The sequence below is a fragment of the Culex pipiens genome, chromosome 3 (assembly GCF_016801865.2).
Source record: "Culex pipiens pallens isolate TS chromosome 3, TS_CPP_V2, whole genome shotgun sequence".
NCBI lineage: Eukaryota > Metazoa > Arthropoda > Insecta > Diptera > Culicidae > Culex > Culex pipiens.
Window position 1 is genome coordinate 47,291,006 of NC_068939.1, and position 62,049 is coordinate 47,353,054.

The following is a 62,049-nucleotide window of genomic DNA, read 5'->3' on the forward strand; positions in this document are numbered from 1 at the left end:
AATAAGGCTATTGCAAATTTTATTTCAAATTTAACAACTAATTATAAAATCTATTGCAATTTACACATTTTTTTTGCAGCATCTCTCACTGGGGACCGTCCATAAAACACGTGGACACTTTAGGGGGGAGGGGGTATGGCGATTGTCCACGGTCCATACAAAAAAGATTTTTTTTTGTATGGGCAATTGTCCACGAAGGGGGGGGGGGGTTGACATTTCCAAAAAAGTGTCCACGTGGTTTATGGATGGTCCCCTGGATGACTTTTATGTTTTATGAGTACAAAATAAACTTTAATGAATGAACTTTAAGAAAAATGCTTGATATCTTTTCTAACAAAATGTGTTCGATTGTACATTTTGCCAATAATTATGTCAGTAAAATTGAACATTTAAAAAAATAGCTACCTTATAAAAAAACGGTAATTTGTTTGCTCATTATTTTTTTAGAATCATTTGATATTTCAAACAAAGCCGCTCGAATCTGAGTTCTGCGGTTTTTAAATTTGTAATAATAAAAAACTTGTGCTATTAAGCATAATTTAACTAAGTGAAATTGAAAGAAATACATCATTTTTGAAAATGATTTTATGATGAATCAAAATAAAAAAAAATCTGTTATTTTTATTTCTGGAGTAAAAACATTAAATTCACAAATAAACAACTAGCCAAAATCATCTGAGAACAGATTTAATGATGAAATTTAAAAAAGTCTTCAGCAGTAACTTTTCACAAAACAAATCGATATCACGGAAAATACATCTCAAATTTTTGAGTATCTCTTATTACTTAAAGTTAAATTTGCAATTCACATATCTTTTTATTTTGTATTTTTTTAAATATATTTCAAAGAACTTTCTTCGTTTTATGTTTTACGCTTATAAAAAATTAAAGTTCTGTCAAATTTTCTGCACTTTTTTAATTTTTTTTTTAAATCTGGCTTGTCATTTAAAAAGGGCGAACATTGAACATTGAAAATCAAAATAATACATTCCGACATGATTTCAAACGGTGCTCATTGTCAAACAAATAAGGCAAAAATAAAAGCGTTTTTTAGAGAATTTAATATTAAATGATACAAAGTGTAAAAAAATGTGGTATTTTTCCGTTTGTCCATTTTTTTAAATCCTTATCATAACTTTGCCGAAGACACCAACTCGATCACAAAATCGTTTTTTTTATGGAGTAGACATTCGCTGAAGCAAAATACTAATTTTGTTGAAATTGTCGCTCAGATTTCTAATATCTTAAAGGTAAAATTAAGTATCTAAGAAAATATCTTAATAAAAAAAAACAAATAATATTTACTGTGAGCACACCAGTAACACCGAATGACGAACGTTAACTGCGAAAGCGGAGCCGGTGGAAAAACGACTCACTCCCACTGATGGTGGTGGGTAGGACGACGATAAAACCTGAGCTTTTTTGCTCCATCGCGCGCGCACACACAAACATTGGCTGTACCACAACCGACGGCCGCAGCATAACTTAAGGCGGAAAACGAATCGGGCGCCACAACGAATGACGATTGGGCCGTGTTTGCGTCAGATTAAAATTCAAGCAAACAAACACACTGAGGAGTGAGGACCTGTTTGATTTCCCCCCCAGAACCGTTCTCTAACCTTTGGAGGGGTAGGGGGTAAGATCAACAGGGTGGGGAAATTTGGGGAAACGACGTCCCTGAGCTTGTTTCAATTTAAAAATCGGATGAAAAAAACGTGGAAAATCGTTTTCGTTGTGTGCTGTAAAATTTATGAATTGCAGAATGGCAGAACAAGCACAATTAATTTTCATTCAGACTTTGTTGAGCGTTTTGGGTAGGGCTACACATTTTTCTGATGCTTGTCATTTGAATTCGGTGGAACATAGGTTGGGTAAATTGAATTAATTACACGTGATTCTCATATTACCTGGAAATTCTGAAACATGTTTAATGGAGGATGTAAAAAAGAGGAATGCAGAGATCAATGTAATTTAAATCCAGGTACTATCAATTAAGGCGACTTAAATTGGTTCTTCAAAAAACCTCCAAATTCACAGTAAATCGAATGAATATCTTCATATAGATACAAACATATTTTTTAAACAGGTAGATCGCTAATTTTAAAATAACAGGTTCTTGTAAAAGTAAATTTAAATTTAAAACGCTTTTTTCAGAAATATTTAATCGAAGCATGAAAAATATCATTAACTAGATTGTTTAGAGCATTTAGCAATTTATGAGTAAAACGAACTATTTAGTGATTTTTTGAGTAATCCTTTGAAACTTTTCTAAATGTCCGAAAGTGATTTCCTTTGCCTGATAAACAGTGTGAAGTATTTTTGTACACATTAAATTATAAATTGAATAATCATGTTCTATTTAGAAGAAAAAAAATTTTAAACAAAAAAAACAGCACATTTTTCTATAACTATCATAGTTTTCAGTTAGAGAGCGTTCTTTTATTACATATCAAAGTTATGTTAAGCTTCATTGTTTATGAGATGTTTGTAACGATTATTCAATATGTCTAATTCAAATAAAATTCAAAATGTTGTCCCTAAACCCTGGTCGATGTCGAAAGCAGAAAAAGAATAATAAAAAATATTTCAAGCATAACTCCCCAAATTTTGTATTCAAAAGTATCAAAAAAAAAGCTTTTAACATTATAACAGTTATATTAACGTTAAAAACAGGCTAAGTTTCAATCAATTTTCTTGTTTTCTAACCTTTGCATGGCAATATCTCTGCAACTAAGGGTCGTATCAACAAAGTTCAAAAAAGCAAAATATTGAGAATTTACTCAGCTTTTCAAAAATATGTTTTTCAACGGTGGGCAAACATGGGCACTTATTTAAAAAAATAAAAACTGCGACTATTTTCAAAAAAATTACCTAAAAATGGCTTTAACTTGAAAACGGTGCACTTTATCAAAAATTCACTACATTACTTTTTGATTGTAAATTCGATTTTACATCGAAAACGAAGTTGAAAAATTTTTGCGACCAATATTTCGATTTTTTGAAAAAATCTATATTGATTCAAAAAATCATAACTCGGTCAAAGATTTTTTGCCCATTCTGGAAGTTTCTGAAAAGTTGGCATTTGATGTCCTCTAAAACATATCAAAAAATAAAAATAGTGTTTTTTTGCAAATCAAGTTTTAGTGACAAAAAGTGAAATTAAAAATAAAATTTGGTTACCCTGTGTCATTTTTTTTTCAGTGTAGTCCATATCCATACCTAAAACTTTGCCCAAGACACCAAATCGACCAAAAAATTCCTTCAAAAGATACAGATTTTTGAATTTTCACATATCATTTTTGTATGGACAGCTGCCAAATTTGTATGGAAAATTATATGAACGAACTAATGATGCAAAATGGCTTCTTTGGGCATACTGAAGGCACCAAAAAAGTTTCAGCCGGATTAAAAAATACAAAAAAAAATCGAATGACCGAAATCTCAGAGAATTGCTCTTATACCATTCTAAAAGTAAGAATTTTTGATCTCAAGCAAATGTGTCTCAAAACTAATAAAATTTTGTGATGCAAAAACTAAATGCTATTTTGAAACCTAATTAAACAACAATAAGGCCGTTGCAAATATGTTTTGAAGTTTATGCCCTCGGCTCTGATCATTGAACAGTGGTCCAGATCGCAAAATTAAGTGGAAAATGTATTTTCCGAAAAATTGTGACGTTTTGGAGCTTTGGTGTCTTCAGAAGAGTTGTTTCAAATAGAAAGGGGCAACTTTTGGTTTGGTTGAAAATTAGGGTGGTTCACGATTAGGGTGATTTTAAAAATCTAAGTTTACAGGAATATTTTTGGGATTTTTTTCGTCTTCTAGAAAGTTGCCAATTCAAGCCACTTTGTCGAAGACATCAAAATTTTATCTCGTAATCTACGCCTTCTATGACCAAATTTATAGAAAGCATCTGAGCAAACCTTCAAGTAAAAGTTTTTTGAACGTGGCAATTCAGGGTTAAGTTTGAGAGAAAAGTGATAATTGGAGCACTTTTAGAGCTCTAAAAAACGAACTTTTTTTTTTTTTTTTTGGCATGTCAATTTGAACTTAAGGGTCAAAAGTTACAGCCATTTTAAGGTAAAAAAAAGCGCAAATTCAAAACTTAAAAATCTAGAAAAGGCGCAAGCAAAATTTTAAGCACCAGGTTGCATTTGAAAGAGGAGATCTAGCACTACAAACGCTGAAAAAATCTCAGGGGTGTTTTTCTTAAACTCGAGATATCTTGAGTTTAAAGAAAAACTCTCTTTTGACAAAGTCTAATTTTCAAAGGAAAACCATATGGGATCACCCTAACGAAATTCAAAAATTGTCCAAATATATGTTTTTCCATGTAATTTTGCCCGCTGAATCTGAATCTGCCCTCAGAATTGAGTCAAAGTATCGAAAAATCAATTTTTGGTCATAATTTGAGTTTCCATGTAAAATTATCGTATTTAAAAGAGGGTAAGACAAAAACTAGACATAAAATTTACATTAGCCTAATTGTAATTATTTTGCAAGCATAATTCTTCCTCTGTACATATTATATAATTATAAATGACGTCATTCTTATGCTCGCGAAATGACACTCTTGAAGCGATCGCGGATCATCATCATTCTGCAATTAATCTCTCTCTTTCTTCAAACACACACTCAAACACAAACTAACTCAGGGTGTGTGGCGTTTACAAAACACTAAACCACGCACTTCTTGATCGTGGTTTGGCGCCTCTTCAGCATACTAACAAGACAGCTGTATAAACCCTCTATTCGCAATTAATAACATAAATTTAATGTTATTATTACACGGTATAATAAGGCTAAGATTACATGTTTATGCTTAAAACTTCAAATATGTTGTTATTTTTGAACACTGGTTTTATTAAAATAAAATTGCAAAAAAAATAAATGAACCGAATCGAATAAAACTTTTTGAAAAGTTTCAAAATACAATTACAAAAATTACATGAAAATATTCAGCAAAAAAATATCATAGGATAGCATTGGTGTTTACCCGTAGCTGCTACTTCGTTATTGACCAGGACCCCCAAACATTGCTCCGTGGACCACAGATGAAAAGTAGGAACCACTCTTCACCCCTTCACACTAAAAAAATATGAAATTCACACTTAACATAATCTAGAATATGACAGAAAATTAGCAAACTTAATCACAATTTCAACATGATTTTACATCCTTCGTAACGTAATCTTCATCTTACCAACAAAAACGACCATCTGCAGCAGGATGTCAAATTAAATTTAATTTTGTGTTTCATTTGATGTAATTTCATGTCTTCGGCGATGCACATAGCTGGAGCATCAAATTTAACTCAATATTACATTCGATATATCATAATTTTACCCACTTTGAACCTCAAAATTGTTGACTCGCAACGCACCGTGTAGAAGTGTCACTGTCAGCCATCTTGAGTTGCAAAACAAAGTTGAGTGGAGCGTTGTTTCCCCGTGGACATAATTTTGTCGATGGCAAACTCAAATGCAGAAGAACCGGCAAGGTCCGGTTGGTCCGGTGGTTTTCACGAATCAGGAGAAGGCGATAACTCCGGTGAGCAGTCAGAACCGCTTCGGTAAGTTAATCGTAATTCAGGATCGATTCTTTATTAACTATTTCGTCCCTCCTCAGGTGGTGAATGACGCAGGGTCTGCCGGAGTCAATTTTGTCCATCTCTCAACGTGGAACCGAACGTGAGAAGAAATATCGGTGGTTGTAGCCTGCAGCTGAGGCCAGAGGCAAGGGTGAGCAAGGGCCCGGCCCAGATTATAAACATCGACGGATTCGGGATGACGTAGCGCGCGGTGGTGGTGCGACAAAATCCGTCCGACGTCACTTCTAAAGATTTGACCGGGGTCGAGAATCATCGGAAGAAGCCGGTTCCTGAAGGTAGCTTTGTGTCGGATTGAACAACGTTGTCTCCAGTCGATTGCTAGAAGTCAGATGATGTCGGTGAAAACTTGTTTTCGGCGATAACAATCGAGTGAGTAAAAAGCAGTGCTAGTGAATCAAAAATTGTAAACAGGAAAAAAAGTGAAAATAAACTTGAATGTTTAACATATAAGCAAATTACGAAATCATTTATTCATAACCTCAAAATCCCAACTCTTTTTCTTCCACTTAAAATTACATCGTATGAAAATTACATCAACGAATTTTAAGCTGATGTAAAATTCAATGCTTGATCAAAGGCTCAGAAAGCTCATGTAATGTTCAAATCTGATGTAATTTTCTGTCAAGTTTGATGCTCCAGTTATGTGCATCAAATAGACAGAATATTACACGATTATTTTTTGGTGTGTTCGCAATTTTCAAAGGTCCCTATCATGCTGATCAATACCGACGCCGGCCACGACCAGTGGTAAGCCACGGTGATGTGGATGGGAATGTTAGTCCAATACTTGAGTGATGGGACCGCTAAATCGGTTGCGTCTCCGACAAAGTATCACATGAGTTTTGAGGGGTTAGTAAGATGGGTATGAGGTCAGGATTCACTATGGTAGGTGATGCGACCATAATCAATTTGTTTATAGGCTGAAATTTTAAAAATCTTAGGCAGCCGGCTGCGGAAAGATAGCTATCTAGAGATTCAAATATAGTATAAATTCGACCGCGATTCTCCAGAAATTCTTCGTCGGCGTGCCTTCCGATCAACGATGATATAGAAAGAACTTAATCCAGCAATACGACTTGCTCGTCGCCGCACTGTGGAAAAATAGAATCAGAGTAAAACGACTTCAGCGATGCAATATTTAACATAATGGGACACTTGCAAATTCTTTTCTTGATCTGCGATTTTTACAAAGCTTAGTAACAGTTAAGCGCGGTATTTACAATTTATCGAGCAGAAATTTCTAACATTCTGATAACGAAACAAATTCAATAACGCTCAAAACTTAGGTTTTCAGGTCAAGAAAGTTTGTTTTTAAATTTGAAGTCATTTATTAAAATACTATCGTTATCTTCTCTAAAATCCTAAACACCACAAGTCTGTAAGCCTGCATATTAAATGTTTTTGCTGGTATTTTGGCAACACTGACTTCAACCTGTCAGGCGTCAGGTGCCAGACGTTAAATCTGCCTCCAGGGCAGCCATGCCAGATAAATCTGTATTTGACAGATTTTTCGATCCCAAAAATCTGTATATACAGATTTTTTTTTAAATGGTTATATTTGAGAATTTCAACAATTTATTGATTGAATTATGCTTTAATGTGATTAAAAAGCCTAAATCTACTGTTACAAATTGAAAAAATGTCTTCCATGGCTCCGAATTCGACATGATACAGATAAAATACATATTTATTTTTAAAGAAAATACAGATCTGTCATAAAATAATCTGGCATCGTTGCTCCAGGGTTCCTACGCATACACACATAAGCCAAATGACACCTCACGCGGCGAGAGTGTCACTTTTTCCGTCAAGGAACGCACTCACCCGATTGAAATCTCGTCAACATTCCTTCTTGATTCCCTCCTCTGCCAATTCACGGTCATCCTCCAGCCAAAGACAACCACTATCACCACAACCAGTATAAACTAGAGACCCTTAATAGGATATCACGTATAAACACACAAAAACACACTAAGAGAAGTCATTCTTTCGGCAAATGCCCCTCTCACTCTCTCTCCAAAACATTTGCACAATGGCCGACCAAAGCAACAAAATAAATCACAGCCAACACTAAAATTGCCCAAAAACACCCGATTTTATTAATTTCGCGCAATACTCGACACTATTTCGAAAGAACACTCCTCGGCGCGTCGACAAGCACGTATTAAACCCGAAACGGTCAGGTTTTACACCGAAAATCGAACGATTTCCTTTCCGATCGCGGAACAACGCGTCTGATCCGTTTGAGCTGACTTTTCTCTCCATGAAAATATTCAGCAAAAAATTAAACAAAACAAAGCTGTCTCCAAAAAACTTTATAAAAACTACTAAGTTTAAAACAAATACAATAACTCTACCCAACGAATCAACCTAAAAACCTACTCAACCCCAAACAAACCAATCACAACAACTACATAATACTACTCACCTCACACTAACGTTGGGCTGGTGTCGATGATCATTGATCGCACCATCACCGGTGGCGAACATGTAGAACTGTAAGTAGTAGTGCAGCGCAGACAGAACAACCTTCCAACCGCAGACGAACAAAAACGGTCGTATGCGTTTGAGATTTCATTCACACATACCAATGAGATCTAAAATCGAATGACGCAGTGACGATGATGGCGCTGATGATCAGGTTTCCTGCTAGCGAAACTCATTATGGAGAGGTGATCGATTTTTTGCAAGTTTTGCAGTTTTATGTGAATATTTTTCCATTGAATATTCAATCATTTGGAAGAAAAACATATTATATATTTTCACAGTCAAAATTTGTCAATTTGGATTGCCTCAATTTGAATAAAACTCAATTATGATAATCAAACAATTCATTCTTTCTGAGTTGAATATTCAATTTTACTAACATTTTGACCATCCCAATCAAAACCAAACCAACACTTTTGCACACGATCACAAGCGATCATCAACCACCAGGATCTGCTACCCCTCTTATCCATCCCTCCAAACATCTTTAAGTCTATTCACTAAGCCACCTTCGCAATTTTCAGTGGTGTACGTGAGTTGCTAAATGCTGAGTAGGGTGGCTCTTCTTATAAAAAAAAAAAAAAAAAATTTCTAGAGTTTTTTTTAAAGGTCCTATAAACTATTGTTTTTCATATGTTTATAGGACCTATTAAAAAAAACTCTAGATTTATTGATTTTCCCTTGAACTCTGGAATCAAGTATTCTTCTACATGAGTTATAAAAATTTACTAAGATACAAAACATGCCAAATATTTTTTGTAATCTTGAAGTGATATGCGTTGGAATAGAAAAAAATGTTGAGCATTAATTTTGTTTAATCAAAAAAATAATTAAAAAACATTTAAATTTGACCCACCCTCAAGCCCACCCTAGTACGCCATTCATACTGCTGTTCCGCGAGCTTGCCCACGATCGCGAAAAAAAAGAGCTGAGCCAAAACTTGTTCAAGTGAGTGCGCTGAGCGAGTAGTTGTTGTTGCTTACATCGGCGCACGATCTTCGACTGCTTTCGTGTGTGCGATGCTGATTCTTGACGACTCTCGGCTCGCGTCGTTTGGTTCAGTTACACTTTAATCACTCGCGGCGACGGTCGACTCGTGCGCGATCCTCTCTCTCTTTATTTCTCTTTTGGTGTCCTTTCGCTCGTTACCCCCCGCCCGCTCACACTCCCACGGTACGCAAATTTCCTCAACCTGAATTGGTAATTTTAGTGTTTTGCTTTTTTTTTGCTGGTGTTGTTGTTTCGCGTGGTGCCATCTTTTTTTATTTACGGTCTTTTTAATGTGTTTTTTTACGTTTTTTGTCGCTCGAAGCGACGTTGGCTTAGCTCATTCACAAAAAATAAGATTCTCGGAGTGAAGACAGTTTTGATTTTAGCTTGACAAATATAGCAAAAAAAACGTGATAGGTCGAAAATAGGTGCAACCGCGCGTAATTTCGCAACAAATGAAAGTACCTTTCGACTGTTCTCGCGAAATTCGCTCCTGTCCAGGTTCCGGTTCCAGTGCACTCAAAACCAAACTCAACACACAAACGAGGAAAATCATTTCACTTAACGTTTATTGATTTGCAGATTGGCGTTCTCGCGCGCGTGTGTGTGTTTTTGTTTCGGCAAGGAAAGACGTCGTGCGAAAAGAAGCTGGTTTTGTGTGTGACGACGACGACCGAGACGCCATAAAGGTTTAAAAATATCGTGAAAACAGTGAAAATTTTTCGGCGAACCGCTAACGGCTGATTCACGGTTGAATTTTGGCAGGCAGAGAGGATATTTATTCTGAGATTGGACACATACACAAAAGGTAAGGGTGAGGGTAATGTGTGAGAAAATGAAAACAAATGTACGGGGAATCATTAATCATATCTTAAATTTAAGAGTTGCTTTATTTGTTTTGTGTCCATGTTCTGTATGCTTACAACAAATCAACTTTGATGGATTAAATCAAATTAACAAACAGGCCATACATATACTCTGATTTTTTTTTGTTTAAACAAACAATTAATAAACAATCGATTTAATTTAGTCTCTACTAAACATTTCCATGCATAGATTTAAAAATCATTAGTCAACTTAAAAAATCATTTAAATGCTTCATCTTAAAAAGCATTTAAATGATTGAAGTCTGGGTTCAAAAATGTACAAGTCTGTAGTTTTTATTTTTTGTCCTTCAAACCAAATTTTTATTTTTTGCTTTTTGAGTGTTTTTGAATACTCCTGACTCAAGGCGGGTCTAAAACACCCAAGAAACACAAATTGAATCTTTCCAAAAAAAATCATAAAGTTTTTTCCAAACAAGTCTCCATACAAATTTGCGAGCTGATCAAAAAAAATCTTTAAGGGTGCACACTAGAGTGTAACAAAAATGACTTTTTGGCGGGCATTCAGGGGTTTGTTCAGGTGGGCATACTGAGCCTAAATCCCAAATATGAGCTTGATTGGACGTAACAGGAGCTGGCGCTCCGCCCTTCAATTTTAAATGGGATTTAACCCGTAAAAAAAGATTTTTTCAAAAATGTCACCTTTTGAGGCATTTTGGCCACCAATGCGTTTACCAAAAACATCACTGGCGTGTAGGCCAGATCCTTGCGCATCTTTTGGTATATATATCATTGAAGTTTGGAGCATCCTGGAGCTCGGTACAGACCTTCAAAGTTTGGCATTTTTTCGAAAAATCGTCCCCGGCAAAAAAGATATGCGTCGCACCTCGCGACGCCCGAGACGCCATTTGATTTGGCTGGGACCGATTTTTCGAAAATATGCCAAACTTTGAAGGTCTGTACCGAGCACGAGGATGCTCCAAACTTCAATGTTATATATACCAAAAGATGCGCAAGGATCTGGCCTAAACGCCAATGATGTTTTTGGTAAACGCATTGGTGGCCAAAATGCCTCAAAAAGTGACATTTTTGAAAAAATCTTTTTTTACGGGTTAAATCCCATTTAAAATTGAAGGGCGGAGCGCCAGCTCCTGTTACGTCCAATCAAGCTCATATTTGGGATTTAGGCTCAGTATGCCCACCGGAACAAACCCCTGAATGCCCGCCAAAAAGTCATTTTTGTTACATCCTAGTGCACACTGCACAGCAACCAAGTCAAACTTTGTTGTAAATAACTTTAAAGGCAGTAATTTAAGGGATGATTAAAAAAATATATCGATAATTTCCGTGGTTTTGAAGATACCAAAATGTCTGTAACAAAAATCTGGGTGCAAAAGCTATAGTTGATGTGAACCGTTAAACATACGAAAATTTGTACATAAATAAGAAATTTTTTGATCGTTTTGGTGTCTTCGGCAAAGTTGTTCAAGGAAAAAGCAGGCACACGGAAAAAATATTTCTATTTATATTTTTTAAATTTTTTTTGGTCGCTAAAAGTTTAATTAAAATAAAAACGTGTTTTTTTTTTATTTTTCGGTTTTCGTAATATTATTAGAAGACCAATAAGGTATTTTCAAAAATGACCTAATAAAAATAAGTTAGCGAATAAAAAAGGCATCTTCTGCGTCAGATGTAAGGATGATGCAAAATCCGGTATAGGTGTGTAGAATTTAAAAAAAAATATGATTTTTGGAAATTATCAAAAAGATGCTCATATGAAATTATATATTCATTTTTTAGATGCTGAATCAAATTGACAACCGAAAATAAAATAAAGTTAAAAAATTTTTTGGCAAAGAGTACCGCTGTCAAACTAAAGACATTTGGAGATTAAAATTTTCACAAGATCCTCGGGAATTACTCTTAGTTTTAAGTAAAATCTAATTACAAAAGCCGACTCGGTACAAATCAGGTCCCAGTACCGAAAAGGACCTCATAAAAATAATTTTATGAGATTAAAAAATATATAAATTGATGAATATCTTGCAATACCAAAAAAAAAGTTTGTTCAGCTCTTTTTTAATATTTTTAGTGATTTTAATGTACCGAAAAAAAATATATTTAGAAGAGCAGACAAATTTTGAACAGTTTTTTTACATTTTTTTCCATTGAAAATTGAAAATGGAACTCTTAATAGACACGGAAAATAAATATTTTATCACAAAATTTAATTCTTAGGAGGCTTAGCAACACGTTTCTCAGCCTTTTGAAATATTTTTTGGTTCTTTTCATTAAATGCAAGCAAAAACTTGTAAATTAATTTTTAATTGCAAATTTGATTTTGTATCTAAAAAGTAATTTTATTTTTTTTATAATCATATTTTCAAAAATTTGGATAACTAGGTTTTAAAAATCTAGACCTATTTTAAAAATATTCAAAATGTTTAATTATAAATTTAAATAAAAAGTCAAGGTTTGAATGAACAAAAGTGTTTTAAAATGCATTTTAAAACAGTTCAAATGTTTTGCAATCATTAGTTTCCGAAATATCTAAGTACATATCTACATTTTTTTTTGTTTTTTGCGTAAAAACAGACTTTTCGAAAATTGTTATAAATTTTTAAAATATCGATGACTTTATGAAAATATTTTTTTAATGAGTTTTACGGCTTTTTTCGATCTGTGGTCCCAAAATTAGAAATTTGGGAAAATATAACAGAGCCTTTTTAATTTTTTTCATGTGTTTTAAGTAAATTTTATGTTATTATTTTATTTTAGTTTTTAAGGAAATATTGAAACATGAAATAAATATTGCATTCGCCTTCGTTGTGAATAATTTTCAAAGAATATTTCGATACCTTAAATCGAAAACCTAAGAATTTTTTTTAAATAATGATGTGCTGGTGTGTTTTTAAACATTTTTTTCGAATTCATTTTTAAACATTTTTTTATTGAAAAATTTTAAAACAGGCTTGTAATTTCTTTTTTATCCACCACCACAAACTTTGGCCAGAGGTCAGAAACTTAACTTTAAAAAATGTTTTTATTGGTTAATTATTTGAATCAGAGATGGACTGCTGACAAAATTTCGTGTTATGCTAGTTAAGCTAATGCAATGTTTTTTTGTTTTTTTTTTTCATTCAAGTTTTTGTCACAAACATGCTTCCAAAAATAAGGGGGAAAACAAAATATTGCAAAAATAATTTTAATTGAATCGCTGTACTATCGATTGTAAACTATATTTGAATGTTTAATCAAAATTATGCAAATTAGAAATTTTTTGATCTCAAATCCGAAAAAAAAAACATAAAACTTAAGAAAAACAGCATGGGTTTTCCAGAACTTATCGATTTTTAGAAATTTTGAACAGCATGGATGGTATAATATTTTGTGATACTTTTGCTTCAAATTTTTGAATTCGGCTTGAATTCTAAATTTAGTCAAATATCTTAAAAAAATGTTTTATTAAATTTTACATAAAAAAAACTAATTTGTTAAAATTTGTTCGATCTGAAACAAAAATTTAAAAATATTGTTCTTCCAGATTCGTTACCAGAAATAAATGATATTGTGAATATACCTTACTTCAACATCAACGATGTTTATGGAATTGACCAATTTGGGCTTGAATAAATTTAGTTGGAATTATCAATATCATACAAAAACAAAAAAATGCTTTTGAAGAGCGACTTTGAGTTAGTGTTTTATATGGTTTTGGCAAAATCTTCGATTCAAATGTATTAAACTAAAGTATAGTTACTCAATCAAATTGTGTCATATTTTACACACTCAAAAAAATGAGTTCTCGTAAACGTGAACAGCATTCATGCCAACGGGAACAAGGAAGAAAACTGTTCACTTTCATGGTGCAATGCACTATAAAAGTTGAACAGTTTTCTTCCTGGTTCCCGTTGGCATGAACGCTGTTCACGTTTACGCGAACTCATTTTTTTGAGTGCAGCAGTTTCATGTTGTCCTGTTACTCAGTTCATTTAAATACAACCAGCTGTCTTTCCAGTTAATCTTTTCTTTTTTCAAATACCGGCTCCAAACTGGTTCAAACTACTACCTCCGCTAGCCGTATTAGCACTAAAACCACTAATAGCCTTATCAAGTACGAACCACTTGACTTTAGCGTGTGCACTACATCTTTGTTGTATCAAACGTTGAAAGAAGTAGCGAACCGCAGCAGCATCAGACGCCCCGTGAAAAGGGTGTCTGCGCTGATCTCCAACTTTGAACCGCTCCAAACCAGACAACCGTAGTGGCATTCTAGAGCAAAGGTTAGCAAAATGTTGATCACATCATCGGGACTGATCGTAGGGTAGCCGGTTGAACAACGGTTATATCAACTATTGTTCAACTTTTGATGCCGGTTGTTGAACTAGGTTGGTATTTTGAGTTTTTACAACAACTTAAGAAGTTTGTTGAAAAATGCAGCTTCATTTTTTGAAAAATTTATTTCATCGTTTTGTATACAAATTAGCAAAGGGCTTTCGCACCCCATTACCAACCATTACGCTATTACAGTTTCACCCTGGCGAAGTTGCATATTCACTTCTCACCGAACTGCGGTTGGCGTCGACTTGGCACCACCAACTCGGGGAGGGACCCGTTCGGAAGCATAAAATGCTATAGCTGCGTTGGCGGACCAGGCGAAGGTCTCCACGCACGGAGTAGCAGATCGTGGCCACCTCACCACCACACCGACCGTCCAAATGGCCAATTCGACCGTGTTTTTTCGAGTGTGGTCGGCGCGTGGGACGATCCCGATCGGAAAAGAATAATATTATTGCTTGGTCGGAACGACCGGTAGGGGAGGAGTTCCTATTTTTGACAGGTTGAAGTTTGGTTGCAACTGTCAAAAAAACGATCAGAAATGTGTAGCTCTACCCTAAAAGTTAAAACAGTATGCAAGACAGCAAACGGGGATGAGTCTCGCGGTCTTCAAGGGGATCAAGGTTACGTCATCGTGGCCATCCTACGAAGAATGGAGAGGGGGACACAAATTCCGAGTGTGGCGCGGCGCTAATCAATAAAGCAATCACAAGTGTGCTGGGTAAACAAACGAAAGTGGCAGGCATTTCAACTCGTGTGCTACACACACTCTAAGAAGCACTCCAAATAGTAGCAGTAGCAGACGTTAATTAGGGTTGATAGGCTATTGCCAATGGTTTGTGGGGTTCTCGGAGTGCTAATGGAAGATACGAGAGAATGCTAGGACAAGCATGTTGACGAGATGTAAATTGGTAATCGTGATACGTAACGAGGATCACGAATAATATAATTTGTGTTGAAAGTATAACTTGATACAAAAAAACATTAATGTAAAAAAATATTAGGCTCTTTCAAAAAGTTTCTTCCAAAAATGATCTCACCAACCAGTACGTCACCGTTTAGTCAGAATTCCTCCACAGAAATTTGCATTCTTTCGCAATTCTCAGAACTCGACACGACTCTCTCGAACTGTGATCGATTGTGGGTGTTTCGGTTGCTTTCGAAAGACTAGCAAGGAATTTTCCACCGCGGTGACCACCCTCCTACACGCGTCAAAACTCGATTCTTCAAATGTCTTCAAAGAGTAAAACCGCAAAACCAGTTTTCGCTGTATCTTTTCTCTCTCGAACAACATAACCCCACAAGCATAAAGTATGGTTTTGTTCTTCAACGCAGACATCCGTCAAAATCTTTCTCGAATTACCCCCTCCGTCAGCTGAGGGTTATCTACAGAACCCCGTACAACTAGTGAGAAAGAAAAAAAATAAACAAACATCTCGGTCAACATATGTTTCTAACCTTTTTTTTGCCAGCAGCTTCAAACTATGCTCAAAGACAACATGCCGCGCAACACTAATAGCCGGTGTCTCGGTATGGGTGCGCCAGCAATGTTCGACAACTCGCACACTAGCGGAGGCCAACCTCTACGTAAACATCCGATCGACCGCGGAAAACACACATCAATCGATCGAGAATCGGACACACGATCGGCGATTCGTGCTCGTGCAGCAGTTCTGCGATTTGTGGCAGAGGAGGTTAAAAGATTTGGGATAACGATTTGAACAGATGGTCATCACTGTTTCAGAATGTCTCAAATAATCAAGATATACAAATCTTTCGTTCATAATGTTTTAAAATTTAATGGTCCGTATTCGATCATTCAAAATTTCGATTATCCGAAGTTCAATTAACCGACGTTTGATTAGATTAAATCCAAAAAAAATGGGATGACTGTATCATCTTTGTGAAATTTTTAATACCATGATTAAATTTGAGAATGCTATTGAGTCGTTCTCTAAGATTTCTCAAATCGACTTTTCCAGGTATTTTTTATTTGGATGCAATTCTGTCCATGCGTTCACTACGTCAAAAGAAGTAATTTTGCATCTTTAGTTTTTCCGTACAAGTCTTTATACAATTTGAGGGCTCGTCATTCTATAGGTGTGACCACTTAATGAGCCTTTGATTTTAAACTGACAATATTTCGAATACTATTGGTTCTATTTCAAATGTAAAAAATTGCAACTTTTGCAGATTTTTTCAATAATAATATTTATAAATTTTATTATTTTGTCTAAAATATGCAATAAGGAAAATACTCTTTTTTGAGACCTTTTCTAAAATTAAGCTTATTTTCCAATTTTGAAATTTATTTTAATGAAAAACAAGAACATTTCACAATAGTTGCAATTGTTCTGAGATAAAGTCAGTTGAAAATTACCGGCCAAATAGGTAACACTAAGAGAAATTTATTTTTTCTCAGCTTTTCTTTTTTTTTTTCGAACGTGCATACCTTTAAAAAAGTCTTTTCAAAATTCAAAAAAAAACGAAAAGATATCGAGGATAAATATCTAAACGTGGGAGGATAATAACTTTAAAACAGTACATTTAATCAAAAAGAATTTTTAGATTAAAAATCCGATTTACCTTTAAAAAAATATATTTTTTGACATTTTCTTGACCAGGTATGCAGTATTTAAAAAAAACTGTATTAAAAAATTTCATATCTCCAAAACCAGATTTTGCACCATCACGCACTATGGCTCAGAAAGTGTATTTTTATCACCCTAAAAAATATCATTAATTTTAGAAAATTTACAGCACAATGATAACCATGAAAGTTTCATCCACATAAAAAATTTCAAATTAAAAAATCGCGAAAAAATTTGCGAAGAGAACTAACGTCATGATTCGAATTCCCGGATGCTTCAAAACCCGGACACTTCATCTTGTTTTATCAATTATTTGGATATAAGTTCGCATTATGAATGTCAAAACTGTGTTATTTGATGAATTCCAACATCAACTTTCATTTAAAGTTTGTTTGAACGCTGTAGTTAATGCCAAAACAATTAAATACAATAAAATTCTCCAAAAATGCGAAACATTTCACTTGAAATATTTCATAGGCGTTCGAAGCACCGGGAAGGCAAAGCAGAAATTTATGGTTTTGATTTCCTTAAATCATAGCAAATTTTTATATAAACTATCGATTGTTTTGGTGTTAACAGCTTATTTGAGACCTAAAGAATGCCATTCACTAACATTTCAGTCCAAATTTGTGCGATTCATAAGTAAAATCGAGTGTCCGGAATTCGAAGCAAAAGTGTCCGGATTTCGAATCAGCTTTTATCAGTGTCCGGGATTCGAAGCACAACAAGTCATTTTAATTTTAAAATTCTGATGAAAAAATGTTAGATAAAGACATATTTTGCATGCATTTTTTTAAACTGACTTTTTATACTACATCCTGATGATATTTCTACATTTCCAACATATAACATGATTTATTGCCAGCTACAACAAAAATTATATGCTACTAAGTGTCCGGATTTCGAATCATGACGTTACTTCATTTTAGAACTTAATTATTTAGCATGAATTTATTTTTCGGTGACAGCTTTTGTCCCAACAATTATAATGCATTATTTTTCTTTCCTAACAATTTTTTTTTAGATGAACATTATATTTACTTTGAAACACACTTATATATTTGCCTACACATTTTTCTCTTTCTTTTTCTTTTCTGTATTTCTCCATTTCTAATTAATTTTAATAATTTCCTAACATTTTTAAATATTAGTTTTTTTTTTGTCAGGGATGGAAAAAAGAATGATCAAATAATATTTACATGTGTTCATACGTTTGATACTTTTTGTATGAAAATTTGAAAGTAGGTTTGTTTTGTTCCCTTCTCTCCTTGATCCATATTTAAAAAAAATACTCTCACATGGGTTTTGGTACCTTTTGCAAAAAAAAAAATTAATTTTATCTTTCATAAAGACGTTTTAGAAAAAAAGGAAAAGAAATATCAAACCTTATTTAAAAAAATTTTAAGCAAAAAGTACAGTCATCCATCATATTCGGAACAGTTTACAGATCGGTCAATGTTCAAAAAATCATAGCAAATCGATAATTGAACGTAATGATTTGACCTCTATATGAAAGCTTTTCTTGTGATCTTTCGATTGATATATAGACCGGCTGTATTTTTTTATATCAGGTTTTTGAAGAAAAACTTTACGGATGTAAACAAACTTTGATTGTTCCCAGGAGCACATATTTTTACAAAAAAATGAAACGCAGTTTTTTGTTCAAAATGTACTACATGCTAACTATTGACAAATTATCACAAAAGTGTTCCGAATTTGTGGGTGTTCCGAATATGTGGGATGACTGTATTACCAAATTTCTATGGTCTTTTTTCAATTTTTGGTCCCAATCTTCAAAACGTTTTTATGATAAAAATATCTAAAAGTGATTCAAAATCAAATTCAATGTATTTCTTGTGATAAATTTGCATTGGTCGGATCAAAGTCGAGGGGAGAGGGTCAAAAAACAAAATTTCAAGCATGATTTTCAAAAAATTAGGCAGATAGAATCAATAAATGCTTTACACATCATTGCACTTATGCTACTAAAATTAGAATATAATTTGCAATGGCCTAAGTTGATTTCAGTTGATTACACAAAGATATAGAATATTGAAAAATTCATAAAGTCAGAATCATTCACAAAATTTAAAAAAAAATGTTCTCACGAAAACTAGGTTTTCATGTGTATCCACTGCAAATATTTTTTAAGCTAGACATTTTTTTTATAATAGTTTTTTTTTATTATGGAAATCGGACAAACTATTGATGAGTTAGAGCTTCAATGTAATAAAAAATCTATGTGAAATTCAGTATTACATTTATACTTTGAAAAATAAAAAAACATTTTTTTTGCTCTTTTAAAATTCAAATTATATTTTCTATATTTTTCTAAAAATATCATTCTGAAATTGTTTGTATCCTTACTTCTTTGCGGCTCTAAAGTTGACTTTTGTGTCTAAAATGTCACTTTCGTTGAATGGAGACTTGTATTATCCAAACAATAATGCCAGATGCCTTTAGTCACGGTAATAAAAAAAATAAAAAATAAAATTACGGGAATTCAATCACCTAAACAATTGCTTAGAAAATTAAATCTCATTAGTCAAAACGAATGGCTTCTTGTAATTGAAGGTAGATATTTTTACTGTTCGAAATAAAAAAGAAAACTGTTTGTAACATTTTTAAGTATCAAATGCTGTCAAATTTGTCAGAAGATTTGACAACTCTCGTATGGTTGTACAAATCGTAAAGTGTCCAAACACCTCCAACCATCACAGTCTTATAACAACAAACTTTGCAACGCACACTACCGTCCACAATGTTCACGAATCTTCCGCGGCGAGAACAAGTTTCAAGTTAATGTGTGCAAAAGAGTCATTAAAATCACCACGAAACAAAAAAAATCTCGTTCTACATACTTGACACATACACGCCAAGTCCGGTGTCCGGTCGAAAAACAACAAAAAAGGCAGTCACGAATGATGATTGGAAACTCACACAGCGAACGACCCCGCGTGTGGTGCCTAGCGTGTGATTGGATTCATTTCCCGCCGTCGTTTACGTTGCACATGGTTGGAAAATGTGGAAAATCTCATAAACAGTCACCGCGAGCCAAATGCGCCCGGTGGGTGAAATATTGGTAATTGTGAAAATTTTCCGACGCGGGGGTTAAATTTAGACTTGGGCAGGAATTTAGCGGACGAACATTGTTGGATTTCCAAATGGGCGCGAAAATATAAATGGGGTCTCTCGTCTCGTCTCGATGGGCAATTTCGATGCAGTTTGATGGGTTTGGTATTGAGCGTGAAGGGAGGGGGGCACTTACTGGGAACGAGTTATTAATTGTTTGGTTCAATGATGATTGACTATGTTATGAGGTGACGATAATTATTAGATTTCCTTTGGAAAAATAACTTTAAATATTAATTTAGTACTTTTCTTGAAATACATATATAAAACTAGTTCACTGGGCCAGGGAAACAAAGCTGCTCGGGTTGCTCTCTCAGAATCTCTTCTGGCGTCCCATCAGTTACAGTGCACTAAGCCTATTTGCCAACGCTGAAAGCATTACCATCATGGCCTGGCAAGAGGATTACACCCAGATTTGCACTGTCAGCCTTGAGAAGCTGATCCAACGTGGTGGGTGACATCAGCATCACAAAAATAAATATGAAATTTGAAACTTCTTAAAAAATGAAATTTTTGTTGAATTCAATTTTTTTCAAACTAAAAAATTTCCATTTTGAAAAAAAAAATGTTTTTTTTTTTAACTGTGCCAACAACTGCGATGACACGCGAGTAAACATAGCTCCTTTGCGAGGCTACAAGTAGCAAAGGGAATCTCGGGTGAGGAACTACACGAACTTTGCATTTGCAATCCGTAACGCGCACTGTAGTGTTGTCGTAGTCACCGTCGTTGCATGAGGCATCTTGTGATTGTTTGTCTTCTTGTTCAATCCTTGAAGTCGCGACGCCACGCCACCAAACCGTTTCAACCGTGCGTTCGGAGCGATGAAATTATTATACACAAGTAACACGTTTGGTGGGGTAGTTTGACAATCGAGGATTTTTATGTTAAAATGTTGTAAGCATGAAAAATGTCACCTGTTTAAAACCATGAAATGAAACAACTGTTTTGCCTTTCAATTTATATTTTACTCGAAATCAGCAATAATACTTTAAATCTTCGTACGAATTTGAACAGAAATTAAGGCACCTTGAGGGATAGAAAATGTCATCTTTTGTTAAAAAAAAATAAAAAAAAAAATTTAAAAAAAAAACATTTTAATAAAGTGCACCGATTTCAATCGACGAAACCTACGAAACAATTATAAAAAAAAAAAAAAAAAAAACATCGTGATTATATAACTGGGGTTCCCCGTTTTTTAACGCCTCGCGAATGGTTAAGTTCAGCTGACTCGGTATTGTTTCACTAAGTGCCATTGCACTAACATTTTATAGTGCGGATCTCATAGGATTTCGGCTATACGGGAGACATGTCCCGTAGCTGTATAAAAATCATTGACACCAAACTTTAACCTTTTTTTTAGTATTTTCGATTCCGCATAAAGCCAGCTTCACATTTTAATTAAAATTACACATATATCTTTACAAAACTTTTTAATTTTCCTGTAATATGGGTGTTATTCATGTAGTAATGAATAAAAAAATTAATCAATAGTTCAATGTATACGACTTTTTTTATTTAAAAAAACAACATCATTGGGGTCGTTACCCTGTTCGCAGCAACATCGCCTGTGTTGATGCTCCGCGAATTTTTTTTCGATTTACGGTGAAAGTGCGTTGTATTAATCGCGAGTTCTTCCCCGCACGATGGGCAGGAACACCCGCGGCCGTGGCAGCTCGAGTGCACCTCGAGGACGTGGCCGGGCCAGTTCCTGCAGCAGCATCGGAAAGACCTCCTCGTCTGGCTCCAAACGGTCAACAAACCTGCTGAAGCTGCCATCCAACTACGTACCTGCGCGTAGCCCCATACGTACGCGTGGACTAGCGGCACTTGCCAACCCGGATCAACCCGGAACCAGTGGATTGTCCACCAACAAGCCGGGAACTTCCTCGACGGCGGTTCCAACCTCAAACGGTTTCGCTGCGTTGTCTGATGACAACAAAGAAGAAGACGACGACGACGTCAGTGGTGGCGATGGTGTTACTACTACACCGTCGCAGGCTAAGGGCACCTCCACCGCGGGGGAGCAAGAGTCAAAAAAATCGAACAAAAAAATGCCACCGATTACAGTGCCTGGTCGCCCAGCTGTTGAAATCGAGGGAGCATTGGCGGATGCCGACTGTCAATACCTGATGCGTATTAACAAGTCGTCCGTAAACATCATCACACGAGATCGCCCGCGTTTCGAGAAAGTGCTGAAAACGCTGAAAGATGCAAACATTCAGTACTACACGCATGATTCGCCGGAAAACCTTCCGGTCAAGGTAGTGGTGACTGGGTTCTCCATCCTAGTGCCACCCAAGGAATTCGTGGATGTAATTCTCGCGAAAAAAAAAATTTATCCGCGAGAAGCGAAAGTACTCTCGCATAAGGTAACCGAGGTCGGAGACCAGATTCTCTGGCTGCTGTACTTCGAACGCGGTTCCGTTAAGATCCAGGACCTGCGCAAAGTTAAATCGCTGGAAGGATTCATGGTGAGCTGGAGATACTTCAGTAAGCGGCCTTCCGATGCTGCCCAATGTCACCGATGCCAACGTTTTGGACACGGTTCCCGGAACTGCACTTTGGCGCCGAAGTGTGTCAAGTGCAGCGCAGCCCACCTCACGGCTGCATGCACGCTGCCCAAGAAAGCATCCCTGGGAAAGGACAACCAAGCCGAGCAGAACAAGCGGAACGTGAAGTGTGCTAACTGTGAGGGTAACCACACGGCCAATTACCGCGGGTGCACCGCTAGGAAGACCTACCTCGAGGCGCTGGAGAAGAGGAAAAAGCCAGCACCACATTCCTCAAGGACTTCGACAGGTCAACCCTCGACCGAACCCCGTCAAACGAATCCTCCTGGATTCGGGCGTACTTACGCCAGCGTGGCGGCTACCGCAAACGGTCCAACCCCGGACAGCAACAGTGATGGTGATTTATTCACCCTCACTGAATTCCTCTCCCTTGCGAGGGACATGTTTACGCGACTCAACACTTGCCGAAACAAGCTGGAGCAGTTCTTCGCGCTGCAAGAGCTGATGGGGAAGTACCTATGCCCTGCATAGGTGCAAGCTCACACACTGTGGAACAGTCTTCGCCTTCAGTAAAGAACTGATTTTTTTTCTGTGATATATATTTAAGCTTTCCTATCCTCCTTCTCTTTCCATAGTAATAGTAGCAGTTATTTTAGAAAGTTTTTTCTGCTCTCGCTTAACCGACTGAAACTGAATTTATTTCATCCAATTGATTATATTTGAATTTATTTGTAGTTGTAAGGATCTCCAAAACTCTGCATTCTGTTATTAGTTAAGCAAATTGTATTCTGATTAGTACAAATAAACATGAATTGAATTGAATTGAATTGAAAAAAACAACATTTTCACAAAATAACGTGTTTTTTTAAATAGCTAAATTTTTAGTATTGCATTTCATTGCCATTACTGAAAATATAGATATTTTTCAGAAATATGCAATTTTGCGAAAATGATTTTTTTTCCATAAGATGATTCGAATATTCGAAATCTCCTTGCAAACCTTCGCAAAAGCGAATCTTCGAAATGTCTTTTACAATTCAAAAGTTGTCGTTTTGTTTTCGAATATACTTAACTTTTTTCACAAAGCTATTTATTTTTGTTAAAATAAACTTAAATTTTAAGTTTATGCTAAATTGGACAACAAATAAATTTTTTCTGTTTTTTTAAAGTTCAACTAATTTTTTTTTTGCAAATGTCAAAGACGTTCCGTAATTATAGATTTTTTCAATTTTACTTAAATTTTTAACAAAATAACTTATTTTAGATGAAAAAATCAATAAGATTCAAAATTTGAGTATCATGACTGGAAAATTATTGCAAATTTCAAAGACGCAATTCACTTTTTCTCAATTATTCACAAATATTTCACAAAATTTCGTATAATCGTTTTTTTTTTTAGTTTTTGCATTATAAGCTAATTATTGCAAATTTCGGAGACATTTTTAAAGTTACTGTTTTATTTTCAATAATATTAAAAATATTGACCATGTTTTTTTGTTTAAAAAATACTAAGTTTTTAATTTTTCAACAAGACTGTTCGTTCCAAAAATCATTGTAACTATTTTTTTCAATTTATCAATTTTTTTTTTAAATAACGTATTTTCGTAAAAAAATGATTTTTTTACTTTTTGCAATAAAGGTGTAAAATTTTGGCAAATTTCAAAGACGAAAGTCATTGTATTTTTACGTAATTTCGTATTTTCGAAAAAAAAAATGAGGCGTCAAATTATTAAACTTCATCATCCCGGTACGAGAATCGAACTCACGACCTCTGGACTGGAAACCCAGCACGCCTCTAGTCAGTATTCCAAGTGAGCACATTTACTCTTTTAATGAATCTGACTTTGCCGAGCCAGACAGGAATCGAACCCATTACGCATCCGCTTACAAGGCGAAACCCGTAACCTCACGGCCACGGTAGCTCGGTTAATCACAAATTACGTACCGTCATCAGGGGTGACATTGGGTCTGAGGGTGTAAGACCCAATTTCACTCCTCAGACCCAATGACGACTGATGTCGAAATTATCGAGAAAAAAAATTCTTAACTATTTCGAAAGTTATTGTTTTGTTTGTAAAAATATTAAATTTTCCCAAACCTGTGTATTTTCTAAATAATTCTAAAAAAAACATTTTTTTTTTGCGAAAATCATTGATTTTTTTTAATTACAATAAAATGTTTGCAACATGGGTGTAAAATGATTGTATTTTCTCATTTCGTAAGTTATTATTTTATTCTCTAAAATTGACTAAAAGAAAAAAAACGAAATAAGTTTTATGAAAACAAATCATTTACTTTCGAAATGACTGAGAAATGTTCGATCAATTGAAACCCAATTAGCAGATAAAGCAAATATTTTGAAACGAACATATCATTTCAAATGAGCAATAATCGTATAGATTGGCCATTTTGGGTACATTTGCAATCATGGATATGATTGAACATTTTTATAAAAAATAAAAAAGAATTTTTTTAGAAATCATCATTATCAAAATTTCCAAAGGCACTATTTTAATGCAAGTTGGATTTGACATCCATGTATTACTATTTCAATAAATACTTATTTTGAAAAAAGCTGAATAAACCAATAATATGTTTGCATCTAGAAAATCAAATTGAATAATGCGAAGAAATTTTATCGGGAAAAAACAGCTAAATATTTTCCAATCAGCATTAAATTTCCAACTGAAAACACCTTGCCAAGGATGCCAGTTGCACAGATTTGTCTGTGTTTCACAGACATTTGAGGTTGTGTGCCTCAAAAATGTCTTGCACTTTTTTAACATTCCAACGCCCAAGGCTCCAAAAAAGTTGGAACGGTAACTTCAACTCATTGGTTCTCGGGCACAACTCAACCAATCAAGATAATTCTTGTTTCCAGTGATTTGTTAGGATGTCTAGATGATTCTAGAACTTTGCAGAACTTAATGTGATCAAGTCTGTAATTTTTACGATCAAAAACATCGTTCAAACTTTTTTTTTCGCGTGTAAAAAAAATTTTGCCAAAAATTCCGCGGAGGCAGTCCTTTTGAAAAAGTTGGAACGATGTTTTTGATCGCAAAAATTACAGACTTGATCAAATTAAGTTCTGCAAAGTTCTAGAATCATCTAGACATCCTAACAAATCACTGGAAAGAAGAATTATCTTGATTGGTTGAGTAATGCTCGAGAACCAGCGAGTTGAAGTTACCGTTCCAATTTTTTTGGGAGGCTTGGGCGTCCGTGTAAGTTGGACATGCGTTGGGCGTTCCAGTGTTAAAAACTTCAATAAATTCATATTTTGTAAAAAATATCAATCGAAACTTATTTCGTTAGACTTCAAATGCTTAAAATCGCAATTTGTGATGGATTTCCTTCACAGCAAAAAATTTCTGTGTAAAATCGCATGCAAAAGCATGCACATCACCTTTGTGAGAAAAAGCATGTAATATTGTATGAGAAAACGTGTACACAAAAAGCATGTACCGAAGAAAAAAAATCAGGTCTGTTCACCCCAAAAATAACATCAATCCGGCGAGAGTCATATTCAGATTACCAAGTCCGCGCCCCAACCCACTCGGCTATCTCGCCGCTATGAAAAGAGCCGGATCAATGCCAATGTAACAGTAGGTTTTCCGTATACTGTGTTAACTGCATACGATGTATCGGGAACCTACAGCTGCATCGGTGAAGATCCAACTATTTTCATAGCGGCGAAATAGCCGAGTGGGTTGGGGCGCGGACTTGGTAATCTGAATATGACTCCCGCCGGATTGATGTTATTTTTGGGGTGAGCAGACCTGATTTTTTTTCTTCGGTGCATGCTTTTTGTGTACACGTTTTCTCATACAATATTACATGCTTCTTCTCACAAAGGTGATGTGCATGCTTTTGCATGCGATTTTACCATCGGATTTTTTGCTGTGTTGACTGTAAATTGATATATTTAAATTTTAGACAAATGCACAGACAAACACAGACTTTTTCACTGACATTCAATAAAACAAGTGGCATCCCTGTACCTTGGTGACCCCATTTCTATGTTGAAAAGTGAAACCTTCGAAAAGCTTTTCGATCTACCAAATAAAAATATTTTCCTATTGAGCATGAGCATGAGCATGAGAGATCACCCATGGTTGCCCCTCCGTTGCTGAACAGAACCGTAATATCCTTTCAGCACTACTGATTATATGCTTCGACGATCTAGTGGTGTTTCCCTTATCAACAGCATGTATGAATGCGCTGAAAAGATAAAACACCATGATTGCTAAAGCTAGATCAGTTGCGAATAGGTAACAGTCATTGGCCACCAACGGCGCCCGCCATGTCAGTTTGTAGATCTCGATTTTAAGGGACGGGAATGTTAGTTAGCGCAGGTTGCTACTAGGGCAGCTGATTTACTCTGTGCTTACACCCCACAAGCGCCAGGAACCTGAAAATTTTGTTAGTAGGATAGGGTGCTTGGTCAGGATTCATCATAGAAGATGATGATGCGACCCAAAATCGTAGTGTTTGTTGAAAGGTTTTATATATTATTCTCAAGGCAAACAATCGGATGCTGCGGATGAGACATTTCCCGTTTAACTGTTGTTAAATTTTAAATGAAATGGTTTAATCTTAGACAGCCGGCTGTGGAAAGATAAAGCCAAATAATGTTTATTTATAGAATGAGGTGTTAAACGCCATGCTACAATGATAGCGTAGTCTGATTTTTAATTATATAACCATTTAATTCATAAATTTGTTACGGAATAGACGCCACGAACTCAACCATCAAATGCCTTCCGATCTTCTTTCTGTTAGCTAGATGAGGTATTGATTTTCGTTGCCTCTCGAGCTACGATGCTATGGAGAGGGCTTAACACACAAACAACCGACGTCGAGCCCTCCGAGCTACGGAGCTATGGGAAGGTCTTTTCAACACAAAAAAAAGACTCGCGCACCACACAACGTTCTTGATGAATCAAAATATTTTTTACGCGATAAAACTAACGAACTCAACCGTCAAATTGCCTTCCAACCAGCGATGATGAAGAAAGGGCTTTAAGCACACAATAACTCACCGATTAATATAAATAAATTCCATGATCGATCTTGTTTTATAGCAACAGCGCAACTCACTCCTGATTTTTACGATCGCGAATACAGCACAAAAAGAACACCACAAAAATCCATCTCACAATCCTGACTTGTTTTTTTTTTATTTTGCACACACACGCAACCATCCGCTTGCACAGACGGAACATTATTCCCACACAAAAGAGACGAAAATTATCACGAAAAAACAGGACTGCGCGTCCCCAGAAGCACTGCGCTTATGACGGCATTATTCAATTATACTGACCAATCACCTCATGCACACAAATAGCCACACAAAAGAGACGAAAATTATCACGAAAAAACAGGACTGCGCGTCCCCAGAAGCACTGCACTTTTGATGGCATTATTCCAAATAAAAATATTTTCCTATTGACTTCAAAAGACAATCTTAACAATTGGAAAGGATCAAAAGTAAAGCAAGTAAAAAATTTAATTGGGTCGTGATTTCTTAGAGACTAAATTACCTCATTTAAAGTTCGTAAGAAACCCAGTTCAATGGCACCACCCAAGTCGCTCTTACAAACCCGCCCTGGGGGGGGGGGGACATTCCCGTCACAAACTAGGCAACTTCAGTTCCGAGATCCTCCCACGCCGTTTCCTTGCCTTTATTGCTCACGAGAGCTGGGGGCGATCGCGCTGCTCTTGGTCGTAGAAATAACAGGTTGAACGGATACATATTGGCCATGATGTCACACCGACCAACGACGGGCTTGATGACTCCGCTCGGAAATGCAATTATTGGTGACGTAATTGAATTAGCATTTGGACACCCCGAAGTTTATTGACCATATGGTGCGAAAAGTATTGGTAAATTGCGTGTAATGGTGGTTTGCAAATTGAACTTGACATTTTTGGGGGGTACTTTGAAATAATTAGACGTCTAACCCTAGTTGGGAGGTTGTCCCATTATTGGCGATCACGATTCTTTTTTCGACGGTGATGAACTCCGAAATAGGCCTGTAGGTCACGCAGATGGCCCTCACTTGAACTCCAAATAGGGTTCGAAATGATGAATTGATGTTTATTTAACTGGCCTCTGCAAGAACTTGATACAGGGCAGATCAGAACTGCGGCTAACTACTCAAACATGAAATTTAATCCTTTTTCACGCAGAAATGCATCAACCCATAAATCACGTTCGATTGGATTCGGCGCACATGAGAGTTGTGCACGCAACAGTGCAGGTAAACTGCGAGGGATTAATTTAATTCAAGCCGATGATTTCATAACACCTTGCCCTCCTGTTATTTATATCCACGAGAGTATACAACAGTACAGTCTGTGAGCGGGTGACCAGGGCATGTAATAAACGAGAAATGCCCACGCTTTTTCTTGAAAGCTGGGTTTGCCTTCGAATTTGTCTCGTTTTGTTGTTTGGTAGGGTCATTTGGAAACTGCGACACTAATAAATTTCTGTACCAAACATTTGAAACCTACCAACTCAATGCAATATGTTAATTCATACAAGCTTCAACATGTGTAACTCGCTAGAAATGCAAATCATCCCCAGTCATCGCGCCATCATAAAGCACCCATCGTTATCTGGCTGATTTATCGTCATGTGCTCGCGATCAATCCCAATAGTGCTCAATTTTCTCCCACATTTCGCCAATTTATTTATCATCTTTTCGTTTTTGGAATTCTTAACGACCGATTAAAGCTGCTCGACTGCCAAATTGGCAGAAGTGAACCACCAGCAGTTAAAGATTCGATTTATATTCCAGCACCAACAGTGACTGAATGCCATTTAAAGGCATCTTCCGTAGCGTTCGAAAAATCAGTCAGTCAGTAGTGCGAACGATAAACCGGTGAGCATTTCCTTGTTTCCAACTCTTACCTGTACGTTAATCTCCGAACCGGACAGCCCGTACGAAACAGCTTGCTGTGTCGACCACCTTTTCGACGATTCGTACGTGGTTGATTGGGTTGTGCCGAGAAGAGTAAATCGAGGCTTGGTGTGTCACCGAGAAAATAAATATAAGCTTCACGAGAGGAGCTTTGGCTGTGGGATGACGCGACTTTGAACCGTAAAAATAAAAATATTAAACATGATCAAAAAATTCAAAATATTTTAATTTAAGATTGAGCTTATTTGTTACTATTTTAAACATATTTAAATATATTTTAAAAATATCTAAAACAAGGTTGAAATAGCATTCGTTTTCAAGAATGTAACAAATTATCCCACTTCAAATGGTAGTTTGATTATAAAATTCTTAAAATATATTGCCTGAAAATTAAAAAAAAATATGAGACATTTTTTGACATTGAAATTTCAATCCGAGATGTAATCGATTTGAAAAAAGGGCTAAAGGGGTAATCCATAAGGATACATAACTGTACAATTTCATCCTTACCGCACGAATTATCGATTTTTGAGATTTTTTTTTACTGGTCCGATTTTATAACAAAATTTACAATGGTCTTAAAATCCGATTTTGGGAATATTACATTATGTTGACAAAAAAGTTTATTTGAATTATTTTCCCTAACAATCTTCATCATAACCTACAACTTTACTGATCAGAAAAACCCTTCCCGAGATGAAAATTTTCCAATATGTTAAAACCATTTGCCACCCCCATTGCTCCCAAATTGTATGGGGACAAAAAAGAAGCCTTCTTTGATTATAGGAAAGCCCTTTTATTTTTTTAGCCAGATAAAAAATGGTTGGCAGCCTTTATTCTTTAAAATATTTTTTTTACATTTTTTTTTTAATTAGCACAACTCAAATTTTGACCAACAAGATGTGCGACAAAAGGTCGAATGTTGCAAGGTTTGCAATTGCCTCAACAATCAAGCCTTCGGACACCTAGTTTCAAGTAAGAATCTCGCAATCGAGACCGCCAAGGCATTTTTTTTGTTTAAAAAATATTTAATAAACTATCTAGCTTCAAGAATATGATTCTGAGTTTTTTTTTCGTTATTTCAAACATATGCTGCTCTTTAAAACATTTGTGAAGATATGTTTTACCTTTTTACATCTTTTAAAAGCATGATGTGATTTTTTGATAAATTCAAACATACTTCTTTTAATATAAATTATTTATTGCATAATTCATTTTTATTTCTATGATATTTTTATAAGTTGTTTCATTCAGAATTTTCTGATAGAGTTGGTGTCTTCAGCAAATTTGTAGGTCAGAAAAAATTGGTACACGGACAAAAGTGCCGGGTTCTAAATTAAATTTAAAAAAAAACCAAAATCCGTATGTTTAAATTTTTATTTTTTTTATAAGTTTTTGGAGACTTAAAACCGCAACTTCTAAACCATAGAGGAGTAAGGACAAAAATAATGTCGAAAAATTTATGATATTTTTGAAAAAATGTGTTTTTTGGAAAAGAAGAAATTATAGCGAAAATTTGTTTTGACTTCTGATTTTTAATGTAAAATTAAATTTGTAATCGAAAAGCACTCAACAAGTTTTTTTGGTAAACTGCACCGTTTTCAAGATATAGCCATGCGAAGTTTATTTTAGCTAAAAAAAAATCCCCTTTTTCGATTTTTAAAAATACTGTTCATGATTGTCCATGATATATTATTTTCGAAAAGTTCACATAATTTCTAATAAAATTGCTCAATAAATATTTTTTCCAATTTTATTTTTAAAAATCTAAACGCGTGAATATTTGAAGCCAAAATTAACTAATAACAATCTAAGCAATTAATGGTAAAATTTTCAGTGTTGAAAAATGAAACATTTGTGAAATTTATGATCTTTAAGTTTTTTATTATTCGGCCGGGACCGTGGTGTAGGGGTAAGCGTGGTTGCCTTTCACCCAGTCGGCCTGGGTTTGATCCCAGACGGTCCCGGTGGCAAATTTTGAGACGAGATTTGTCTGATCACGCTTTCCGTCGGACAGGGAAGTAAATGTTGGCCCCGGTCTAACCTAGAGGTTAGGTCGTAAGCTCAGTCCAGGTGCAAGGAGTCGTCTCCCTGGGTCCTGTCTCGGTGGAGTCGCTGGTAGGCAGGTGGACTCACAATCCAAAGGTCGTCAGTTCGAATCCCGGGGTGGATGGAAGCTTAGGTGTAAAAAGAGGTTTGCAATTGCCTCAACAATCAAACCTTCGGACACCTAGTTTCGAGTAGGAATCTCGTAATCGAGAACGCCAAGGCAATGCTGTAGAGCGAATAATTTGATTTTTTTGATTTGAAGTTTTTTATTACTTTGGAATTAAGACTAATAGTTTAGATGGGCGTAATATTGAATGTTTGAAAATGAGGGAATGTTATGAAACTTCAAAAACTGGAATTTTCTTGTTTTTTTTTTAATCGCTGAATAGTCATGAGCTACAACTTTGCCGTAGACATCAAATCGATCAGAAAATTTCTTCAAAAATTACAGATTTTCAAATATTTACGTACCATTTTTGTATGAACAGCTGCCAAAATTGTATGGAGACTTGTACGGGACACCAATGACACAAAATGTCTTCATTATAAATAAAAACAAAAATAAAAATGGTCGAAATCCATCGATTTCGAAAAATTGCTCAGTATAAAAATTACCTGATCAAGATATTTATTTGAAATCAGAGCATTTTATCATAGTTTAGCAAAAAACTGTTCAATTTCATTTACATTAATTTCTGAAGGTTTGTTCGAGGGTATCTTCAATGCCTAATTTACAATTAAAGAAATAAAACTAATCAACACTTTTGTATGAACATACCTTTAAATTTGTACTGAGATCCGTTGTTGCAAATTGTTTTATCTGGCTTAAGGGCAGAGATTCATATTTTTCTTTTTTCTGTTCAAAAAGTGTTTTTATATGTGAGCAATTCTCTACGAAATCGGTATTTTTTCTTCAATTTTAATTTTTGTATTTTTTTGTCCGACTGAAACTTTTTCTGTGCCTTCGGTATGCCCAAAGAAGCCATTTTGCATCATTAATTTGTCCATACAAAAATGATGTATGAAAATTCAAAAATCTGTATCTTTTGAAGGAATTTTTTGATCGATTTGGTGTCTTCGGCAAAGTTGTAGGTATGGATACGAACTACACTGGAAAAAAATAATACACGGTAAAAAAAATTTGGTGATTTTTTTATTTAACTTTTTATCACTCAAACTTGATTTGCAAAAAACACTATTTTAAATTTTTTTTTATTTTTTGATATGTTTTAGATGACATAAAATGCCAACTTTTCAGAAATTTCCAGGTTGTGCAAAAAATCATTGACCGAGTTATGAACTTTTTAATCAATACTGATTTTTTCAAAAAAACGAAATTTTGGTCGCAAACATTTTTCAACTTTAGTTTTCGATGTAAAATTGAATTTGCAATCAAAAAGTACTTTAGTGAAATTTTGATAAATTGCACCGTTTTCAAGTTATAGCCATTTTTTTGTAACTTTTTTCAAAGAAGTCGCAGTTTTTCATTTTTTTAAATTAGTGCACATGTTTGCCCACCTTTGAAAAAAATATTTTTGAAAAGCTGAGAAAATTCTCTATATTTTGCTTCTTCGGACTTTGTTTGCTTGCTTTTTTTCAAAGATGGCCAATTTAAATTTTTTTTTTTTTTAGATATCGGATTATTTTTGTCAAGAAGGTTTAATATACTAGAGTAGGGGAACTATACCCTTTCTCAGCCAATTTCTATTATCTTCATATCAGCACTTTGATCATGAATTGCAGCTTTCATAAAGTGTTTTTGACTGTTCCAAAGTATTAAATAGCTCAAATAAAAGTGAGCAAGCAGCTCTCCATTGTAAATACATCTGAAAATTTTGATTTAATAGTGGAAAACGGATAAAGTGATGAGAATTGGTCGATCGGCTTAGAGTGATTAAAATGAGTATATTTCCCCTACTTGCCTCAAAAATCACTATTTTTTAAGCAGCAATATACTTATAAAACTTACAGTTTTAAACCTGATTTATATCTTAAAACCAACATTGTCCAAATCACTAAAGATCCGAAATTCACCCCAAATCACGGTACCTACTACAAAAAAAGTGCGAAAACGACGTCGAAGCACGCCGCCGCCGCATTGTATTTGGTCAATGTTTGTTCCGTTACCTTGACAGTGACTCTGACTCGAAGCCTTTGGAATCGGCGGGATTCGCTATATATGGCCATCCAACATCGGCTCACGGTCAACGTCACCATTCGACTGAACGGCCGCATGGACCTGCCAGCATCGTGAGCTTTGAAACGTTGATACTTTGTTTGCGCGAAAGCTTCAAGATTAACCAGCCACATCCGAAGAGTTGGTCAGTGCTGATGGTGGTGCAGTCTGACCTTGTGCATTCATGAGGTGATTGCACTGTCAAGTCCGGAAGTTGACTCCGGTTGGATTCAGCGTGAAACGCCGGATTATGGGATTTTACGGCGATGTCGCGTCACCGGATGAGAATCGCATAAAAGGGTGATTCAGGTTGTCACTTTGGAGATTTACTTCCAACTCGGGTGTCATTTGAGGCAACGTTGTACTTGTTCCATAAAGAAGGTTTGGTTGACGGAGTACTCAGAAACAAACTTTTTTTGTCATAATGTAGGTCATCGTTGATCAGGAAAAAAGAGTCCCATGTTGTTACATTTCTCCACCAGTCAATGGGTCTGACCGCGGTCCAAGATGATCTCATTGATTGGCCTGGAGCATGTAGGCAATTAGAGTGATGATCTACACGCGGCAAACACTCCGATCCCACACACACGTTACGAGCCATATTCATTTATAATACTCTCCGCTTGATGAATGATCATTAGCATTGTAAAGTTGGAGAGATCATTTCCGTTAATTAAATTTCTGATGAAAAAACAGGCTGTCTTTTGCAAAATTGAAATGCAAAAACAGTTGAAAATTGCTAATTTTCTTCAAACCCATAAAAAACCGATTTCAAACACCCACGAGCATCCAAAACAACTCTTCAGTTACACAAATCCAAATAAACATTTCAAATAACCATCGAATAGCTGCGCTTTCCTGCTGTTTTGGATCAGTTTACGACCCCATGTGTATGTTCTTAATCCATGAGTTGGCAAAACTTTGACCACAGTCTCATCTCATCTTAAATTCCGGAGAAATTCAAAGCAACTCAGCTCCACTCACTGAATCGTTGTCACGAGGATCCTTCGAAGCGGTGTTTACCCAATTGTGAACGTGTTTTTCGTGTAGATTATTAACCTTGTTTCCTTTATCGTTTCTTCGCGTTTAATTTGCAGATCCCCACCAGGCGGAAATCATGACAACCACTCGAGAACGGCGGGAAGAGTATCACAACGTGGTCCGCACACTGAGCCCCTCGCGGCCCCTCTCGCCGGGGACACACGCGAACCAGTTTGACAGCAATTTGGGTAAGAATTTTGGAAAGACGTTTTGAAACTGTAAATTTTTCAAGAATAATGCAAATGGTCCCTTTAAAGTGTTTCTTATTATCTTTAGCATTCCAATTTCAACGAATTAATAACAATTGCGTTCCGAAATTAAATTTAAAATTCAGATTTTTTCTGATACAACTAGAAACTTTATTTGATGTGATATCACAATAACACATTGCGTTGGAAATAGGAATTGGAAATGGAAAAAAAAACTTTTAGAACTCCTAAAATCCAAATTTTATTTCAATTTAATTTGTTAAAATTTGATAACAAAATGACGAAAGTTTAACAAATTTTCTTAAGTATACATAACTGGAATGCATTATACTAAAAGACCAAATTAGTGAGAGTTGTGATTGTTTATATGTGATTGTTTAATTAGCTTCAACATAAATTTTAAATAATAATGAAATTTTTGTCATTAAAGTGACAAAATATTCTGAATTTGTGGGGAAAAACAAATTCTTCAAAATTTGAGACTTTTATGACACAAAAAAAAACAATTTAAAACTTCTTAAGATTCTAGAAACTTAAAAAAAATATCTGAATTCTAACATTTGCTGCGGGAAATGCATTTTAAAAAATCATTAAAATGTGTCAATAAAGTTTAAATATTTTCTGTATTTTTTGCCCTTCGATTTGTCAGGTCATTCTAAAATAAAAAGGAGGGTTCTATCCCATTCTCCAGAATCGTCTTTCCCCAGAATCCCATTCTCCAGTCTGACCCATATTTCAGAATGAATAATTTCCCAGAAATATTAATTGTTGGTGTTTTAGAAAAGATGGGTAATTTTTTACGAGAATTAGGAAATTCATGAAGAACATGAAGAACATTTGAAGATTCAGGCGACGTGTGACGAGACGATCAAATGGACTGATGCCGTGACTGATGCCCAAGATTCCTGATTTGGTGAGATCTTTCCTTTTGAATATCAGAAGTTTCTTTCATTTACACTGACACACACACATTCCATTTAAGACAATATTTCTATCATTTCAAATGAATTGTTGAATATTTTTCTATATTGATGTAATTATGAGGGGAGAATCTAATTTGCTCTCCATCCACTTGGACTATTTCTAATTCCTGATTTCCTGAGCTTCTTTTGCTTTTTCTACAATCTATCTCTTTTATGTCCTTGTGAGGGGATCATCGATCCATCCGCATTGACATACTATCTTTTCATTTTTCTGCCTTTCTTCATATTTTTCGCTGTCTTTTTCACACTTACTACCAGTCTTTGTGAGGGGATACTGAGTTCGATTTGCTCTCCATCCGCATTGACCTTTTCTCATCTTTGATTTTCCTTTTCATCAGTAGTTAGAATCAAAGCCGGGGATTGGGGAGGGAGCATCAGGGCAGTGGACAGTATGCTGTAGTGGCGGAGACTGGATGTAGATAGTGGAAGACCAGAACTACGTCACAAGGGGAAAATAGTGTATTAATTGAACAATTCTTAAGGATTGTCTAATTACTGCACTTATTGACTTCTGTCAGTTTCCAGCTGTCTGCCGCGCCCTTTTAAGCCCCCAACAGGGTGCGAGCCCTGTTTTTCAGCTTTGTCAGACTTTTTTCGGAGTTATTGGAGGTTACTGTCGGAAGGAGATTCTCTTCCCCTAAGGACACCGTGAGTGATTTTGCTTGTTCGCGTCCAACCACCCCCTTTTGGCCCTTTATACGGCAGTAATTTGAAGATGCTTCTTTTAAGTCTGAGCCACTGTAATTCTAGGCAACCGCTACATAGGTCATCCTTGTGGCCCTGTTGGTTATCCCATCAAATCAAATCAAATCAAAGAATTAGGAAATTCATGAAGATTTACTAATCCAATGATTTTTTATTTGATTTTTAACAAGATTTGAAGATTTGAAGATTTGAAGATTTGAAGATTTGAAGATTTGAAGATTTGAAGATTTGAAGATTTGAAGATTTGAAGATTTGAAGATTTGAAGATTTGAAGATTTGAAGATTTGAAGATTTGAAGATTTGAAGATTTGAAGATTTGAAGATTTGAAGATTTGAAGATTTGAAGATTTGAAGATTTGAAGATTTGAAGATTTGAAGATTTGAAGATATGAAGATTTGAAGATTTGAAGATTTGAAGATTTGAAGATTTGAAGATTTGAAGATTTGAAGATTTGAAGATTTGAAGATTTGAAGATTTGAAGATTTGAAGATTTGAAGATTTGAAGATTTGAAGATTTAAAGATTAATGATTTAAAGATTTGAAGATTTAAAGATTTGAAGATTTGAAGATTTGAAGATTTGAAGATTTGAAGATTTGAAGATTTGAAGATTTGAAGATTTGAAGATTTGAAGATTTGAAGATTTGAAGATTTGAAGATTTGAAGATTTGAAGATTTGAAGATTTGAAGATTTGAAGATTTGAAGATTTGAAGATTTGAAGATTTGAAGATTTGAAGATTTAAAGATTTAAAGATTAAAAGATTTAAAAATCTAAAAATTTAAAGACTTAAAGATTTAAGGATTTGAAGATTTGAAGATTTGAAGATTTGAAGATTTGAAGATTTGAAGATTTGAAGATTTAAAGATTTTAAGATTTGAAGATTTGAAGATTTGAAGATTTTAAGATTTTAAGATTTTAGGATTAAAAGATTTAAAAATCTAAGATTTGAAAATGTTGATATTTAGAAATTTGATGATTAGAAGATTTGATGATTTGAAAATTTGGAGTTTTAAATATTAGAAGATTTGAAGATATTCAAAAGAAATGTAAATCCAGAGCGAAGAGAAATACTCTTTGTCAAATCTCTATGAATTTCATTATTCTCTAAAAAATCTTTCGCGCCCATTTCAGTGTTCAAAAGTATAACTTTTCAGTCCTTGTATCAAAAAGTATTTCCTTTTGATTCTGTTATTTTTGGCAGAGGAAAAAAGGCTGTTCCGTCTTTCGAAAATGTCAACAAAAGTAAATAGTTTTACAAGAGAATGGAAAAAAATATTAAATTTAAATTTCTAACACAAACTTGGAGTATTTTTTTCTTCTTAAACATCATATTTTTGTCAACAATGTGGCACAGATTTATCAAATCTGATAGTTTTGTATCATTGTTATAATATAACTTTTTTCAGTGCTTCTGTAGTCAAAACATGAAATAATAATTTTTAAAAAAACTAAACCACAAATTTAATCCAAACAAAGCTTAAAATTGACCTTATAAATTGTAAAAATAAGAAGAGATATTTCCATTTCAAGAAAACTGTCAATTCAACAAGGAAACTGTACCAACCACCTAAACGTCCATCACCTATCTAAATCATAACTTACCATCTCCTTACACAAAACCATCATCCATCAGGCAATCATCGGACATGCTTTCATTTTCATTAACTATGAAGGGACTTTCTTGTCGAACAGCAGCAGAGAGAAAGCATGAAAGAATCCATTCAGTACAGAACCACTCTCCTCCATAACCACCATGAATGGGTTGGATTGTTCGAGTTTACCGGGGCATTACGACTCATTCCGGGGGCAAAATTGCCCTTTTCCCCCTCCCGGGGGCGTCCTCAAATTCTCATCTTCTTCATGATGGCGAGTGGGGCGTGGGGGTGGAAAAACGGATCGTTTCTCATTTACTCCTTCCTGGTTTTTTTCTCTCGATTCATTTTTCATGAAAACACTGAATGAATGGATGCAAGGCCGGAACAGTTTGCACAGTTCCTGGCCAACTTGCAATTTTCCGCCCCAAAAAGCAGCAGCCCACAATTCTTGTTTAGCAACAAAAAACTCAATTCAAAAATTTGAACCCCCATCTGTTGCAGATAACCTCCTGGAGGATCTCCAGGCCAGCGTGTCCCGTCCCGGCAGCTCATTAGGCCAACCCATCCACCACGGGGGTGGCGGAACGTACTCGTCGACCCGTGAAGTGCAGTACCTCCAGCCGGCCAATGTCACCACGGTGGCCCGGGAGCGGTCCCTCAGCCCGAACCTGCAAACGGTAAGCGGAAGTTATTGTTGGCTGATGTTTTTTGTCTATTTTCACTGTGAGCTGTAATTACTCTTTTCTCAACTGGACATGACTTTATTGAAATTAAACAGGGATTTTGCCGCAAAAGTCTGTTTAAGAGCGATTCTTCGTTCAGGACTGATGGGTCAATTAAATAATTTTACAATTACCACCTTAAAACTAAAAACGTAAAACTAAATGACAAAATTGACAAAATTGACAAAATTGACAAAATTGACAAAATTGACAAAATTGACAAAATTGACAAAATTGACAAAATTGACAAAATTGACAAAATTGACAAAATTGTCAAAATTGTCAAAATTGTCAAAATTGTCAAAATTGTCAAAATTGTCAAAATTGTCAAAATTGCCAAAATTGTCAAAATTGTCAAAATTGTCAAAATTGTCAAAATTGTCAAAATTGTCAAAATTGTCAAAATTGTCAAAATTGTCAAAATTGTCAAAATTGTCAAAATTGTCAAAATTGTCAAAATTGTCAAAATTGTCAAAATTGTCAAAATTGTCAAAATTGACAAAATTGTCAAAATTGTCAAAATTGTCAAAATTGACAAAATTGACACAATACAAACATTGGTTCAAATTTGAGAAGTTGTTTTTAGGAACTGAACTGATGGCAGTAGATTATGAAGAAGCTTTTAAAAGTTAATTAAATTTCTCATCATCTAATATTCAATTCCCTTTAATTTCCCACCCAACTCTAATTATGTTCTCCGTTCTCATTTTCACCCTGTCATTACTGCGCGTTTGATGACTTGCTGGAACGAAACTACCCTGCGCGCCACCCTCGGTGAACATCTGCATGCTGACCAACTCCAACCGGAACTCCCCGAACGAAATTGGACCCGACTTGAACAAAAGCAGCAAAACAGCAGCAAGGTGTACAAAACGGCCAAGTACGAGTACAAGAGCAGTAGCTCCGGTGGCGGTGGCGGCGGCACCGGTCCCTCGGAGGGGGTCAGCGAGGTCTACCAGCGGAACATTAATCAACTGGACACGCTGCTCAACGATCTGGAGCGGGAACGGGACTCGTCGCTGGATCGAAGTGAGTAACTTTAGTATGTAACAAGAATTAAATTCCAAAAAATCATGGTGAAAAACTCTCGAGCATAAAACGAACAACAACTGCATGATCTTCAAAAAAAGAGAAGGTGGCCAAAATTTCGGATGATTAATCATTGCGTTGAGGCGAGACGCGTGCTCACCGGGGATTGCCCCCAACAGCACCAGAAAGTGGTCCAATGTCAAGTCGAGGTTCTAAAATTAGACCGTCTAAACCAGCCGGTGTGAGAGCGTGGTGGTGAAAACTTGGCTGAGGCAAAAGAAAAACGATGAGTTTTCGACGCTAGATATCAGACGAATCGCGTCTACAGGTGGATGATTCATGCAAAAGTTTGAAGTCGAAGGGAAGATGCAAAGTTTTTTGCAACTTTGTTTATAAAAATCCTAAATCAAATTTTTATCAATTACTTATTTTAATTTCAGGCCAACGCAGTCTCAACCGCAGCGGAATTGACTCCGGATTGATGTAAGCTTGATAAATATCTCCAGATAAATTCCAACTGATTTTTAACCTTATCAATCCTCTTCCAGCGAACCCGGCACCAAAATCATCAAAACCACAACAACATACTCATCGGCCGGCGGTGCCAACAAACATCCCGTGTCGCGTGAACTCGTGTTCGATTCCCCAGGCAGCTACGAGATCCGTCAGTCCCGTTCGCGGCAGCGTAGTCCCTCGTACGAGAACGCCTCCACCACGGTCAACTCCAGCTCCACGAACATCTACGGCGGAATCAACAACCGCTCCCGGACGGTCACCCCAGTCCGGTCCGAACAGTATTACACCGAAACGCGCACGGTTTCCCCGAATTCGGAACTGGTCCCCCGAAATGTCCACTACAATGAGACGGTTTCGGTTGATTCGGCCCCGGCAGCTAAGGCACTGGCCAATATTCAACTTTCAGATAATATTTTACCTCGTCCGAATACGAAGGTGACGACCACGGTGAGGACATACACATACGAACTTCCACCGGACAGTGAGCTGAACCAGTCCCTCTCCTACCGGAACGAATCTCTCCACCAAACATCCAACACGCTGCCGATTGCCTATCCTGAACGTGACCTCTCACCTACCCAGCACGTCAACCCAAGCCATAAGACCATCCTGGTCAAGAACGAAACCATCAACACGTCGAACAACGTCCAAGAGTACCCGGTACCAACCATCCTGGACCACCAACTACCCCCAAACACGGCCAAATCGATCTACTACAAGAAGGATACCAAGCACTCAACCACAAACTACTATCCGGAACATCCGACCCACCCAGCAACCAACTTCCAAGCCATCGAACCACCACCACCAGGACCCAACACGTACATCTACCGCGAGGAGCGCACCAGCAACAACAACACCACAAACCGATACGGCTCCCCGGTCCCCATCGTGGACTACCCCGATTCCCGTCACGGCACCTACCCCCGGGAACCGCAACAGATGCCGGCACCGCCCACGACCGTCACGTACAAGTACAGCTCGACAACGACGAATGCCACCCGGAACCTGTATCCGCCGCCGGAGGAACGGGAACCGCTGCTGCAGCCGTTCCCGACCGACGGGATGGTGCCGCAGAACGAGGTCGACGGAAGTCCGCCGAAGCGCGTCGAGGATCTGATGGCCACACTTGGGGAGGTAGGTGGAGCTTAGAGTGTTGCAAATTATGGTTTTCTAAAGATTTTGACCTTCGAAATTGATGTTGCTAGGTTATGCTTTTAATTTTTTAAACTGAAAAGGGTATTTAAACATTTTTTACAGACTCGGATACAAAATTTTAACAATTATTACAATTTGTAGGATATTTACAATTAGGTACATTCCAAATAGTGTTTTTTATATCAAGAAGATTTTACAATTTAAATCTTGAAACAAGTCGGCGTGCCACTCGAGCAAAGGTGCTGTGACTTGAACTAGTTATTAAATCATTATTTTACTATCACTGGCAATTAAGCACTTGAGCAAATCTATTCTATTCATAAATCGATATCTCTGCTCTCAATCAACTTTGTACTGTTAACCTGCTCCACCCGTCGAGGTGCCATCCGAGCAACAGTGTCAAAGGATAAACTTGAAAAGTCGGCCTAAAATCTCGTGGAATTTTTGACACGACAAACGGTGAATTTACTAAACATTTGACAGCAAAATTGAAAAGCATTACTTTACAATACAAGCGCTGAAAAATTCAACTTTACAGCATCATTTTCTATAGAACTTTTCGATTTTTTTTCGATTCTGTAGATTTTTGTATAAAAAAATCGGACTTTTCGTTGTTCAAAATTGGCATGATAAGTAAGTTGTTTCACGACTGAATTTCAAAAACTTGTATACAAAACATTTTCATTTTTTTCGTCGTGTAACAACTTACTTATCATGCCAATTTTGAACGACGAAAAGTCCGACTTTTTTATATAGAAAACTACAGATTCGAAAAGTAATACTTTTCTATACAAGGGCTGAAAAGTTCTACAGAAAATGATGCTGTTAAGTTGATTTTTTCAGCGCTTTTAATGTATGTAAAGTAATGCTTCTCAATATTGCTGTCAAATGTTTAGTAAATTCACCGTTTGTCGTGTCAAAAATTAAATCAACAACAACAGCAGTTTTATAAAAAATTAAATATTTTTCGATTTCATTATTTTTGGTGGAAAAAAAGGTCTTGTTAACGTTAGATAGTGAATGCAAAACAAAGTTGATTCACAACGGAGTTGATTGCGTATTTGTACGTCTTGAACTAAAAAATATATCGCTCTACAGCTTTTTTTTATCGAAAAAATCTGTAAATTTCCAATAAAACGCTTTTTCAAACTTTATTGTGAAAATTTAGGTAAATTATTATTTTACTTGAGTACCACTATCTGATTTAAGAGCGAGTTTTTCACCGATGTGAAACAGGTCGTATCGAGGTGCTCCGATTTGGATGAAACTTTCAGGGTTTGTTTGTCTATACATGAGATGAACTCATGCCAAATATGAACCCTCTACGACAAAGGGAAGTGGGGTAAAACGGGCATTGAAGTTTGAGGTCCAAAAAACATGAAAAATCTTAAAATTGCTCGCATTTCCGTAAAACTTCATCAATTCCAACTCTCTTAGATGCATTCGAATGGACTTTTGAAGCTCTTCAAAGTGTGCTATAGACATCCAGGATTGGTTTGACTTTTTCTCATAGCTTTTGCAAATTACTGTTAAAATAGTAGTTTATGCAACATGTTGCAAAAAGAGGATTTTTTCAGCACGAGTCGTACATTTATCCAACGAGGTTCACCGAGTTGGATAAATACGACGAGTGCTGAAAAAATCAAGTTTTGCAACGAGTTCCATACAACATTTTTTGCAATTTAGAAAAACACCCATTGAGTGAAATTTTAAGTCGAATTTTCATGTATTTTGTCAATAAATCGTTTAAATCAAAAAAATGTTGAAAAGTGTTACTTTTCGAAACAAGTGCTGAAAAGTTCAACTTTTCAGCACCCATTTCAGTGCTGAAAAGTAGAACTTTTCAGCATTTATTTTGAAAAGTGTTGCTATTCGATTCTGTTATTTTTGGTACAGAAAAGTAGGCTATTTCGTCGTTCAAGAATGACAGGAAAAGTAAGTAGTTTCACGACGGAATAGCAAAAATGGATTTTTTTAAAACCTTAATAACTTTTGGCAACAGCCTCCAACACCCATACTCCCATAGGTCAAAAGTTAGGGAATTTCATGGACTATAAGCCTACGGTATTAACTTTTTTGCCAATCGCAGTTTTTCTCATAGTTTTACGATTTTCCTAGAACTAACATTTTTCAACGTTAGTTTTTACCCTGTAGGCCAAGAAGACGGCACTTTTTGGTCTCAATTTTGACATATTCGAAATCCTCGGAAAATTTTACATTAGATTGGGGTGTTGGAATTTTGAATTTGATTGGAAAAAATGCCATTTAGAATTAATTAAAATATTATTTAGCATTTTGTCGGATTAGGGGTAAAACAAGTTTTCGCCTACTTGATACAACATTTGACGTATTGATCATAGGGTAAATAAGATCTATTTCTTTTTTTCAAAAACGTTTTATTTTTTTTTTTTATCAAAATTACAACTCCAATACTTCTAATTTACGTGAAATTGTCCGAGGATTCCGAATATGACAAAATTGAGACCAAAAAAAGCCGTCTTCTTGGCCTACAGGGTAAAAACTAACGTTGTAAAATGTTTGTTCTAGAAAAATCGTAAAACTATGAGAAAAACTGCGATTGGCCAAAAAGTCAATACCGTAGGCTTATAGTCCATGAAATTCCCTAACTTTTGACCTATGAGAGTATGGGTGTTGGAGGCTGTTGCCAAAAGTTATTAAGGTTTTAAAAAAATCCATTTTTAACAGTAATTTGCAAAAGCTATGAGAAAAAGTCAAACCAATCCTGGATGTCTATAGCACATTTTAAAGGGCTTCAAAAGTCCTTTCCAATGCATCTAAGAGAGTTGGAATTGATTAAGTTTTACGGAAATGCGAGCAATTTTAAGATTTTTAATGTTTTTTGGACCTCAAACTTCAATGCCCGTTTTACCCCACTTCCCTTTGTCGTAGAGGGCCCATATTTGGCATGAGTTCATCTCAAGTATAGACAAACAAACGCTGAAAGTTTCATCCAAATCGGAGCACCTCGATACGACCTCTAGAACAAACCGAGCAATATTTACAAATACTGCCTCTTAATATATTTGATCGACTTAGTGTCTTCGGAAAAGTTGTAGGTTATGATATACCGTAAACCGGGGTGACTTTGATAGGATTTCAATTTGTTTTTGGAATATTTTCCAACTGTTAAAGTTTTTCTCAAGATTTTTATTTTTAAAACATGTACTGGGGTAGGCCAAACAAAGTCCATGCACTATTTTTGAAAAAAAAAGTGTTTTCAAAAGTGTATGGAAAAATAGTTACGTTAAAAATTCTTAGTTCAAATTCCGGGGTGACTATCAACATAGTTTTTCTTGTTAAAATCAGATTTAAGGTGTTCAAACTTAATTTTTACGTCAAATGTACCATCACTAAGGTTGCTGATAAAGTTTTAAAGAAAGAAAATCAATGTTTACATTTAGTTAACTAAGTTTATAAGCTTTTTAACAAAATACATATAAATTTCAGGTAAAATTGTTAAAATGTTGGAATTTTTCCTTAAATTCGTTAAAACTAGTTTTGTTTATAAAAATATCGATTTATATTGCATTTTATACAAAATTCAAAGCACGAATCACAAGTTTTCACACTTTACATGAAATTTGTTCAACTGAAATCGCCTTTAAATTTGGAGATTTTATTGAATTGTGTTTTAAAAACACATATAATTTATTATTTACAAACTTATTTTACCATCTCCTTGTGGAAAATTGTCCAAAGAATCCGAAAATGCATTCCGTTTTCCGATTCAAAATCATGTTCATTGAGAAATCATGACACTTTGAGAAGTTTTAAATAATGCCTATCATCAACATTTTCTTAGTTATAGTTAACTAACTATTTAAACATTTAAAAAATTTATGAAAAGTTCTTCTTTAGGTACTTTGAACACTTCTCTACCCCGGTCAGTTTGATTCCAAACCATTCCGTATGTCATTTATTTGTACTCTTCATTTTGCGGTAAAATCTCAAACCTATCAAAGTCACCCCGGCTATCAAAGTCACCCCGTTTTACGGTAATCATAACCTAAGTGTACGGATAAAATCCTACACTTTTTTGACTTTTCGACTTTTTCTAACCAATAGATGAATTCCCAATGCATGCATTTTTTAATTTTCAAAATACTAAAAAAAGGCATCTTGCGCGCTAGAGTGGTGCAAAATCTGGTACCGGAGGAATGATTTTTTTAAATGATGAAATTATCTTACATTTTTTAATAAAGTTTTCTGTTTCAATTTATTTATTTATTTGAGCAACTATACACACAGTTTTTTTTTACTTTATTGATCGGAATGATGGTTGCTGAAATACAGCCTCAAGAAATTTTTTGATAGATTTGGTGTCTTCCGCAAAGTTGTAGGTATTAACGAGGACTATTCAGAAAAAATAGGTACACGAAAAAAAGGGCGATTTTCAATGACACATTCTCCAGCGACAAAAATGACTCCTTTTGGCCGTCGAACATTTTAATTATGTATTCATTTTTTATTGGTTTAATCATCAATCGCTGCTAGAATAACAATGTCAAATGTTTGTCATAACTAAAACATGAGTTGATAATTTGTATAAAACCAAAAAGGGTCTAAATTTTGCTATTTCTCACTCTGTTGCAACGTCACGGAGTAATTGATGTGGCAAATAAAAAGTTCAACTTAAAATTAGTTTTCCATAGTCACTACTTGTAGCAAATTCAATTTCAGATCCGAATCTGAAATAACATTTAAGATTTGGAATGGTTTTTTCTTTTTTTTGAAAAAGGGAAAAATGTCGCAACGTCTAAATGTGTTAAATTAACTTTTTCAGAAATAAACAATTTTCAAATTTTTCCTTTACGCTACATACCAAAGATTTTTGAAACTTGTGAATTATAAAAATAAAAAAAAATACTCTCTTTCAAAAAACTTGAATTTACACTAATCTTTCGCAGTTGGCACCAAAGTTACCTATGTTATGCTGCAAATTCTATTGGAACTATGTTTGAATAATTTAAAAAAATAAAATAATAAATATACTTTTAACTCGCAGAACGGCCAAGTCACCTACATCACGCAGCACCACACGCACAACACCAGCAACACCCATCACCACAACGGAAACGGTCCACGCAAGCACCGGGAGCCCTCGCCACCGGCCAAACTGGTCGAGGAACCTCTGGACAGCAAGGTCGTTCCGGTTGCCAACTCAAAGAACGTGGCCGGACCGCCGGTTTACTATCCCCCGGGACATGAAATGTTCGCCAAAAAGGAGAGCGAAGCCGCAGCTTGGCGGGCACAGGTGAGTGGACGACGACTTCAGTGGCGGCGAGGTCAACATACAATAATTGTTTATCTCCCCCCAGGGTGAATACGCCAAGGCCAGCGGCAAGTACATGTACGAGGCGGAGAGCAAGTCCAAAACCACGTCCAAGTCCGGCGCGGCAGTGGTGCCAGTTTGTTTGCCCCTGTGCTGCGCCATGCCCTGCAGCATCATGTAAAATGCGGAAAACTTTGAATTCTTACTGACAAATTTTAACACCACACGTGAACGAGCAAGTTAACACATTTTGCACAGAACCTTTCCCCCGCCTCGAGTGTAACAAGAACGACGAATTGATGTGCCATTAAGTTTTGTTTTTTGGTTGATAAGTTAAAGTGAAAATTTTGTGCCTAACAAATGCAATATGGAAGGAAGAAATTATGCAATAAAAAAAATGGTAAAATCAATTTGTGCAAACAAGCGAACAAAGAATAAAAACAAATTGACTAAAACAACCACTCTGTGCCAATTAACGATATTATATTACTTTTATGTTGTTATTGTATACAAAAATCTCTAATTCTTGATGCCAATAAAATCGCGATTCGAAACTAAATTATTTCAAATTGTTCCGTCATCTAGGGCGAAACGGGACAGCTGTTTTAACCGTGTTAACTGTAGAATATTTTTGATTAGTTCTGGACTCAGAACAACAAAAATAGTGTACCATTTTCCAAATTTCAAGCTTTTAAAAGCGCTCTAAAAACGGCTGTCCCCTTTCAGACTGTAGTCCCGATTCGCCCCAGTTGACGGTATCTTCTTTTTTCTCATTCACAAAATTCCAACTAAATAACGTCATGATTCGAATTCCCGGACGCTTCGAAATCCGGACACTTCATCTTGTTTTATCAATTATTTGGATATATGTTCGTATTATGAATGTCAAAACTGTGTTATTTGATGAATTCCAACTTCAACTTTCATTTAAAGTTTGTTTGAACGCTGTAGTTAATGCCAAAACAATTAAACACAATAAAATTTTAAGTTTACCAAAAATGCGAAACATTTCACTTGAAATATTTCAAAGGCATTCGAAGCACCGGGAAGGCAAAGCAGAAATTTATGGTTTCGATTTCCTTAAATTCTAGCAAATATTTATATAAACTATCGATTGTTTTGATGTTAACAGCTTATTTGAGACCTAAAGAATGCCATTCACTAACATTTCAGTCCAAATTTGTGCGATTCATAAGTTAAATCGAGTGTCCGGAATTCGAAGCAAAAGTGTCCGGATTTCGAATCAGCTTTTATCAGTGTCCGGGATTCGAAGCACAACAAGTCATTTTAATTTTAAAATTCTGATGAAAAATTGTTAGAAAAGACATATTTTGCATGCATTTTCTTGAAATTGACTGTTTATACTACATCCTGATGATGTTTCTACATTTCCAACTTATTACATGATTTTTTGCTAGCTATAACAAAAATGATATGCTACTATGTGTCCGGATTTCGAATCATGACGTTATGCAGCTAAGAGAAGAGGTGGAGAAAGCTTTTCGCAAACTTGCGTGCAAGTTGCGTTCACTTTAATTGAGTAAACATTCAGGCGCAGCTGAGATGATTAAAGATGGAAGCGCATGGTATTTTATAACTGAATTTGGTATGTTGACTAAAACAATATTAGAGAAAAAACAAACTACTAAAATTGATGTCAAATTACAGGAACAACATAAAATTAAACCAAATGAAATATTTATAAAGGCTTGTTTTTTTTAAGTGTTTATTTTTTTGCGTTTTATATTATTTTGTATTAAACAAAGGATAAAATTTAAACTAAATTTTCTAAACCACCATTGCGCTGTGGGTTTTCTTAGCAGATAGTGGAAAGTAGATCGATATAAAGGCATTTTTTTATCTGTAGCTCGTGCATTCTACACTCTTTGAATGAGAGCAATTCACCACCAAAACCGGAAATGGATTTTTGCCTTCCTCACCTCACTGAGGCAAGGCTATAAAATCACTCGAAAAATGAACTTCTTAAATACACCTCCTAGACTGCCCACAATTGAAAAAACGGCTAATATCCACTTTTGGCAAAAACGAGTTATTAGCACCAGGTGGTAGAGGATGTTCCAACGCATCTTCTGGAACTTGAAAATTTTCAATCAAATTTCTTAAGAGACATTGGAAGATTGGACCTCTGGTTGCTGAAATACAGCGAATGAAAGAAAAAGAAACAAGAAAAAAAATAAGGGGTTACATACATGTTAGTCGCCGAAAATGATTTTTTTTCGGCATTTTATTGCTAAGCTACTTGAAGTTAGGAGTTTCAAAATATTTCAATACTGGTTTGACCGAATCGGCTCAAATGTTATGTAAAAAATCGTTAAACTGGTCCCGTGTACATGACAAAGGCCGATTTTCAAATAGTTTATTTTGAAAAAAGATAAACATATTTTTACAGTTTTCATATAAATAATCGTCAGTATCGGTTTTTTTTTTAAGAAGCAAACTTTAAAAATCAGGCTTCGTCTTTAAAAATCAGGCGTTGTTTTGAGAGTCTTCGCTTCAAATTTCAGCCAATTTGCTCCATCCCACCTCAAGATATCGTGGTCAACTCGGTGATTCGAGAAAAACGCTTCAAAGTTTGACAGTTCGCTTTGCGCATGGCAAAATTTTAAACTTAAATTGACTCTTACTCTGCTTTAAATTGAAATGTCTTTAGTTTATTTTCTGTAAAATGAAATTTTGTGATTATCTACTGCATGTAACTCCTTAAGTCTCATCCAAACATTTCAAAATTTTCTAATGCCAATACCTCAGCAACTATTGGTCCAAATTTCAATGTCGAAAAATTTATCATTTGTGAAATTGCATGATTTTTTCGAAAAAAAAAACCATTTCAAAAATTTTAGAATCAGGGCAACATTTCAAATGGGAGTAAAATTGAATGATTGCTGATGTTATGTTTCACTTTTTGAACATTTTGGGACATTTTTTTATATTTTGTTCAACGTCAGTGGTGTCTAGTATTCCTTATGAAAAAATTTCATGCAAGCCATGAGAAATGAAAATATTTACAACCGGAAGAAATTTTTAAAGCAAAAATATGTCCAAGAGACCGTCGAGAAAGAGATCCTTCAAGCAAAAAAGAATATTGAGAAATGAGGGAAACCGAAGTAGTTTGAATGCACTGAAGAATTCATCGATAGTTGGAGCAATAATGAGATCAAGAAGATCGACAACTAAAGACTAGAGAGTCGAATTGAATAAAAAAGGTGCAGGTGGTTATGTTACACATGACCAGTATGACAAAGAACTTTGCTAGATGATTGTTGAAATTTTCGATTAGAACGTCCGATCCAAATTTCCCCATGATTCCCTTATAATTACACAAGACAACTCTTTTGTGGTCTATTTCGTGGCTCTGAAACAGGCTGTTTAATTTGTAAAGTTTTAAGACATAATATCAACGTCCTATCGAACTAAGGGGATGAAAATTGCAAGTGGAGCTGAACTGCCCTATTCAGGGCTCTAATTGATTACGAAATAGTTATTCTAAATTTCCAGAAACAGATTTTAGAAGTTTAACAGTCATTTTTCCCCAACTCTTATGGTTCAGCAAATGTCCCCCCATCGGAACATCCCCGGGGCCTCCGGCCACTTCGGAGTGTGGCCACTACTGCCGAAATTTCAAATTTCATGTCCAGTATCAAAATCCATAAAGTTTACTAGGGACCATCCATAGACCACGTGGACACTTTTTAGGGAATCTCAACCCCCCCCCCCCCTTCGTGGACAATTGTCCATACAAAAAAAACTTTTTTGTATGGAGCGTGGACAATCGCTTACCCCCCCCCCCCCCCCCCTAAGTGTCCACGTGGTTTATGGATGGTCCCATACCCATATTGCCCCAACTCTTATGGTTCGGCAAATGTCCCCCCATCGGAACATCCGCGGGGCCTCCGGCCACTCCAGGTGGTGGCCACTACTGCCAAAATGTCAAATTTCATGTGCAGTATCAAAAACCTTAAAGTTTGATACCCATATTGCCCCAACTCTTATGGTTCGGCAAATGTCCCCCTATCGGAACATCCCCGGGGCCTCCGGCCACTCCAGGTGGTGGCCACTACTGCCAAAATGTCAAATTTCATGTGCAGTATCAAAAACCTTAAAGTTTGATACCCATATTGCCCCAACTCTTATGGTTCGGCAAATGTCCCCCTATCGGAACATCCCCGGGGCCTCCGGCCACTCCAGGTGGTGGCCACTACTGCCGAAATGTCAAATTTCATGTGCAGTATCAAAAACCTTAAAGTTTGATACCCATATTGCCCCAACTCTTATGGTTCGGCAAATGTCCCCCTATCTGAACATCCCCGGGGCCTCCGGCCACTCCAGGTGGTGGCCTCTACTGCCGAAATGTCAAATTTCATGTCCAGTATCAAAAACCCTACAGTTTGATACCCATATTGCCCCAACTCTTATGGTTCGGCAAATGTCCCTCCATCGGAACATCCCCGGGGCCTCCGGCCACTCCAGGTGGTGGCCACTACTGCCAAAATGTCAAATTTCATGTGCAGTATCAAAAACCTTAAAGTTTGATACCCATATTGCCCCAACTCTTATGGTTCGGCAAATGTCCCCCTATCGGAACATCCCCGGGGCCTCCGGCCACTCCAGGTGGTGGCCACTATTGCCGAAATGTCAAATTTCATATCCAGTATCAAAAACCTTAAAGTTTGATACCCATATTGCCCCAAATCTTATGGTTCGGCAAATGTCCCCCCATCGGAACATCCGCGGGGCCCTCCGGATTGTGGCCACTACTGCTGAAATGTCAAATTTCATGTTCAGTATCAAAATTCTTAAAGTTTGATACCCATATTGCCCCAAATCTTATGGTTCGGCAAATGTCCCCACATCGGAACATCCGCGGGGCCCTCCGGATTGTGGCCACTACTGCTGAAATGTCAAATTTCATGTTCAGTATCAAAAACCTTAAAGTTTGATACCCATATTGCCCCAAATCTTATGGTTCGGCAAATGTCCCCCCATCGGAACATCCGCGGGGCCTCCGGCCACTCCAGGTGGTGGCCACTACTGCCAAAATGTCAAATTTCATGTGCAGTATCAAAAACCTTAAAGTTTGATACCCATATTGCCCCAACTCTTATGGTTCGGCAAATGTCCCCCTATCGGAACATCCCCGGGGCCTCCGGCCACTCCAGGTGGTGGCCACTATTGCCGAAATGTCAAATTTCATGTCCAGTATCAAAAACCCTACAGTTTGATACCCATATTGCCCCAACTCTTATGGTTCGGCAAATGTCCCCCCATCGGAACATCCCCGGGGCCTCCGGCCACTCCAGGTGGTGGCCACTACTGCCGAAATGTCAAATTTCATGTCCAGTATCAAAAACCCTAAAGTTTGATACCCATATTGCCCCAACTCTTATGGTTCGGCAAATGTCCCCCCATCGGAACATCCGCGGGGCCTCCGGCCACTCCGGATTGTGGCCACTACTGCCGAAATGTCAAATTTCATATCCAGTATCAAAAACCTTAAAGTTTGATACCCATATTGCCCCAAATCTTATGGTTCGGCAAATGTCCCCCTATCGGAACATCCCCGGGGCCTCCGGCCACTCCAGGTGGTGGCCACTACTGCCGAAATGTCAAATTTCATATCCAGTATCAAAAACCTTAAAGTTTGATACCCATATTGCCCCAAATCTTATGGTTCGGCAAATGTCCCCCCATCGGAACATCCGCGGGGCCCTCCGGATTGTGGCCACTACTGCTGAAATGTCAAATTTCATGTTCAGTATCAAAAACCTTAAAGTTTGATACCCATATTGCCCCAAATCTTATGGTTCGGCAAATGTCCCCCCATCGGAACATCCGCGGGGCCTCCGGTCACTCCAGGTGGTGGCCACTACTGCTGAAATGTCAAATTTCATGTTCAGTATCAAAAACCTTAAAGTTTGATACCCATATTGCCCCAAATCTTATGGTTCGGCAAATGTCCCCCCATCGGAACATCCGCGGGGCCTCCGGCCACTCCAGGTGGTGGCCACTACTGCCAAAATGTCAAATTTCATGTGCAGTATCAAAAACCTTAAAGTTTGATACCCATATTGCCCCAACTCTTATGGTTCGGCAAATGTCCCCCTATCGGAACATCCCCGGGGCCTCCGGCCACTCCAGGTGGTGGCCACTACTGCCGAAATGTCAAATTTCATGTCCAGTATCAAAAACCCTACAGTTTGATACCCATATTGCCCCAACTCTTATGGTTCGGCAAATGTCCCTCCATCGGAACATCCCCGGGGCCTCCGGCCACTCCAGGTGGTGGCCACTACTGCCGAAATGTCAAATTTCATGTCCAGTATCAAAAACCCTAAAGTTTGATACCCATATTGCCCCAACTCTTATGGTTCGGCAAATGTCCCCCCATCGGAACATCCGCGGGGCCTCCGGCCACTCCAGGTGGTGGCCACTACTGCCAAAATGTCAAATTTCATGTGCAGTATCAAAAACCTTAAAGTTTGATACCCATATTGCCCCAACTCTTATGGTTCGGCAAATGTCCCCCTATCGGAACATCCCCGGGGCCTCCGGCCACTCCAGGTGGTGGCCACTACTGCCGAAATGTCAAATTTCATGTCCAGTATCAAAAACCCTACAGTTTGATACCCATATTGCCCCAACTCTTATGGTTCGGCAAATGTCCCCCCATCGGAACATCCCCGGGGCCTCCGGCCACTCCAGGTGGTGGCCACTACTGCCGAAATGTCAAATTTCATGTCCAGTATCAAAAACCCTAAAGTTTGATACCCATATTGCCCCAACTCTTATGGTTCGGCAAATGTCCCCCCATCGGAACATCCGCGGGGCCTCCGGCCACTCCAGGTGGTGGCCACTACTGCCAAAATGTCAAATTTCATGTGCAGTATCAAAAACCTTAAAGTTTGATACCCATATTGCCCCAACTCTTATGGTTCGGCAAATGTCCCCCTATCGGAACATCCCCGGGGCCTCCGGCCACTCCAGGTGGTGGCCACTACTGCCGAAATGTCAAATTTCATGTCCAGTATCAAAAACCCTACAGTTTGATACCCATATTGCCCCAACTCTTATGGTTCGGCAAATGTCCCCCCATCGGAACATCCCCGGGGCCTCCGGCCACTCCAGGTGGTGGCCACTACTGCCGAAATGTCAAATTTCATGTCCAGTATCAAAAACCCTAAAGTTTGATACCCATATTGCCCCAACTCTTATGGTTCGGCAAATGTCCCCCCATCGGAACATTCGCGGGGCCTCCGGCCACTCCAGGTGGTGGCCACTACTGCCAAAATGTCAAATTTCATGTGCAGTATCAAAAACCTTAAAGTTTGATACCCATATTGCCCCAACTCTTATGGTTCGGCAAATGTCCCCCTATCGGAACATCCCCGGGGCCTCCGGCCACTCCAAGTGGTGGCCAATTCCAATTCCCGCTCATGCCGGCTGGCATGTCTTGGCGTGTCCATGCCTCCAGGCTATCGGCTCCCGGGCCTCCAGGCCGTCTGCAAACGGGCCACCAGGCCATCTGCTCCTGATGTGTTCTCGTCGACGGCCAGATACAGAATGAATTTTCGGGACCGACCGAGCCGAGTTTTGTTAATTTAGATCGGGGACGTATGCCCCGCCTTTTTGCACCCATTCTCCTACATCTCCTTATTCGCTTTTTGCCGCGTCGACGATCCGAAAATTATGAGGTAGAGTGGGGGTGATTTTAGATACATCAATCTCACGTCTCTATATTGACTGATTGGGAAACGTTCGCTCATCCAACCAGCGTGCACCAAAAAGAGGGGAAATTTGCCGAGAGGGGAATTCGTCACGTAACGTTTTCGCTTCGCGAAAATTTTGGATTGACACCCCGTATAGAAACCTTAGGACAAAGTTCTTTGTCAAAAGGTGCAGGTGGTTATGTTACACATGACCAGTATGACAAAGAACTTTGCTAGATGATTGTTGAAATTTTCGATTAGAACGTCCGATCCAAATTTCCCCATGATTCCCTTATAATTACACAAGACAACTCTTTTGTGGTCTATTTCGTGGCTCTGAAACAGGCTGTTTAATTTGTAAAGTTTTAAGACATAATATCAACGTCCTATCGAACTAAGGGGATGAAAATTGCAAGTGGAGCTGAACTGCCCTATTCAGGGCTCTAATTGATTACGAAATAGTTATTCTAAATTTCCAGAAACAGATTTTAGAAGTTTAACAGTCATTTTTCCCCAACTCTTATGGTTCAGCAAATGTCCCCCCATCGGAACATCCCCGGGGCCTCCGGCCACTTCGGAGTGTGGCCACTACTGCCGAAATTTCAAATTTCATGTCCAGTATCAAAATCCATAAAGTTTACTAGGGACCATCCATAGACCACGTGGACACTTTTTTGGGAATCTCAACCCCCCCCCCCCCCCTTCGTGGACAATTGTCCATACAAAAAAAACTTTTTTGTATGGAGCGTGGACAATCGCTTACCCCCCCCCCCCCTAAGTGTCCACGTGGTTTATGGATGGTCCCATACCCATATTGCAACAACTCTTATGATTCGGCAAATGTCCCCCCATCGGAACATCCCCGGGGCCTTCCGGATTGTGGCCACTACTGCCGAAATGTCAAATTTCATATCCAGTATCAAAAACCCTAAAGTTTGATACCCATATTGCCCCAACTCTAATGGTTCCGCAAATGTCCCCCCATTGGAACATCCGCGGGCCTTCGGCCACTCCGTATTGTGGCCACTACTGCTGAAATATCAAATTTCATGTCCAGTATCAAAATCCATAAAGTTTGATACCCATATTGTACCAACTCTTATGGTTCGGCAAATGTCCCTCCATCGGAATATCCCCGGGGCCTCCGGCCACTTCAGGTGGTGGCCACTACTGCCAAAATGTCAAATTTCATGTCCAGTATCAAAAACCCTAAAGTTTAATACCCATATTGCCCCAACTCTAATGGTTCCGCAAATGTCCCCCCATTGGAACATCCGCGGGGCCTTCGGCCACTCCGTATTGTGGCCACTACTGCCGAAATGTCAAATTTCATGTTCAGTATCAAAAACCTTAAAGTTTGATACCCATATTGCCCCAACTCATATGGTTCCGCAAATGTCCCCCCATCGGAACATCCGCGGGGCCTTCCGAATTGTGGCCACTACTGCCGAAATGTCAAATTTCATATCCAGTATCAAAAACCCTAAAGTTTGATACCCATATTGCCCCAACTCTTATGGTTCGGCAAATGTCCCCCTATCGGAAAATCCCCGGGGCCTCCGGCCACTCCAGGTGGTGGCCACTACTGCCGAAATGTCAAATTTCATATCCAATCAAAAACCCTAAAGTTTGATACCCATATTGCCCCAACTCTTATGGTTCGGCAAATGTCCCCCCATCGGAACATCCGCGGGGCCTTCCGGATTGTGGCCACTACTGCTGAAATGTCAAATTTCATGTTCAGTATCAAAAACCTTAAAGTTTGATACCCATATTGCCCCAACTCTTATGGTTCGGCAAATGTCCCCCCATCGGAACATCCCCGGGGCCTCCGGCCACTCCAGGTGGTGGCCACTACTGCCAAAATGTCAAATTTCATGTGCAGTATCAAAAACCCTAAAGTTTAATACCCATATTGCCCCAACTCTTATGGTTCGGCAAATGTCCCCCTATCGGAACATCCCCGGGGCCTCCAGCCACTCCAGGTGGTGGCCACTACTGCCGAAATGTCAAATTTCATGTCCAGTATCAAAAACCCTACAGTTTGATACCCATATTGCCCCAACTCATATGGTTCCGCAAATGTCCCCCCATCGGAACATCCGCGGGGCCCTCCGGATTGTGGCCACTACTGCCGAAATGTCAAATTTCATATCCAGTATCAAAAACCCAAAAGTTTGATACCCATATTGCCCCAAATCTTATGGTTCGGCAAATGTCCCCCCATCGGAACATCCCCGGGGCCTCCGGCCACTCCAGGTGGTGGCCACTACTGCCAAAATGTCAAATTTCATGTGCAGTATCAAAAACCCTAAAGTTTAATACCCATATTGCCCCAACTCTTATGGTTCGGCAAATGTCCCCCTATCGGAACGTCCCCGGGGCCTCCAGCCACTCCAGGTGGTGGCCACTACTGCCGAAATGTCAAATTTCATGTCCAGTATCAAAAACCCTACAGTTTGATACCCATATTGCCCCAACTCTTATGGTTCGGCAAATGTCCCCCCATCGGAACATCCGCGGGGCCTCCGGCCACTCCAGGTGGTGGCCACTACTGCCGAAATGTCAAATTTCATATCCAGTATCAAAAACCTTAAAGTTTGATACCCATATTGCCCCAAATCTTATGGTTCGGCAAATGTCCCCCCATCGGAACATCCGCGGGGCCCTCCGGATTGTGGCCACTACTGCTGAAATGTCAAATTTCATGTTCAGTATCAAAAACCTTAAAGTTTGATACCCATATTGCCCCAAATCTTATGGTTCGGCAAATGTCCCCCCATCGGAACATCCCCGGGGCCTCCGGCCACTCCAGGTGGTGGCCACTACTGCCAAAATGTCAAATTTCATGTGCAGTATCAAAAACCTTAAAGTTTGATACCCATATTGCCCCAACTCTTATGGTTCGGCAAATGTCCCCCTATCGGAACATCCCCGGGGCCTCCGGCCACTCCGGATTGTGGCCACTACTGCCGAAATGTCAAATTTCATATCCAGTATCAAAAACCTTAAAGTTTGATACCCATATTGCCCCAAATCTTATGGTTCGGCAAATGTCCCCCCATCGGAACATCCGCGGGGCCCTCCGGATTGTGGCCACTACTGCTGAAATGTCAAATTTCATGTTCAGTATCAAAATTCAAAATTCATGTTCAGTATCAAAATTCTTAAAGTTTGATACCCATATTGCCCCAAATCTTATGGTTCGGCAAATGTCCCCACATCGGAACATCCGCGGGGCCCTCCGGATTGTGGCCACTACTGCTGAAATGTCAAATTTCATGTTCAGTATCAAAAACCTTAAAGTTTGATACCCATATTGCCCCAAATCTTATGGTTCGGCAAATGTCCCCCCATCGGAACATCCGCGGGGCCTCCGGCCACTCCAGGTGGTGGCCACTACTGCCAAAATGTCAAATTTCATGTGCAGTATCAAAAACCTTAAAGTTTGATACCCATATTGCCCCAACTCTTATGGTTCGGCAAATGTCCCCCTATCGGAACATCCCCGGGGCCTCCGGCCACTCCAGGTGGTGGCCACTACTGCCAAAATGTCAAATTTCATGTGCAGTATCAAAAACCTTAAAGTTTGATACCCATATTGCCCCAACTCTTATGGTTCGGCAAATGTCCCCCTATCGGAACATCCCCGGGGCCTCCGGCCACTCCAGGTGGTGGCCACTACTGCCGAAATGTCAAATTTCATGTGCAGTATCAAAAACCTTAAAGTTTGATACCCATATTGCCCCAACTCTTATGGTTCGGCAAATGTCCCCCTATCTGAACATCCCCGGGGCCTCCGGCCACTCCAGGTGGTGGCCTCTACTGCCGAAATGTCAAATTTCATGTCCAGTATCAAAAACCCTACAGTTTGATACCCATATTGCCCCAACTCTTATGGTTCGGCAAATGTCCCTCCATCGGAACATCCCCGGGGCCTCCGGCCACTCCAGGTGGTGGCCACTACTGCCAAAATGTCAAATTTCATGTGCAGTATCAAAAACCTTAAAGTTTGATACCCATATTGCCCCAACTCTTATGGTTCGGCAAATGTCCCCCTATCGGAACATCCCCGGGGCCTCCGGCCACTCCAGGTGGTGGCCACTATTGCCGAAATGTCAAATTTCATATCCAGTATCAAAAACCTTAAAGTTTGATACCCATATTGCCCCAAATCTTATGGTTCGGCAAATGTCCCCCCATCGGAACATCCGCGGGGCCCTCCGGATTGTGGCCACTACTGCTGAAATGTCAAATTTCATGTTCAGTATCAAAATTCTTAAAGTTTGATACCCATATTGCCCCAAATCTTATGGTTCGGCAAATGTCCCCCCATCGGAACATCCGCGGGGCCTCCGGCCACTCCAGGTGGTGGCCACTACTGCCAAAATGTCAAATTTCATGTGCAGTATCAAAAACCTTAAAGTTTGATACCCATATTGCCCCAACTCTTATGGTTCGGCAAATGTCCCCCTATCGGAACATCCCCGGGGCCTCCGGCCACTCCAGGTGGTGGCCACTATTGCCGAAATGTCAAATTTCATGTCCAGTATCAAAAACCCTACAGTTTGATACCCATATTGCCCCAACTCTTATGGTTCGGCAAATGTCCCCCCATCGGAACATCCCCGGGGCCTCCGGCCACTCCAGGTGGTGGCCACTACTGCCAAAATGTCAAATTTCATGTGCAGTATCAAAAACCTTAAAGTTTGATACCCATATTGCCCCAAATCTTATGGTTCGGCAAATGTCCCCCCATCGGAACATCCGCGGGGCCTCCGGCCACTCCAGGTGGTGGCCACTACTGCCAAAATGTCAAATTTCATGTGCAGTATCAAAAACCTTAAAGTTTGATACCCATATTGCCCCAACTCTTATGGTTCGGCAAATGTCCCCCTATCGGAACATCCCCGGGGCCTCCGGCCACTCCAGGTGGTGGCCACTATTGCCGAAATGTCAAATTTCATGTCCAGTATCAAAAACCCTACAGTTTGATACCCATATTGCCCCAACTCTTATGGTTCGGCAAATGTCCCCCCATCGGAACATCCCCGGGGCCTCCGGCCACTCCAGGTGGTGGCCACTACTGCCAAAATGTCAAATTTCATGTGCAGTATCAAAAACCTTAAAGTTTGATACCCATATTGCCCCAACTCTTATGGTTCGGCAAATGTCCCCCTATCGGAACATCCCCGGGGCCTCCGGCCACTCCGGATTGTGGCCACTATTGCCGAAATGTCAAATTTCATATCCAGTATCAAAAACCTTAAAGTTTGATACCCATATTGCCCCAAATCTTATGGTTCGGCAAATGTCCCCCCATCGGAACATCCGCGGGGCCCTCCGGATTGTGGCCACTACTGCTGAAATGTCAAATTTCATGTTCAGTATCAAAATTCAAAATTCATGTTCAGTATCAAAATTCTTAAAGTTTGATACCCATATTGCCCCAAATCTTATGGTTCGGCAAATGTCCCCCCATCGGAACATCCGCGGGGCCCTCCGGATTGTGGCCACTACTGCTGAAATGTCAAATTTCATGTTCAGTATCAAAAACCTTAAAGTTTGATACCCATATTGCCCCAAATCTTATGGTTCGGCAAATGTCCCCCCATCGGAACATCCGCGGGGCCTCCGGCCACTCCAGGTGGTGGCCACTACTGCCAAAATGTCAAATTTCATGTGCAGTATCAAAAACCTTAAAGTTTGATACCCATATTGCCCCAACTCTTATGGTTCGGCAAATGTCCCCCTATCGGAACATCCCCGGGGCCTCCGGCCACTCCAGGTGGTGGCCACTACTGCCAAAATGTCAAATTTCATGTGCAGTATCAAAAACCTTAAAGTTTGATACCCATATTGCCCCAACTCTTATGGTTCGGCAAATGTCCCCCTATCGGAACATCCCCGGGGCCTCCGGCCACTCCAGGTGGTGGCCACTACTGCCGAAATGTCAAATTTCATGTGCAGTATCAAAAACCTTAAAGTTTGATACCCATATTGCCCCAACTCTTATGGTTCGGCAAATGTCCCCCTATCTGAACATCCCCGGGGCCTCCGGCCACTCCAGGTGGTGGCCTCTACTGCCGAAATGTCAAATTTCATGTCCAGTATCAAAAACCCTACAGTTTGATACCCATATTGCCCCAACTCTTATGGTTCGGCAAATGTCCCTCCATCGGAACATCCCCGGGGCCTCCGGCCACTCCAGGTGGTGGCCACTACTGCCAAAATGTCAAATTTCATGTGCAGTATCAAAAACCTTAAAGTTTGATACCCATATTGCCCCAACTCTTATGGTTCGGCAAATGTCCCCCTATCGGAACATCCCCGGGGCCTCCGGCCACTCCAGGTGGTGGCCACTATTGCCGAAATGTCAAATTTCATATCCAGTATCAAAAACCTTAAAGTTTGATACCCATATTGCCCCAAATCTTATGGTTCGGCAAATGTCCCCACATCGGAACATCCGCGGGGCCCTCCGGATTGTGGCCACTACTGCTGAAATGTCAAATTTCATGTTCAGTATCAAAAACCTTAAAGTTTGATACCCATATTGCCCCAAATCTTATGGTTCGGCAAATGTCCCCCCATCGGAACATCCGCGGGGCCTCCGGCCACTCCAGGTGGTGGCCACTACTGCCAAAATGTCAAATTTCATGTGCAGTATCAAAAACCTTAAAGTTTGATACCCATATTGCCCCAACTCTTATGGTTCGGCAAATGTCCCCCTATCGGAACATCCCCGGGGCCTCCGGCCACTCCAGGTGGTGGCCACTATTGCCGAAATGTCAAATTTCATGTCCAGTATCAAAAACCCTACAGTTTGATACCCATATTGCCCCAACTCTTATGGTTCGGCAAATGTCCCCCCATCGGAACATCCCCGGGGCCTCCGGCCACTCCAGGTGGTGGCCACTACTGCCGAAATGTCAAATTTCATGTCCAGTATCAAAAACCCTAAAGTTTGATACCCATATTGCCCCAACTCTTATGGTTCGGCAAATGTCCCCCCATCGGAACATCCGCGGGGCCTCCGGCCACTCCGGATTGTGGCCACTACTGCCGAAATGTCAAATTTCATATCCAGTATCAAAAACCTTAAAGTTTGATACCCATATTGCCCCAAATCTTATGGTTCGGCAAATGTCCCCCTATCGGAACATCCCCGGGGCCTCCGGCCACTCCAGGTGGTGGCCACTACTGCCGAAATGTCAAATTTCATATCCAGTATCAAAAACCTTAAAGTTTGATACCCATATTGCCCCAAATCTTATGGTTCGGCAAATGTCCCCCCATCGGAACATCCGCGGGGCCCTCCGGATTGTGGCCACTACTGCTGAAATGTCAAATTTCATGTTCAGTATCAAAAACCTTAAAGTTTGATACCCATATTGCCCCAAATCTTATGGTTCGGCAAATGTCCCCCCATCGGAAC

General features: G+C 38.0%; 1 protein-coding gene across 4 annotated transcripts; it reads left to right on the forward strand.

Annotated features, from left to right (window-relative positions):
- Positions 1-9,112: 9,112 nt before the first annotated feature.
- LOC120412588 (uncharacterized) lies at positions 9,113-47,446 on the forward strand. Of its 4 annotated transcripts, none has more exons than XM_039573103.2 (9): positions 9,113-9,271; positions 9,671-9,896; positions 34,733-34,864; positions 38,671-38,846; positions 39,740-39,920; positions 40,361-40,403; positions 40,469-41,573; positions 46,621-46,869; positions 46,934-47,446. In XM_039573103.2, the coding sequence occupies exons 3-9, from the start codon at positions 34,753-34,755 to the stop codon at positions 47,066-47,068; spliced, it is 2,001 nt and encodes a 666-aa protein (XP_039429037.1). In that variant the 5' UTR covers positions 9,113-9,271; positions 9,671-9,896; positions 34,733-34,752; the 3' UTR covers positions 47,069-47,446. The 4 variants fall into 4 exon arrangements, with proteins under 4 accessions (XP_039429037.1, XP_039429038.1, XP_052566856.1 ...); XM_039573104.1 differs by having other exon boundaries at positions 9,147-9,298; XM_052710896.1 differs by lacking the exon at positions 9,113-9,271 and having other exon boundaries at positions 9,657-9,896.
- The last annotated feature ends 14,603 nt before the right edge of the window (positions 47,447-62,049 follow it).

Bases quoted from the DNA above. Each gene is read 5' to 3' on its own strand.
- LOC120412588 (XM_039573103.2), top strand. From the start codon at position 34,753: ATGACAACCACTCGAGAACGGCGGGAAGAGTATCACAACGTGGTCCGC. The intron at 39,921-40,360 runs GTGAGTAACTTT...TTTTAATTTCAG, and splicing joins GGACTCGTCGCTGGATCGAA to GCCAACGCAGTCTCAACCGC. The intron at 46,870-46,933 runs GTGAGTGGACGA...ATCTCCCCCCAG, and splicing joins CCGCAGCTTGGCGGGCACAG to GGTGAATACGCCAAGGCCAG.